The following is a 72089-nucleotide window of genomic DNA, read 5'->3' on the forward strand; positions in this document are numbered from 1 at the left end:
AACGGGCCGTCCTTGGCAGAGCTACGGAACGGGGAAAGACATCTGAAAATCGGGGACAATTTAAGCCTCGGATCTTTAATTGGATTGGTTGTAAGGCCAAGTCCACTGTCCCTCCTGGGGGTATTTCACGAAGCTGGGTAGCTGGGTAATTTGTGTTCCATAAAACCCAGAACAGCTCTTTTTTACGTCGGTCCATGTCCCAGTTTTATGACGGTTCCGGGTTTTGCGCGGTGCACTTATCCAGATAACTCAAAGTAATCCTGCTTTGTGAAACAGGGCCCTGGTGGATTCACCAGTTATCCCAGAATGCCATCCATCGAACCATCCATTATCTTAACCCGCTTACCCTGAACAGGGTCGCAGGGGGGCTGGAGCCTATCCCAGCATACATTGGGCGAAAGGCAGGAATACACCCTGGACAGGTCGCCAGTTCATCACAGGGCACACACACCATTCACTCACACACGCATACCTACGGTCAATTTAGACTCTCCAATCAGCATAACCTGCCCACGCAGACACGGGGAGAACATGTAAACTCCACACAGAGAGGCCCCCGGCCGACCGGGGATTCAAACCCAGGACCTCCTTGCTGTGAGGCGGCAGTGCTACCCACTGCACCATCCGTGCCGCCCCTATCCCAGAATGCCTTGCGGATATCTAAAACTGCTGGAGATGAATGGGAGTGACGTCGCATCTCGTCAGAGGAAGCGTGGCTCAGCCCTGAGAGCACAGGAGCTGACAGCTGGGAGGGGGATTAGCAGAAGGGTCCCGGTTACCTCGTGTGCGTAAACCCAGCGGCTGGCGATCGGGGACAGGGACCATGAGGCAGCGGCGTCCGCCGTGACTTTCACACGGCCATACGGGCCTCCTGTGGGACCACAGGCTTCCTCATTCAACCCCCTCACACGTGAAAGGAAAATGTCACTGCATATCTTCACATGTGATTGGCTTTCCCCACATGTGAAGAGAAAATAGGTCACGTTGACTCATTTGCATCTTCACATTTCACCGGCTTTTCATAACGCGAACGACAATGTTCGCATGTAAAACCAAAACGTGTGACTTGAAATAGCATCGGATACCTTTTTCCTACTCTCGTTTAAAAAGCGGGATTATTTTTATAGTGCAAATATGTACTCTTTTCATGGAGGGTGTTCACATGTGGTTTTGTAAGGGCCATCACCATCTGAAAGGGACAGGCATCGACAGTACATCAGGAGTGAGACGTAGCTCCAGCACGTTTCTCCTTTCCCGGACGGGGAAAGGCTACAAAATCCTCAGACGTGAAAGCAATATTTTTTGTATCAAATGTCAACAAAAGGGTACGTACGAAAGGGAAAAAATAATTTCTCCCTCTCTCGTGCTCAGATTATACCTACTTCAGACCTGACCTTTTTTTTTATTCTCTGTCGGCAGCTGAGCCCGGCGGTTCGCGGCTTAATACCAAAGCTGTCCGGGAACCCTCCTGCTTTCATCTCCTCCGTGGCTGTCCAATTACCAACACGCTGGAAGTCAATGGAGTGACAGCGCTGTCACGAAAAAAAAAAATCTGTCCGCTCCCTCCACCATTTTGTCACCGAAGTATGTTGCCGTGACGATCGCACACCCACAGTAGCCACACAGATGGGCCTGTTCATCAGCGCAGTGGCAGGGGTAATGAGACTAATTGCAGCGTGCCGATTGGTCGATCCGTCGTCAGAGATCGCCTGCAGCACCTGCTCCGGATGCCATTTATTTCTTTTAATAGGTTTTATATCGAAGCTATTTTGATATTTAATCGATACTTTGCATTTTTCTCTGATTCGCAAATGCACGCATAAGCACACTAAATCATACAGTGCAATCTGTACGTATTTGGACAGTGACACAATTCCTTTTTTTTAAACACCCGAACAGGATGTACAGCAAGTCGTGTTCATTGTTTCATTTCAAACCCAATTTGCCGAAGTGTCAAAATGCTTAGAGACTGCACCATATATACTGTAGCTCACAGGTATTACCGTTATTTAGATATTTCATATTTTTAGATATAAGGGAGCTGTATTCTGTATGTGAAAGGAGGCTGTTGTTTTGACCACCCTGAAACGCCTTACCTTTTGACTGGCTATATTTAGCCGTTTCTGCACCCACAGCTGTTAGCAGCCGCGGTTGTTAGTAATTTAATGGTTGAGAAGACCCTGTGACTGCATTTCAACTGCCATTCCTACAGTGTGTAATATCCCAGAGACGCTGTCCTGTGGGGTAACCTTCAAACACTGCAATCAGTGCTATACGTTTAATCAGAAGAACAAGGTAAACAATGGCCCAAGGGCACAAAACACCCCCCCAAAAAAGCAAAAACCAAAGATCAGCACACGATCAATCACTAACTGGACAAAACCCCCAAAACTTTTAACACTGCTGACCATGGTGGAGAGTACATTCTCAGAAAAAAAAATTGTTATTTGGCTTGTCTCCATAGAGGAACCCTTTTAGTTATTTATGGAGCCCTCTATCATACTAGGTGTGAAGCGTGAAAGCTCCCGGACAAAGAACCATTTTGAACCCTTGAACTAGATAGGGTGCGCCTACGGAACCACAGGGCTCCTTCTCCTGAGAGCGTAGGGGTCTGAACATAAAACTGGCACTTTTCAAACTTAAATTTAAATGTACTGACATTTTAACTCCCGATTTTAAAAACACCTCTATTATCCTGCTCCCACCCGCGGCCCCAGAGCCTCCCCGGGCTCCTCCGGGGGCCCTCGGAGAGGGGCGGGGCCCGCGCGATGACTTCCTCTTTGTGTTATTAGCAGGTGTTCCAGCGCCAGGCCTCTATTCGCTCTGACATTCAGCGGAGCGCCGCGTCTGAGCCCTTAATGCCTTTCGGCAGAGGGCGGACAGCACCCAGGAGAGCCGGGGAGGGCCGGATGAAGAGGGAACACGCTTTTTAAAAAATGTAGAAAGGAAACAGAATACCGGACGTGTACGCTTGAGGACTGGACTGGAGCGCTGCACCGGTGAGGCCGAACAAGAGACAGAGCACTACTCCCTCTATCTCTCCCTCTCTCTCTACCTCTCTCCCTCTATCTCTCTCTCTCTCTCTATCTCTCTCCCTCTCTTTCTCTCTCCCTCTATCTCTCTCTCTCTCTACCTCTCTCTCCCTCTATCTCTCCCTCTCTCTGTCTCTCTCCCTCTATCTCTCCCTCTCTCTCTACCTCTCTCTCCTTCTACCTCTCTCTCTCCCTCTCTCTCTCCATCTCTCTCTCCCTCTATCTCTCCCTCTCTCTCTACCTCTCTCTCCCTCTCTCTCTCTCCCTCTATCTCTCTCTCTCTCTCTCTCCCTCTATCTCTCTCTGTCTCTCTCTCTCCCTCTATCTCTCTCTGTCTCTCTCTCTCCCTCTATCTCTCTCTGTCTCTGTCTCTCTCTCTACCTCTCTCTCCTTCTACCTCTCTCTCTCTACCTCTCTCTCCTTCTACCTCTCTCTCTCCCTCTCTCTCTCTATCTCTGTCTCTCCCTCTATCTATCTCTAGCTCTCTCTGTCTCTCTCTCTCCCTCTATCTCTCTCTCCTCTCTCACTATCACTCTCTCCTCTCTCAGTATCACTCTCTCTCCTCTCCCTCTCTCACTATCACTCTCTCCTCTCCCCCTCTCTCACTATCACTCTCCTCTCCCTCTCTCTCTCACTATCACTCTCTCTCATTACCAGTCTCTCTCTGTCCCATTCTTCAGCCGGCAGGACACCCTCTCTCCATTTTGTGGACTCTCCCGCTGCCTCTCTTTCTCTTCCTCCCTCTCCCTCCCCACCGCTCCAACCGGGAGGCAGAGCTAAAATATTCAAACGTCTGATATGAAGAGCGGGATTGTGGGATAATTGCTCGTGGCGCAGATGTTCTGTGTGTTTTAAATGTTCCACCCCTGACCCGTCGATTCGGCGTGTTTCTCTCTCTGCGAAACGTCCCTTTCACACCTGGGCCTGCGTTCCTCCACAGCCGTCTGAATAGTCCCTGCCCGTGCGTTCAGAGCGTGAAAGCCAGCTCTCCTCGCTGTGCTGTGGCACACATCTGGGATGTGTGTGTGTGTGTGTGTGGACATGGGCACGTGTGTGTGTGTGTGTGTGTGGACGTGCGTATACGCATTCAGCAGCACTTTGTTCATATGCGTGCGCCTGTGTGCGTGTATGTGCGTATGTGTGTGCGTGTGTGTGCGCGTGTGTGTCTGTGTGAGTGTGTGTGTGTGTGTGTGCGCGTGTGTGTGAGTGTGTGTGAGTGTGTGTCTGTGTAGGTGTGTGTGAGTGTGTGCGTGCATGCGTGCGTGTGTGTGTGTGTGAGTGTGTGTGTGTGCGTGAGTATGTGAGTGTGTGTGTGTGCGCGTGAGTATGTGAGTGTGTGTGTGTGCGTGTGTGAGCGTGTGTGTGTGAGTGTGTGTGTGTGCGTGTGTGTGTGTGTGTCTGTGTGCGTGTGTGTGTGTGTGTGCGCATGTGTGTGAATGTGAGTGAGTGTGTGTCCGTGTAGGTGTGTGAGTGTGTGTGAGTGTGTGTGTGTGTGTGTGTGAGTGTGTGTGAGTGTGTGTGTGTGTGTGTGAGTATGTGAGCGTGTGTGTGTGTGTGTGTGAGTATGTGAGTGTGTGTGCGTGAGTATGTGAGCGTGTGAGTGTGCGTGTGTGTGAGTATGTGTGTGTGTGTGTGAGTGTGAGTATGTGAGCGTGTGTGTGTGTGTGTGTGTGTGAGTATGTGAGTGTGTGTGTGTGTGAGTGAGTATGTGAGTATGTGAGTGTGTGTGTGTGTGAGTATGTGAGTATGTGAGTGTGTGTGTGTGTGAGTATGTGAGTATGTGAGTGTGTGTGTGTGTGTGAGTATGTGAGCGTGTGAGTGTGTGTGTGTGTGTGAGTATGTGAGCGTGTGAGTGTGTGTGTGTGTGTGTGAGTATGTGTGTGTGTGTGTGTGTCAGCTGCACCTTGCGCAGAAGCGTGTGCCAGTGTGTTTACAGCAGTACTGTGTCTCTCTCCTCTCCTGGGCTCTGCTCATTTTTCTCCCTCAGAGCGGCTGGCTGCTTACCCCTGGAACAGTGTGCTGATGTGGGGCATAATGGGACCGCAATAATCCTGCCTCAGATCTCCCCCTCAATCACTGCCAGCCTTCCCACAATCCTCCGGGGCTACGGCGGCACCGCGGAGACAGCGCCACCCCAGACTCGCGCGCAGGGCCGCTGACAGACGCCACAGACAGAGCGCAGGGTCAGTGACAGACTCCACAGACGCAGGGTCACTGACAGACAGCACAGACAGAGCGCAGGGTCGCTGACAGACAGCACAGACAGAGCGCAGGGTCACTGACAGACTCCCGCGCAGGGTCAGTGACAGACAGCACAGACAGAGCGCAGGGTCAGTGACAGACTCCACAGACGCAGGGTCACTGACAGACAGCACAGACAGAGCGCAGGGTCGCTGACAGACAGCACAGACAGAGCGCAGGGTCACTGACAGACCCCGCAGACAGAACGCAGGGTCACTGACAGACTCCACAGACAGAGCGCAGGGTCACTGACAGACTCCACAGACAGAGCGCAGGGTCACTGACAGACTCCACAGACAGAGCGCAGGGTCACTGACAGACTCCGCAGACAGAGCGCAGGGTCACTGACAGACTCCGCAGACAGAGCGCAGGGTCACTGACAGACTCCGCAGACAGAGCGCAGGGTCACTGACAGACTCCGCAGACAGTGCGCAGGGTCACTGACAGACAGCACAGACAGAGCGCAGGGTCACTGACAGACTCCACAGACAGAGCGCAGGGTCAGTGACAGACAGCACAGACAGAGCGCAGGGTCGCTGACGGACGCTGTGCGGGCTCCGGGAGCCTGGCAGGGGCAGGCGGCCCTGTTTTACCCGAGACGGGGCCACACCTCGAGACACAGTCAGCGCCGCGGCCCCTGGGCTGACAGCAGCTTAAATCAGCCGTTAATTTCACACCAGGGCTGGCCAGGCATACGCTTCCTGCCCGGGAGAATGAAGCGCCACTCCTCATTGTAATGTAAAATGTGTTCCCAGCCCACGGTTATATGGTAATTAACGTATCTGATGCACGATATATTATTCATCTCAACTAAACGCAACTTTTATTTTCCAGATAACGTCCTTGAAATCTTTTTTTTTTTTTGGCGAATGCAGGGATGAATCAACCCAGTCCGGTACAGAGGACCAAGAGGCCCCCAGCGCGCCCCCCCACCGCCCCCCTGCTGCTCGCAGAGAGCGCGTGTTCCTGCAGAAGCGGTGAAAAGCGGTAAACGCGGGCGCTGGGGCCGACACGGCCTGACCTCGACGGCGCGGAGAGCCCGCAGCCCGGCGGAGGAGAGGCGTTGCTGGACCGCGCTTCTTCCTGCGCGGTGGCGTGTTAATGGCCGAGTTCCTCATCCCGCCCGTTTCCCACGCTGCAGCACACATCAGCGCCGCTCCGGCGGTATCCGAACAGATTAAAACAGTTTGTCACCCGCGTCCGCCGGCGAACGAGGCTTCCCCTCCGCTCCCGCGCGTGGGCGTGGCGGCCTGACTCCTGATTGGCTGTGGCGGGCGGGCGCGCGCGGGCCTCCCTCCGAGAGGGCGGGCGGACACGTGTTCTGCGGTTCTGATCCACTTAGCGCGCCCCGCGCCCTATTAGAGTCCCGCTCAAACAAGGGGCTGCCCTGTACTCCTGCACAGCCGCCCGCCACGTATTGATCTCAGAGATCACCCTTAATTGGGGGAAGTGCCAAACAGGAGCCACGAAGACACTCAGGAGATTTCCAACCCCCCATCTCCTACCACCACCTCATTAAATGAGCTGAGCTTGCCACAAAACCCCCCCCCACCCTAACATATACCCCACCCCAACACACTACATAACCCCCCACCCTAACATATACCCCACCACACCACATAACCCCCCACACTAACATATACCCCACCACACCACATAACCCCCCACACTAACATATACCCCACCACACCACATAACCCCCCACACTAACATATACCCCACCACACCACATAACCCCCCACACTAACATATACCCCACCACACCACATAACCCCCCACCCTAACATATACCCCACCACACCACATAACCCCCCACACTAACATATACCCCACCACACCACATAACCCCCCACACTAACCTCCACCCCCACCACATAACCTCCCACCCTAACTTATACCCCACCACACCACACCACATAACCCCCCACCCTAACATATACCCCACCACACCACACCACATAACCCCCCACCCTAACCTCCACCCCCACCACATAACCTCCCACCCTAACATATACCCGCCACACCACCTAACCCCCCACCCTAACGTCCGCCCCCACCACACCACATAACCCCCCACACTAACCTCCGCCCCCACCACACCACATAACCCCCCCCCACGCAGCTGTGAGTGAGGTATCCCTCCCCTCACGAGGACAGGAACGCGGTTAGATGAGTGCTGAGATTTCAGGAGTCAAGCTGAGAATCCTTGAGAGGAACGTGCCCCCCTCCGCCCCCCACCCACACCCCCGGGGAGCTGATTTCTTCGCAGATGGATCCACGGGGTGGCTGGTATCCAGGCAGATAGGAGTGGGGGCGTGCAGTGTGGGGGCAGAGTGGGTTTAAATAGGAAGAGAAAAAACGCTCAACACACAATCTCCATGTCATACATTAAGGATGAAACAGAATATTCAATTATTGGAATATTCAACCATTTTTAGTCTTTCGCCATGAATATTCATAAGCCTCAGAACCCAACATAAAGGAACAGATGATTCACTGATATTATTAATTTTCCTACCAAAAGTGTGAAATCTTCACAGCGAACTGCTATTTACAGTGCGCAGTGAAAAAGAGACACTTCCTACTGTCGGGGTGGGGGTTGGGTGCAGCTTTGTACCCAAAAAAAGCAACCTTTAGATCGCAGCTGAACGTTGCATGCTGCGATATTCAAATATTAAACGTATGGGAAAACAAATCCTTGCAGTTCATTATCGCATCGCCCTGGCAACGTACAAGCTATGCACCGCCTCGTTGAGGAGGAAGGAAAATTCCGACCTTTTTCATTAGCGTCTAAAATGCGAACTTACACTGCTCCTGATTGTCCCCGATACGAAGTCATTTCTCATCTGCATTAACACGTTCGTATCGCATCCATAATTTTCGCGGTAATGACCCAGCTCCCGTCGTGCGCTTCCCACCTTATTAAACGTACATAAGGTCACAGCAGGTGCCATAGTTCCGCTTTCATGTCGGACCGTAAAACTTAACAGCGCCAGCTCGTTATGGCGTTCTGCGGTGCTGCCCAGAGCACATGTTTTTAAAAATGCAGGCGACGTTTAACATATTCACCATTTTTAATTCCGGTTGAAGAGGTCTGTTGAAGAAGGCTTTTTTGAGATTCATCAGCAGAACAAGTTGAAGATTTGCCCTTTTTAAATCGTACCTCAGATTGGTCTACACCAAGAAAAAAGCTGCATAATTATTTTACAGTTGCTTTTGAACTACAGATTCTGGAAGATTTCGTATTCTTTCCAAGTGTACAAATGCCATAAAATTATTTTTACAAAAATAACTCAGATTAAGGATTTCAGATGACAGAAATGAATATATATTTAGGGTGGTCCAACAACAATGGGTATGACAAACAAAATAGGAATTCTCTTTTTTTATTTTTTTATTACTCATTTTGTCACAATTTTATCTAAATGAATATGCTAGTTTGCTGTCTGTAATCTGTCCATGCAGACATCTATTTTATCGGTCCACATGTGAACTTACCATGACCTACAATTACCATGCATCTAACGCCTGTATCTACACTATAGTATAGATAGTGGTATATAGTGGTAGATAGACCTATCTATCTAACTACCTGTCTCCCTATTACCATTTATCTGTTGAACACATATGAAGGTTCATTTCTTATCATTCTGCTTTGCAGTCATAAATATTCACGTGTGAACGATCTAGGGTCAGTTTCCTTACAAATAAATGACATTAGGCATACGCTTTTCCTGAAAACATGGAGCCTGACGGAGGCTCCATGCATCCATGACTAGGAATCGTATTTTCCGGCAAAAGATCAAGCTTATCCTTTAAAAGAACGTGTTTATTCCCCGGAAAAAAAGGGACGGGTAGGGGGGGGGGTTTGCACAATCTGCTGACTCCACAAGCCTCCTCACATTTTCTTTCTGCCTTTCCGTCCCTGGAGTTTCGGCAGAAATGGAAGAAATCGTTTCATCTTCCTCCTGGAAGCCAGGACTCCACTGCGGCGTTGTAAGTGAGCGCAGGAAAGACTGCGCTACCCCCTGCAACACAACCCCCCCTCGCCGTTTACACACCTCACTCTGAAACCAGGACACCATCCAGTACAACGTCATTCATTCATCCATTCAATAACTCGTACTTTTTCCCATTGTTGTTGTTTTTTTTTTATGTGATCACGCCTTTTCCGGCCGTTTTTGCCGAACACCGACCGACCGGGCCTCGAGAAAACCGGAGATTCTGGCGTGAATCCTGAACCCTGCCTGAAGAACGAGGCTGCGTTCATCTTCTCGGCTGCTGTGAATCACAGCCGTCAGGCAGAATTGGACAGGAAGTGTGTGTGTGTGTGTGTGTGTGTGTGTGTGTGTGTGTGTGTGTGTTTGACTGCGACATGGACAGTGGCGCTTGTCTGGCACGGCTTTCCCCGCTAATTCGAACAGTAACCGCCATCGTCGCGGTGACAAAACAGAAGCACAACAACTTTTAATGTGTTTACACGACACCTCCGTCTCTGGAGTGTCCTTCGCCGTGCCAGCCTCTAACCTGTAAACACTCATTTACTTTCCCCGTCTGAAAGGCAAACTGGAGCAAAACACAGTCGGAGGCTAACCTGTTTAGGAGCACACAATCCTGTCTGGGTTGAATTACCGCGTATGACTGATGGCCATAGCTACACTGAAAAAACTTCATTGGATAAACCTAAAATTTTACTTTGATTTGTTCCACCATGTACAACGAAATAAATGTTTCAGTGGATAAATCTAAAAAGGCCTTCATTTTTTTTAGGTTGTCTCAAGTAAAACATTTTAGGTTCGTTTAAATGAACGTAAATGTTCGAATTGAGAAAACCTAACAAATATATGCCTTTTTAGATTCATCCACCGAAACCTTATTTCAGTGCGTGAAACATTCTGTGACTCAATTTGACTGGAGGGATTCTTTTTTTGGAGGTTAGCAGGGTAACAGCAGTCCTGGCCCCGCAGTCCCGCTGCCCAGAAACCAGTGGTCCAAACCGCCCCTCGCACCGACGCGGTGAGTCAGCCCGGCCGTTGCTTCCGCCCGCTAACAACGTCCATAACCAACCCGCTAACAGGGAGCTCTCTTTCCATGGCAACATGCTGTGCGGAGCGCCTTACCTCGTGTCACGGTCCAAATATAACATGGCATCTTCTGCCACACCTGGGACCACGTCCTGTGCAGCGCGCATGCCCATATTTGGCGTCGGAGCGAGGACGCCGGTTGGGAGCGCGGACGCGGGGGTTCCGAGCCGCAGGAGGGCCGTGGAGAAACACCGCGCATGGCCTGGAGGGGGCGCCCTTCGGTAATGGTGCCCCCCTCCTCAAACATCCCATCGTTATGCCGAAAGGAAGAGCCTCGACATCCTCTCCCATTTACCTATCAAGCCGGTTACCTACACTTGGGACTATGTGGTGCTCAACAGCCAGGACAATAGAGCAATAACGACTCTTTACCTGGACTTCCAACTTCACAGGGACAACTTCACAGGGACCAGAATGAACAGCGTTCTGCTCTGAGCTTTCCCTGCTCCAGCCTTCCTTATTTCGGCCCAGTCCCCATGAAGTTGTCCCTGTGAAGTTGTCCGGGTAAGGAGCCCTTATTACCCCATCATTATGCCTCACGGCTCCATTGTGAAGGGCCTGCTGGTCAAATCACTATTTCTTCCACCACTTCACAGTAACAAAGCTGGAAATACGAAGCTGAAACAGCGTCTGAATGTTAGACAAGAGACAGGACTTTGAGAGAGTGCTGAATTGCCAGATTGGACCCTGCAGCTCCTCTTTATGTCAATCACAGTAGGAATAAATCAGTTGTAATGCTGCATAATTTTAAGTTGCCCTGCCTAAAATCTTTTGCTGTGACCATTTTCAATGTAACAAATGTATTGCAATGTATGAAAGGCAGTGTTGCCTTTTCTGTTATTAGTATTAACCCTGTATATGACACAGAACACAGAAATGTGTATGGTCTGAGCCGGGGGTGGGGAGGGGGGGGTCAGGATGGGCGTGGCCCCCCCACACTGAAGCCTGACTACCTCACTGGCCCCCCCACACTGAAGCCTGACTACCCCACTGGCCCCCCCCCACACTGAAGCCTGACTACCCCACTGCCCCCCCACACTGAAGCCTGACTACCCCACTGGCCCCCCCACACTGAAGCCTGACTACCCCACTGGCCCCCCCACACTGAAGCCTGACTACCCCACTGGCCCCCCCCACACTGAAGTCTGACTACCCCACTGGTCCCCCCACACTGAAGCCTGACTACCCCACTGCCCCCCCCACACTGAAGCCTGACTACCCCACTGCCCCCCCCCCCCCCCCCGAAGCCTGACTACCCCACTGCCCCCCACCCCCCATCACATTTTTACACGGTTTTTCTCAGGCACATTTATTTCCACAGCAGCTGTGGCACTACAGCAGTGTTTCCCAACTCCAGTCCTCGGGACCCACCTGCCAGAAGGTTTTTGTTGTAACCAGTAGCTCACACACCTGATTTAACGAATCAAGGGCGTTTTTGTGGTTTGATCGGTTCAATCATTAAATCAGGTGTGTGAGTTACTGGTTACAACAAAAACCTTCTGGCATGTGGGTCCCGAGGACTGGAGTTGGGAAACACTGCACTCCAGGCCTACAGGTCCCACCCTGGCCACCCCAGTGATAATGTTTGGGTGCTGCCACTGTGGAGGTCATCGCGCCAGCGCAAACCAGCCCCACTCCAGTTAGACTTCACTTCATTATCGGTTTTAAGACTGTATTAGACTGTTTAGGACATTAGATTAATGGTCCACATGCATATTTTCCGTGTTTTTGAGCTTTTCGTATCATCCCGGAGCTTTCGATTTGTGTTCAAGAAAAACAATTGCAATTTTGGTCAAAGTATGCATATTTAGTCTAAAGATTTCCCACGTAAAATGACGTATGTTTTTGCATAATTATCTGATATAAACCTCGCCAAACTGCTTCTTTGAGACTGCGCCAAATGCCTTTCCACACCTTTGCCGAACCCTGCTGATCTCCTAGATTGGTGAGTTAGTTGTTAGTTGGTCATTTAGCGGTTATTTTTCTCCTCGATCCCTCTCCCTCTGCTTCACGATGGTATTCTCTCCACTTAATCTGCCCTTTCATCACCGGCCATCGACACAAAGAGCTGACCGGAGGAGGCAGAGGGGGCGGGGTGAGGGACTTTAAAAAAAAAACCCTGTTCTTTGTGAGCGTTTTGCGGGCATTTTAGATTGTAAAACCAGGAAGAGAACACTGATGCGTGTGGGCCTCTAAAAGCGAATGGCTGTACAATCTGTTTAAACATATGACCCTGATGTGTAGTTTCATGCTCTGACCATATAGCCTAGTTGTTTTTGGTGTAACCCCATTGGTTGAAATATCATTAGAAGCTTCAGCATCTCTCACTCTGTCGGACAGTGACGCATTGCTCCGATTATAGCTACCTGGTGCTCATTTTTATCAGGATCATTTCCTTGGCCAATGTACATCACCCATTCATGCTTAAATTCACCAAAAAATATAATTTAACAAATGCATGATTGCATGACAAATTCTGCATCTATAAACGGTCAAATATATATCAATGTATGATGCTGATACAATAACGGTGGGAAAAACATTACAAGTGCTAGCCACCTGGTCCAATGAAAATAGGGACGGAGAAATTGAATTGCCCACAATTTTTCATTTTTTTGTGGATTAAGCAAGTTCTATTTGAAACGAAGTTGTTAGCTACTAGGAGCACATCTACTTAAAGACAACCAACCTAGAGGAAGCCCAGAGACAGCCAACACGTAACACTGTAATATTGAGCACCATATCAAACTAAATTTTAAAGATGCCTTTTGGATTTTAGATGCTTTGTTTTTTTTCATTTGGCAAGCAAGTTCCCTTGCATGAGTCATCACATTTGAATACTTAGCGGGAATGTCACACTTGACACCACCAGTGGAAAACAGCGTACAAAGCAGCAGTATAAGCACACAAACACACTGAATCAACACTGCTACAAAAATGCCATCATGAGAAGCTATAAAATATGTTGGTTTTTTTGAACATGAAAAATTTACAGATTGACACTTTAGCAATGACAATGCTAATGACGCTAACATACAGCAGTATGGAGATCTCTGTTTGCCAACAACCCAGTCCTCACCAATACTCACAACCGAAACTCATACCCGCAACCTTGTAGACCAGTTGTTCCTTTTCCTTTTTTTTTTCGTGTCGCTTCAATTATTTTCCTGTGGTTGCAAGTTGAAGTCTGTTGCCAATGGAATAAATAATGGGAGAGTATTGTTGCTGGTGCTTAATCTTGACTGGCATCAAATTAAATCAAAGTTTAACCCGCCCACACGGGACCGGGCCGCTAAACCCGCATGGGCGGCAGCTGGTTTACCCTCTCGAAGGGCTTTAGCCTGGGAACGTGCAACGCATCGCAAACTGGGAGTTAGCCTCTTCTGGCCAGCAGTCAGGTCAAACGGTCTTCATTAAATACGGGCGTCATTTACACAACCGCGTTTACAGTGTTTACAGCAGCAGCAGCCAGCCCGCGGTGCGATTATGAGGAGGTGGGCCATGTCACAGGTTGGACTGTGTTTTTTCGGACACCCCCCCGAGGATATGACCTTGTCCTCACCTTTATGGGAAAGAGTGAAACTGCAGACCTTGCACTGATTATACACACAGCGCACAAACACACGACTCAAACAGCTCAGCCTTATTGAAATGGCTCCTGTGACCATGGCAGGCTAGGGCCCATATGCAGACTACGGAAATAAAGAAACCGCAGATCTGTGGTGACTTACAGTTTCAGATACAAACACACGGACTCAGTTCAGCTTACTTTAATACCTACCTGTGAATGCAGCAGCACCTCACTCTGAAATACTCCCTCAGTCTTAATTACTACTGTACTCTTAATTACTACAGAACTCTTAATTACTCCCTCACTTTTAATCACTCCTCCACCCTTAAATACTCCCTCACTTTTAATCACTCCTCCACCCTTAAATACTCCCTCACTTACTACTGTACTCTTAATTACTGCTTGACTTTGAATTCCTGCGTTATCATTTCATTAGATTACATTAGAACATCAGAAATGTAGACCTCAACGTTGCATACTGCCTGGCCAACTGAACTGAGGTACCAAACATAACTACGCTTGTTAACTAATCCCCTTAATATTAATGAAAAAACATAAACACACTTTGCATTGATAAAAGAAATGGGATACTCTCAAAATTAGACAATGGAGCATGTCTTAGCATTGTGATATCCTCCAAAGCCCCCGATATTCATTTTTGTCCCCTGAAACAGAGTCTCTGTCTCTGGTCTTCATGATGATCGATGCATATTCTACTGAAACCTACACTATTATATTTAATACAAATAAAGTAAATAACATTTTTCAAAATATTTTCACTGCAACATGTTTTTGTCATCCAAGACACTTGTTTTATGACAAAGAAATTAAGTACTTTTTTTTTTTTTTACCAGCTCTCAGGAGTATAGTCTCTTGTTACAGAAAACAATTTGCGAAAGGCAACAGCGTTAGTTAAATGGAAGAGACAGGACAAAAGCAAAACAGCTGGCAAAAGAGGCCAAGCATATAGACTCAGTGAACAGAGGTTCATTCATCCAGAAAGCCAGTGCACAAGAAAATGCAATGTATGTATGTCGTAATGAGGTCTTAATTACCTTATTTGCCTGATTATTGGTTATTATAACCGTTGTCTGGATTTTGATGAGAAAATGAGAAAAGCCTATATTTAATAGAAGCGAGTTCTCTACCACAATCTCATTTGGGCTTAGAGATTTTCTCTGTGTTGCCATGAATTATTGTGAGCTGCCCTTAGACGTTATTGTTATGTGCATTAAGGGAATACTTATGGTCTGTGTATGCTTCTGAATATGCTCCTGTATGTTTGTGTATATGTACCCGCATGTTAGTATGCCTGGATGTTAAGGCGTGTGTGTGTCTATGTGTGTGTCTTTGTGGGTCCGTGTGTGTGTGTGCACACGATAAGCATCTAAAGCAATGTTATGCATAAGCTAAGCTGTTTGATTGAGGATTGACAGACAAACCCCCACCTCATTTTCTAATGTCCTCCACTCCCATTTAATGCCGGTCAATAATCAATACTAAACAATCATGACAAATGTTTATGCCGCACTTGACACTGTCATCGATGCGGCTGCATGCTAACTAATCTATTGCTTATTTGCTGCTTAATCTATTACTTATTACGCTTTATTTTTTATTTCAGCTTGGTCCCTGCTGATCTCCTGGGATTTTCACGCACAATAGTCTCTAGAGTTGGTGTGAAAAACAAAAAACATCCAGTGAGCAGCAGTTCTGTGGGCAGAAACGCCTTGAGAGGTCTGAGGAGAATAGCCAGACTGGTCAAAGCTGACAGGAAGGTGACAGTAATGCAAATAACCACACATTACAACAGTAGTAGGCAGACGAGAACCCCTGAACACACAACGCATCAAACCTCGAAGTGGATCGGCTACAGCAGCAGAACACTTAATAAGTCTAAAATATAAAGTTTCTGACTCAAAGTCTAAAAACCACGTTCTGACTCAAATTCAGCTTCCAAACAAACAACTGACCGCAACCAAAAAGCAGGAGGGATATGAAGGCTGAGGACTAGCGCATCGTGTTATCGCAGTAGCCTGTTATCGCTCTGATAACCGACTGACCAGGTTGACCACAGCGTGACCGACCGGAGGCTGCTGGGTGGCTCGTTCAGTTAAGGCGCTACGCGCGGAGGAGTCCCGTGGCGTGTCCCGACCCCGCCGGCTCCAACTGCGGCCGCTAGCCCCAATGGGCAATGTGCAGCTGGTGATTGTGTCACCCGGGGTAGGGGGTTTGATTAGGGAGCCGCATGTTATCGCTCTGCAGCGACTGCCCGCGGATCGACCGGGCGGCCATGCGCTGCGTGTCAAAGCCGCATTTGAAAGGTCCTCCTCCGACTCTACTCCGGTGTATGCGAGCAGGGGTGAGCCTGGTGACCCCACTTGTTTCGGAGAAGAATCGCTGACGCCTACACTCCCGGGAAACAATAATTTGGGTGGGAATTGCACCTGTTCAGTCCCATATTGGGTGCCAAATGTATTCAAAAAAATACATTTCAAACAATAAATACGATGACCTCTCGATCAAAAACCTGGTTTGCACAGACCCCTTGCCTCCAGCCCTTAGTGCTTAATTAGACACTCTTTAATAAGCAGGCTAAATGAGCTTGCATTAATAGATTAAATGAAAGCTCTCTCACAAGAATGAACGTGACACATTGCATGTCATGCCAGCCCCTCACATTTGCACACAAACAATACAAAGTATTGTATCTCTTCCATATTGCGTAGATATGTGGAGCCGCAATTTCGCCATATACCGTTTACAGAGCGTCACCGAAGCCACGTCTCCATATTAGCTATTTTACATAGAGAAGCACCAAAGACATGTCTCTAGTTGCCTTCTATCCGGTAGACCACATCCCCCATCTCTTAGAAAGAGCATCACTGAAGCCAGGTCGTGATATCTCTTATATCGAGCAACACTGAAGCCATGTCTTGATACATCTTATACAGAGCAACACTGAAGCTAAACGGAGCCCTCCATCCCCTTAGATAAGAACAGAGGTCTTCTTGTCTGCGCACAATTCTGCCATCAACTGGCCTCCGAATGCCCACACCAGCACAGCATGTAAATGTGCTCCAGTCTTTGAATGTGAGAGTACATATGTTCACAGAGGCACAGTCTTACACAGCGCAATCAATCCTCGCTCATGTTTGATGTTAACATCAAAAAAGGCGAGAGAACGAGGTTGCACCTCTTAAATAGATTACATTACATTGCTTTTGTGTGTGTGTGTGCGTGTGTGTGTGTGTGTGCGTGTGTGTGTGTGGTCTATTCACAATTCATGATGTATCCCACTTCCCCTTTTCCTTTGATGAAAAATCTAATTAAAGATTAAGACTTGATTTTACCGTCAAAGAAGGAGGTGTTGATGGTTGGGGAGTAGGGTGATATTTGTGGGGAAATATTGCATTGTGATCGATGGACTGAACTGAAAACGTGGTTTTATACGCCTATCTATGATTATTAATACATACAAGAATGGTGACTGATGAAATTGCATGTAAAACATCGTATAAATATTGTTCAAACCTATACAACATATAAAGGCCCATATACATTTGCAGACAGCTAAATATGTATAGACTCATAATCAAACTGGAATCGGTTGTACATCCTCTTTGCTCGATGTTGTTTAGGTAAAGGACTCGAAGTATTTTGTACCGGTTGCTCTGACAACAGCGTAGAGATAAAATGGCCATGACAAATGAGTTCATTTTTTAAAAGACACCCGTCAACAAATAACAGCCACTGCAATTGCATACGGAATAAAGGAAAGACATATCGCTATTGGTCTACAAGAGACTGAAAAATATGAAGCCGTTATAGCTAAGTAATAGCGTCATTCACACATACACACACGCGCCCTCACGCGTAATTGCATACATTTGCAAATTGGAAGGAAATATGCTTACCCGATAATTCCCAGGTTTCCACAGAGGTTTGCAGGAATCCGGGGATTTTTTTTTTGACAGGTATCCTTTGCTCCTTCCTTGTTATTACTTCTGTGTTTTTTTAAACACCATCTTCTTATGAGATTTTTTTTTTCTCTCACAAATGACGCGCCGTTTGAATTATCAATTCATTTTCTGTCCGGCACTGTTTGATTTCATGTACTCTTTTTTTTCCATATGTCCAACAACCCCTGTCTTTGCAACTGACAGTTAGATTACCACATTTTATACTGGGATACTGACAGATACTAAATAAAAAACACTGCGAATAGCGCAATGAGGACGAAGTCAATAGCCTACATGGAATTTGATCTTGTCAGAAATTTTCACATTGACACGTTAATCCTCGGCGAATCCACCGTTTCATCAATATCACAATAAATTGTAATATAATGTACTATATAAAAATAAAAATGTAATATACGATTTTTCGGTTTTCAGACCTCTCTTCCTAGCCTGATGCTATTTTCCCTTTCGAAAAAACGTACGAGACTTCCTCCCCCTCTTCTTTTTATTGCACGTCGATGTTCGTCATTTGAATCATTTTGTAGCTTTCAATACATCCATCATCGCCTTGTTTTGTCGCTTGGAGAGTAGCTGAGCCCCTCGGTGGGTAAATTAGTCGAGAACGGAATCATGATGTTTGGCTGGTTTGCAGCTCTGTAATAGCGATCGGCTGCCTTGCTTCGGAAAAAATGCTGTGTGCTTTTTTACGCTCTCTCTCTCCCTCCTCTCTCTCGCTCTCCCACTCTCTTGCCCTCTCGCTCTCTCTCTCTCTCTCTCTCTCTCTCTCTCTCTGACGCGCGCGCGCACAGTCCTTCCGAGAACCAGTGTATCCTAGCTAGTTTTTCGTTCTTACAACCTCTGCATCTATCGGGTTTTCCTCATAATTTGAAACCACTCCGAATTGTTCAGTACCTTCAATCACTGTACCTGCTAGTTTGTCCGGCAGTCCATTTTCCTCTGTTCTATTACCCTCTCTTATACTGGTCTAAAATCCTGCTTAAAGCCTGTACCATCGTATCCTTGGCTTAGATCAGGAGGGAAAAAAAGAATTTAGCTTTTTCTCTGTAACCTCGCATGAAGTCTTTCTCAGCTGGGAGATCTGCATCGAGTGACGTCAGAGGATGTTAAAGCGATACAACCTGTTTTAATATATAAACCTACCAATACCCCACATCAATATACAACTGCTTTGTGACCTATTGCTGGTCAGGCTCGATATGTCCGCGTTGTTTGTTTAAGTGATATGTGTTTTTCTCTGCTAATCAAAATGCCGTTACACAACAGGGTGCACTTGTTTAGTGGACAGATGGATATACACTACAGTAACCTCCTTTAAAAAACAACAGCGACAAAAACAACTAAGATCTATAATACTTAAATCAGATATTATGGATCATTATTATAGGCAAAATTGTATTTAGCGAGCGTGTAAGAGGAGCCCTAGTTTAACTGCTTAAAGCTTCATTTAAATGCAAAATGCAATGTTTGTTGTTTTGGCTCTCGGCTACTCCAGCACATTGGATTTGAAATGAAACAATGATTATGAAAGCGATGCCCGCTTTAATTTGAGGGTATACCGGGTCAATATTGGGTGATCTGTGTAGGTACAGCCCTTTCTTAGATGCAGAAAGTCTACTGCGATCCATAGACTGCACCGGAGGCTCTTCCCTGGTGATGCTCCGCCAGGCCTGTAGGCTGCTGCAGTGCTCTGCCTTCAGTCGTGTCTTCAGCAAGTGAAACTCGTGTTCATTTGGATTCGGGAAGGACGACTGAGTTGTCATGGTCAAGAGCACTCTACTTTTTTGGCCCTGAAAAAACTTGGTCGCTATGTTTGGGGTCATTGTCCTGCAGCAAGGTGAAGCGCCCTCCGAATGATTTTTTCGAGGCATTTGGTTGGATCTAAGCAGATAAGATAATTCTGTCCGTTGGCAGGCACCTCATCAATGAAGAAAAAATGAGCCAGTTCCAGTGACAGCCATACATATCCAAGCCCAAACACAGATGGGGGTGGGTGTGCTTTGGATCGTGAACAGCGAACAGCTCCTTTCTTTCTCCACGCTAGCTTTTCCATCTCTTTGGTACATGTTAACCTCATCTGTCCATAAGAACTATCCAGAACTATCACTTTTTCAATGCATTTTTTGTTTTTTTTTCCTGTTCTGTTTTGTTGGTTTCCATCTTGCGGTGAATCCTCTGAGGTTAAGCTGGTGTAGTCTTCTCTTTATGGTGGTCTTTGGCACATCTATGCCTGCATCCTGGAGAGTGCTGTTTGACGGTTGTAAATGGTTTTCTTTCTTAACAGTTCAAAATACATTCTTCAGTCATCCACTACAGTGGTCTTCCGTAGTCTACCAGGTTGTTGGCTATTGCGGAGCTCACCGGTGCATTCCTGCTTTCAAACAATGGATTAAACAGTTCATTTTAAACTCAAAGTTTTGGCCATGATCTGGTTATTGTTTTCTTCAGCCTCACAATGGCCTACTTTACTGCCATTGACACTTATTCGGTCACCATGTGCAGACACAGCAGCAAGAAACTCCAAATGCAAATTCCACACCTAGAATCAGCTGTAGAAATTTTGTTAGCTTTCTTGTGCATGAGCTAATGATGCAAAGACACACAGCTGGCCAAGAAACAGTGGAGCAGATAATTGTCCACTTACTTTTCCTCCTGTAAAATGGGAGGACTATTTATAAAAAAAGGGCTGTAATTACTACACAACTCACCCAATATAGATGGAAATGCACTCAAAGTAAAGCTGACAGTCTGCACTTCAACCTCGTGGTCATTCTTTTATTTCAAATCCAATATGGTGGAGTACAGAGCCAAAACGCTAAAAGTTGTGTCACTGTCCCAATACTTTTAACTGTGTATAATGACTATAAGCTGATTCCCATGGTTTTTAGTACCCTTGGACACCCATCCACTTGGAATAAATCGAAATAAATCAATCGCCCTGTTTCAAAAAGAGCAATTGCCAATTACATTTTTTTTTTTCCAGAAGATGCTGATGGGACGTGAAGTCTACTGCTCTGTATGCATGCTTCAAAAACTCCACCTCCCAGAGTGCTTTGCTTTCTTTGGCTGTGCCCTGCACTCTGAGTTGGTGTGTGTGTGTGTTGCCATCTGAGAGCAGAGAAGAGCAGGGCAGCAGGGAGGACGAGGACCAGCAGGCTGGATTCACCAGCAGCTATGATCAGGCTCCCAGGGTACAGCTTTAACAGTGTAAATGATGGTTGTGGATTTTGTGCTGATGCAGCATAAACATTAAAGTCTCACTCTGGTTGTAAAGGGGTCAAAACTGTGTGTATAAGAAAGAGGAAGGTATAAGCCCAACTATAAACTTCTTGCTTTGGGGAGACCTAATGTTCACACTGGAAATTGTTTTCCTTGTTCTCTGTGTATTGAGACGGTACTTTATGTACTTCCGTATTTGAAATGTAAAATTTATTTTGGTTGGCCGGCCTTGCACAAAATATATACCATCACTATAGCAACATAATTTCTCTTTGGGATATGTTTTATAGGGCTCTGTAGCACCCTCATAGAGGGTGCTAAAGTCAATACATTTTTAATGATTAGTAAGCAAATGATTTCTTAACAAAAATATCCACAGTTTTTTGGAAGGCATGGTGGAAGAATGCACAGTCCTCCGAAAAGCGGGTTGCCAGGCACCACAAATTTTTGTCTATCAGACGATTTGCACATCTCATGCACAGTTGGTTGGCTGCACAAATGGTAAAAAGCTGGCACAAGCAGATCTGACCACTTAACAAGAACATTGTTATTTGGGTGCTCAGTCTGATATTATGGTCAGCTGTACACCTAACCGCCCCACCCACCCACCCACCCCCCTGCCCCCCAAGCTCCCGCCACCCCCCTATGGTCAGGATTCAGTTCTGACTTATGACCAACTAATTGATTAGACGGCTGATTGGTTGAAGGCCAACATAAACTATCCTCCTAGAATGTAAAAATTGACCTCAGTGAAATTACACCAGGGAGGCCTTCGAGATGATGTCAGCGACTGCATGCTGATAGAGGGTTTGTGAATGAGAAAACATATGAGTTATCACCACTTCCATCTTTGTCAATAAACATCTTTCAAAATCATCCAGTGTTCTCTTCAAGTTCTTCAAACTTGGCCCTACACTCAATTTATTTTCAATAATCCTAAATCATATTTATGGAGTACCTTCTAAGAGAAAAAGGGTGATTATTTCCACTGGTATTTAGGTCTTGTGATTATGCTCTATGCAAATGTAAATGATGTGAACACATTGCACAACGTTCAACGGTACATTTTTATGACAATGATCATTTATATCACACACAACAGACACAATTACACAACATTTTCATTCTTACCAAAGATATATTGTACTCCAATGACATACACTCAGGGAACAATTTATTATGAGACTTATTTTTTAGACTTATTGCTCTTCTGCTACTGTAGCCTATCCACTATCAAGGAAGAGGTTTGATGTGTTGTGTGTTCAGAGATGCTCTTCTGCATACCAGTGTTTGCGTTACTTGTCAGCTTCTTGCCAGCTTTGACCAGTCTGGACCTTCTCCTCTGACCTGTCTCATTAGCATCACGTTTTTTCCCTCAGAACTGCCGCTCACTGGATGTTTTTAGGTTTTCACACCATTCTGTGTAAACTCTAAAGACTGTTGTGTGTGAAAATCCTAGGAGATCAGCAGTTACAGAAATACTTAAACTAGCCTGTCTGGCACCAACAATCATGCCTCAGTTGAAATCAGTGAGATCACATTTTTTCCCCATTCTGATGGTTGATGTGAACATAAACTGAAGCTCCTGACCTGTATCTCCATGATTTTATGCGTTGCAGTGCTGCCACAGGATTGGCTGATTGGGTAATCGCATGAATAAGCATTCCTAATACAGGGAGTGTTTGTGGGTCATGTTCAAGCATGCAAGTTATACATCTTAATTCAATAAATAAATCACAATACCTGAATACCCTCATCCAGGTAAAGGTTATTTTTATTTATTTGGGAAAAGCTACATTTAGACACCCCTACCAGAAGCTTACAGAGCTTACATTTTACTGCAGCAATTGAGGTCAAGTGTCTTTCTCAAGAGTATAATGACACTGTCAATATGGGTATCAAACTAGATTTTTTAAAGTAGTCTAGTTTACTAATCACTATATCATACAGCCCGGCGAACAGAAAATGTTCTCACAATATTACTGGACGGTTTTGACCATGATACAGTAATGTTGTAACATTGCGACTGCATTGCGGCAGCATCGTGAGAACATTTTGCGTCCGTTGGGCCCGGGTGCACTGCAGAGCGTTCAGAATTCTTATTCTACGGCATTCATTCGACAACGAATCCATTTGTTAGCGGTCAAAATCTTCTCCCATTTTACCCTCCGTTTTTTAAACCCTCGAAAAACGAAATGGAACGGCCGGTCAGAAATGCGTCACGGCCCGTCCCGTTGGTGAGACGTCCGCCCTCTACTTACGAGGGGAGCCAAGCACCTGCATCCTCTGAAACGGCGCCTCCGGCACTCAGCCTCTGACCAGCTCCCCACCCCTTCCCCTCAGGAACTGCTGCAGAGACCACGGCAGAGGCCTGCACAGGTGCAGCAGGTGCCGTGGAGCTCTGGTTCTTTACATCACATTACATGTCATTTGGCAGACGCTTTTATCCAAAGCGACTTACAGTTGATTAGACTAAGCAGGAGACAATCCTCCCCTGGAGCAACGCAGGGTTAAGGGCCTTGCTCAAGGGCCCGACGGCTGTGCGGATCTTATTGTGCCTACGCCGGGGATCGAACCACCGACCTTGTGGGTCCCAGTCATGTACCTTAACCACCACGCTACAGGCCGGTTCTGCTGCGAAAACGAGCGCACTTCACCTTACACACCGACCCCGGACATGCTGTAGAGCTGTGGTTCTGCTGCGAAAATGAGCAGGCTTTACCTTTTAAACACCCGCCCCGGACATCGACCCCCCCCCACCCCCCCATGGGACTCCTGGTCACGGCCCAGAGCTGACCGACGCTGTGTGCCTCTACACACTGCAGAAGTGACTGCAGGCGTGTAAATAAAAGAAACAAAAAGTCCAGCGGGAATGTATAACTGCAGCATATTCAAAAGCACAGTATGCTTTTCAATTAACTATCTCTGTCCTTTTTTAACATTTGTTTGCGTTTTTCTGCTGTGTGCGTGAGTATCCTTCTCCAGCCGCCCGTTACGGTGACCCACACTTGAGTGGAGGAGGAGAAGGGGCAGGTCCGGTCCTGACTGCCGCAGAGAGAGCCGGGCGCCCCGGGTTAATGACCCCCTAGTGCGCTGAGGAGGGGCCGCACCTGGTGCCCGTGGCGTATCGGGAAGCCGGCTGAACTGCGGGCCTGAGAGCCGCGGCGCCTTGGAGAGAGCGGAGTGGGCTGATGTGTGGAAATGGACGGAGAAGAAAAGGAGCAGCTGGACGCCTGCAGGGAAAGAGGGAGGGGGCTGGGGGTCAGGAGGGAGAGGGCCGGGCCTCCGCGGAGATCTGTGTCATTATTCTTTTACTCCGCAAAGCCTGTTTGATCGGCGCTGCTCCCGGTAAGCGGCTGATGAAAAGGGTCTTTGAAACACCCTAAAGGTTTCTGTTTCTGCGCCGGGCGACCCCCGAGGCTGGAGCTCCTTCTTTTCAAAGAGAGGTTACGCACAAAGGTACACACACACACACACACACATACATGAATGCATACACATACATGAATGCACACAGGCTTACACACACACACACACACACACATGCACACATATACACACACACATACATGCATGCACACAGGCATGCACAACATACACACACAAGCACACATTAATGCACATACACACACACACACATGAATGCACACAGGCTTACACACACACACACGTACAGACGCACACATACACACACACACATGCATGCGCACAGGCATGCACAACACACACACACATGCACACACGCGCACACACACATACACACTCATACACATGCACACACATAGACATGTACACATGAATGCACACACACATGCATGCACATACACGTGCGCACGCGCGCACACACACACACACACACACACACACAAGCATAAACACACACTCTATTGCTTTCTTCTCCATCCCCGCTCTCTCTCTCTTTCTACCTTTCTCTGTCTTTCCCGCTCTCTCCCTCCCTCTCTCTCCCTCTCTCTATCTGTCTCTCCCTCCCTTACTCTGTCCCTCCCCCTCTCTCCCTCTCTCCCTTCCTCTCTCTCTCCCTCTCTCTCCCTTCCTCTCTCTCTCTCTCTCTCTCTCTCTCTCTCTCTCTCTCTCTCTCTCCATCTATCTGAGTGTATAGTAGTTGTAGAAGGCAGGCACAGCCATTAGCCATTGGCGCAGACCGTGGTGGGGGAATTTGCCAGAGCTCAGATAAGCCCAATTAGGAGCAGATGCCCTGGGATTGCACATGCACGCGCGCCACGCCACAGCGCCTAAGACTGATGCGTTAAATCTGTCTCTGGTTACAGCAGCTGCACGCGGAGAGAGACAGCTGTCTATTATCAGAGAGGCTCCGGGGGACTGCCGGTGCCGTTTGCGTACCTCGCGGTGTATGAACATAACACAATGTACAGTGCGGCTCATTCCCAACCGGAGGTCAAACCCGGGCCCACTTTACAACTCCACACCTTCCGATAAAAGGAGGTTTTAGCCGGCCGTAAAAAAAAGCAATTACACACTGAAAAGCTTTGTGCGTTTGTGTGCACACATTTGTTTGTATATTGTTATTGCATATGCATTTGTGTGAACTGAGAGAGAGAGAGAGAGAGAGAGAGAGAGATGGGGGGTATGAAGTTATGAACATTAATATTAATATGGATTATTAATTGTGCATATTAATTATTTATCTAAATATATAGGTGTTCTTGTTGCCTTTCTGAAGCTGTTGCTAGAAGGTAATGTTTTATTCATGAAGTGAACATCATAAATATCTGCATACGAAAATATGGCTGCTTGTTCCTTTTATAACAGCCTTATTTCCCCATGATGATGGTGTTGAAAGGACCTGTACACACCACTGATCTAAATTAAGAATACAGCAATGCACTCAAAATCAGACTGGACTGTCTCTTTCTCTCATTCTGATGTCTGTAACTGAAATGTGTTTATTCTGTTTATTACTGTTGCAAACTTAGTATTACATTGTTATTTAACTTTAGACTTGGCATTTTCTAACCACATTCATCGCATTTTCAAATGAAACAAAATCAGAAAAATCTGTGTGTTTGTGTGTGTAGTGAATGTATGCGTGTGCACGTGTGTGTGCCTGCATATATTGGTGTATGTGTATGTGTTTGTGTGTGTATGTGTGTGCCTGCATATATTGGTGTGTGTGTATGTGTTTGTGGGTGTGCATGTGTGTGTATGTGTATGTGTTTGTGTGTATGCGTGTGGGCAATTTCGCAGGTTATTAAGCCTGACTTATCCTGGCCTTGACATAGTGCTGACTCCAGGAGTTATTTATTTCCTTCATTTTGCTTATGCATTCATATTTTGATATATTACCGCTGTATATTTTGTTATAGTGTAGTTTATACCCTTGTAAACCAGAGAGAAAGGGACCATAATGAACAGAAAATGAATCAATCAATGAAAATTTACAAAAACAAGGAGTGTTTGGGTAATTGAAACAAGGAAATCCCAATCTTGGTAGAATTAAAAGTTGCTTTCTGAAAGTGGAAGTGAAGCATGATACATAAATGATCGACCTGTGGGTCCAACTCTCCCCATCTGCCACGCATCCGCCACGCCTGCAACTGATGTGGCTTCAAACTGATGTTTGAAGGAGAAAGGACATTCCATTTGCCTGATTCACATTTTCTCGATTAGTCCCTCTCTTCACTTCACTTTTTCTAGAATCTTTTTCTAGCCTCTCCTGATGTGTGGAGCTAGGAGTAGGAAAAGGAGCAAGAAAGAAATGAAGAGGAAAAATAAGCAATTGGAATCAGCCCCAGGTGGGCTTAACTTTGGGCCAAACCACCTCAGAGAAGCAGGTGACATCCTTTTACACCCCTTTGTTCCCATTTGGAATGGCCCATCACAATTGTCAAGCGTTCAGGAGGCTGAAGACACTAGCGAGTTTGTCGTTCAGAAGGCTGAAGACACTAGCGAGTTTGTCGTTCAGAAGGCTGAAGACACTAGCGAGTTTGTCGTTCAGAAGGCTGAAGACACTAGCGAGTTTGTCGTTCAGAAGGCTGAAGACACTAGCGAGTTTGTCGTTCAGAAGGCTGAAGACACTAGCGAGTTTGTCGTTCAGAAGGCTGAAGACACTAGCGAGTTTGTCGTTCAGAAGGCTGAAGACACTAGCGAGTTTGTCGTTCAGAAGGCTGAAGACACTAGCGAGTTTGTCGTTCAGAAGGCTGAAGACACTAGCGAGTTTGTCGTTCAGAAGGCTGAAGACACTAGCGAGTTTGTCGTTCAGAAGGCTGAAGACACTAGCGAGTGTGTTGTCAGGACTGTGCATAGCCAGCTGCAGTCCCCCAGCTGATCGGCACTGCTGTCCCATTGGAGGACTGCAAATGTCTGGGCCAGTGTGGGATGCGAACGGGAACGTTCTATCGAAAGGCACGCTCCCCCCCCACCCTGTATGAAAAGTCTAATAACGTACAAACGCTTGTTATTGGGGCGGTACCTTATAGGTACATAAAAGGGCACCCCAAACCAGCAATATACAGTATCATTCATTTGTCTTTTTTTTTTTTGCTTGGAAAAAGTACTCAGTTGTACCCAAAGAGAACATTACTTTCAGGGTACATTTGGGAAATTTCATCCTTAAAGAACAAAAATGTACCTCCAGTGTTACTTTATTTGAGAGAGTGTGGGCAGGGCTGCAGCTCCTCTGCTCTCAACAGGGGGTGTGTGAAGATATGTAGAGGCTCCTTTGAGCAGCCTTGGTGGGGGTCCCTGGATCAAAAATGGTTGAAAAACCCTTTATGTGCAGCAGAGACAGCTCAAGGCCCAAAGGACAAAGCTTGCACTGGCATGAACAGGATCCGACTGCAGACAAGTTGTCTCAAACTCCAGCCTTGGAGAGCCACAGTCCGTTTTTTGTTGTGATTTCCTTTCAAATAGCAGCAAAGGACTTGGCAACCAGGTTCATAGACTCTTGAGGCAGTTAAAGCCTTAATTAATGAAGCCCTTAAGTCAGGGGCATCCAATCAAAAAAGTCCTATCTTTTCCGAAAAGGGAAGGCGCAGAGTTTTGTTGTAGCCCAGCACTAACACACCTGATTGTACTTATCAACATCTTGATTTAAGACCGTGATTAGTTAATCAGTTGAATTATGTGTCGTCGAGCTTGGCTGAAATGAAGACCTGCATCCACACTGGCTCTTTTCGGGTACGATTGGACACCCCTGACTTACGTAAGTTGCAGGAGAACGTGGAAAACCAGCAGACACCCAGGATCGGAGTGGTTTTTGAGTTGTGAGATCCCCGCCGTAGAGTCTGCGTGGTGTGTGTCACCGCGCTGGGAAACGAGCTCGTCTGCCGGACACGGTCCCGTACGGTCCCCAGATCACCTGTCCGGTCCGCACCCCGCCGGCAGGGGAGCGGGCGCGGGTGGCATTTTACTGTACGACAGCAGCCCGGCAGAGTCTGTTTCGCAAGAAATTAATTGCCACCTCTGCTGCCAGAAGTCAGCTGACTGTCAGGGCAACACACAGAGACCGCACAGACAGACAGGGCGGGCGCTGGTATTTTTCACAGGATAACATTTGCTGGTCTTGTGACAGCGCGCTGCCTCTGACTGCAGGCTGCCCGTTTCTTTAATTAGCGCCGGTGGCAAAATCCTATCAATTTGCATCGATCTGCTTTGAAGAGGGATGCAAATGAGCTTAACGAGGTTGCTAATTACGGCGGAGCGGAGCGCCTCTTCAGCTCCGACGGCTGGGAGGGGACCTGACATTTAGATTGGGTCAAACTCACGTCCCGGACAGAATGAGAAATGGGGTTCTTCCAAGACGTTAAAAATGATCAAGCACCCCCCCCCCACCGCCGCCCCCCGACTCTCCGCTTAATTGCCCCCCGTGCCAGCGAACCTTGAAGTGAGGGGGTCTGCCCCGCTCTGTGCTACTTTGGGATTAGATTTTCCGGCGCGGAGAAGGAAACAGAATTCCAATTACAGGCATGAATTTGTGGAAACTACCTCTTCCGGGCAGAGCCACTCTGCATGCAATTTCCATCCCTGTCTCCTGGTGACTGTGACATCATGCAGGGGGCGTGTCCTATCGCTATCGTTATTGCTCATTGGTCAGTTATCTGATTATTCTACAAGGGTTCACGTTTTTATCTATGTGATCACTCTAGGATTTGGAACCGTACTGCCCTCTCGGGTTTTCAGCGCACGTGTCCCTGGTTCTGATTTGCACTTTGTTGTACGTGTCTGCTGAATGACTGTAATGTAATATACAGTAACCCTGCTGAATGACTGTAATGTAATGTACAGTAACCCTGCTGAATGAGTGTAATGTAATGTACAGTAACTCTGCTGAATGACTGTAATGTAATATACAGTAACCCTGCTGAATGACTGTAATGTAATATACAGTAACCCTGCTGAATGACTGTAATGTAATGTACAGTAACCCTGCTGAATGACTGTAATGTAATGTACAGTAACCCTGCTGAATGACTGTAATGTAATGTACAGTAATGCTACCATCCACAGTAAGGGAGTGTGTGAAGAGTGATGGAGGAGGAGACCGGTGCACCATGAGGTGTGAGGTGGTTCTGAAACAACCCGAAACAGGTCCAGCAGTGCCACGGACCAACAAGAAGATATTTGAATATGTGTATATACGATCAATTAAATATACACTCCACGAGCACTGTATTGGGAACATTTTTACTTTATTACACCTACTTATTTGATTATCTAATCAGCCAATTGTGTGGCAGCAGTGCAATGCATACAATCAAGTAGATACGGGTCAGGAACTTCAGTTAATGTTCACATCGACCATCAGAATGGGGAAAAAATGTGACTTTGACCATGGAATGCCATTACAAATGCCATTAATGTAATGTAATGTAATGAATGATTGTTGATGGCAGAGTTTTTGTATCTCAGAAACTGCTGATCTCCTGGGATTTTCATGCACACCAGTCTCTAGAGTTTGTAAAGAATGGTGCAAAAAACCCCAAAAAAATCCAGTGAGCAGCAGTTCTGCAGACAGAAACGCATTGATAATGAGAGACGTCAGTGGAGAATGGCCAGATTGGTCAAAGCTGACAGGAAGGTGACAGTAACGCAAATAAGCACACATTAAAACAGTGGTATGCAGAAGAGCATCTCTGAACACACAATGCATGATAACTCTAAGTGGATATGCTACAGCAGTAGAAGTCTAAGAAATAAGTCTAATAAATACCTAATAAAGTGCTCACTGAGTGTATATATGTAGAAAATATACGTATAATAGTGTATAGATACAAACTGCTGCTTGGTGGTTGTAGAGGGGCTGGTTTTCACTTAAAATGTGGTTTGATGCATGATATTCCTCCAAATGTAAAATGGATGTGTTCCCTCCATATCTTCAATAAACAGTGCCTATGATTCTAGGCTTTCACTGAATTATGTACAAACAAAATGCGTCCTTAGATTGTAAGCTACAGTCCCTGTAAGAAATTAGCCAATTAAAAATATAATTGATGGTCTGTGTATTAAACATTCGCAGAGGAGTAATTATGGAAACACACAATACTGTCACATTTATTCATGCATAAGTGTGTATTTTCTGCAGTTGTTTTATTATATTACATCCTGTTTTTAATTCTCAGAAAAGCTGAAAAATGCTGAATAAGAAATGCAGAAGTGAAAGGGGGATTGGAAAAGCGATCCATGCACTAAACACATTGCTTTCAGTGTAAACCAGGACACATTGGCTTGTGATGTTTTCATATTTTGTTGTCTTTAGTTCCCAGTGAGTTTTAAACCATGACTCTTTCAAATCAGGTTAGATATTTCTGAGCTAAACAGCCAGCTCTGCACAGCCTCCACACAAAGTCAATGAATGGCCCTTTGAGCACAGGGGACTCAAGCATTGGGATATGGGTTTCTGAGTAGTCTATTTCTGAAATCGTGTGAATCCGCACTGTTGCACACAAATTGAGTCCGTTCAAAAACGCATATGCATTTGTGTGTGTGTGTGCAGCATAGTGTGGAATGAGTTACGTACACTGTCCCCACATTATTAGGTAGACCTGTACACCAGCTTGTAAATGCTAATATTTAATCGGCCAATCGTGGCAGCAACGAAATGCATAAAAGCATGCAGATGTTGTGAAGAGGTTCAGCTGCTTTTCAGACCAAATTCCAGAATGGGGAAGTGACTTTTACCGTGGAATGATTGATGGCGCCAGACAGGTTGGGGTGAGTATCTCAGAAACTGCTGATCATTAGGTATCATTAGGATCATTAGGTGAACTGCTGCTGACTATTAGGTATTTATTATACTTATTTTTTAGACTTATTAAGTCTTCTGCTGCTGTAGCCTATCCACTTAGTGGTTTGATGTGTCGTGTGTTCAGAGATGCTTTTCAGCATACCATTATTGTAATGTGTGCTTATTTGTGTTATTGTCGCCTTCCTGGCAGCTTGAACCATTCTCCTCTGAACTCTCTCATTAACAATGCGTTTCTGCCACCAGAACTGCTGTTCACTGGACTCACCATTCTCTGCAAACACTAGCGACCGTCGTGCAAGACAATCCCAGGAGATCAGCAGTTTCTGAGATACTCAAACCACCCTGTCGGGCACCAACAATCATTCCACGGTCAAAGTCAATTAGGTCACATTTCTTCCCCATTCTGACATTTGGTCTGAAAAACAGCTGAACCTCTTGACCACGTCGGCATGCTTTTATACATTTTGTTGCTGCCACATGATTGGCTGATCAAATAGTTGCATTAACAAGCTGGGGTACAGGTCTACCTAATAAAGTGTATGTCTGTACGTATATCTGGGGTTTTGTGGTTTTTAAAAACTATACAGTATACAGTTCAAGAATGTTTAATGTTTCCTCGGTGAAAAAGAACCACCATAAGACCTACTAAAGGAGAGCTGTCATTTTTGAGCAAGCTCTGCACAGGCATAAAGAGCTGAAGTTAGCTGCAGGAAAACAGATCAGAACAGAGGTTAGCTACTGGAAAACAGATCAGAACAGAGGTGTAGCAGCCTGGTGCTTTGGGTAATTCACTGCTTGCCAGTGAAAGCGTGTCAAAATCTGCAGTCCTCTGCCCTCTGCACCTGCACGCAAGACCTGTAGTCACAACGCAAAGCTAAAAAGCTACATTTTTGCTAAATCATCAGTCACTCCCCCCTGCTCTCACTGGAACAGTCTAATACTCAGGGGCACAGGTTGAACGTGTGTGTGTGTGTGTGTGTGTGTGTTTGTATACTTGTACAGTGCAGTCTCTACTTGGACAGTGATTTTCATTTTTTTGGTGCTGTAATCCAGCACATTGGATTCGATATAAAATTATTAATGTGAGGTCCACTGTAGACTATCGGCTGCAATTGAGCTAAAAAAAGAAAAATAACACAATTTCAAATTCAAAGGAGTACAACAAAATTGTGTCACTGTTTAAATACTTACGAACTGCACAGCATATCTTCAGGTATCAATGTTTATATTTCTGAGTGTGACTACATTTTTTAAATAAATGTTTATGTTTATGTTTGAGTAGCTATAAATATATTACTATATGTAGTTCAGTCCACTGTGTGTCTGTGTGTGCGTCTACATGCTTGCAAATATACAAGGGGGTGTGCGTGCATGTGTGTTTGTGTATGTGTGTGAGCAGACCAAATTTGGGTTTCAATACTCAGTAAATGCCACCTTCCTCCTTTTCATTTTAATTCAAGGTAGATTCACCCCTATGTAGATGCCAAAAGGCTTGTTTTTTAATTAGTCAGTAATTATACTTGGCTAATTGCTTAATAAATGAATTTGACTGAAAGGCCAGGTTCGTTTTTTTAATCCATGAATTTATATGAAGAAACAGCACCATTGGAAGGTTCTCTTGTCTGAAGTCCATCTCTCAATCAATGGTTGTGCTTTTGTGTGCTTATTTTATTCAACACATTTAAACTCATTTGGAAGCAGTTCAGACTAGTGTCACAGTGGAACAGCGCCCCCTCCTGATCATATGCTCCTATTGGTTCACTGTTTTCAACTAATTGCTATAATATTCATTATGCAAAAATAATATTTCATAGAATAATGAAATAACGGTTTTACAGGTGTGGTGTGTGTCAGGTCGTTGAACACAACTCAGTCACTCATTTAGAAATGTCAAAGAAACAATCTAACATATATATTAAATAATCAGGCACATTAGGTCACTAATGGCAAACATTTCAAAATAAACCATAACAATGTATCGTGTACCAATTTTGCCAAGACCGGGAAGGAGGCGCACCCAGTCGTATACACGAACTGCGTTAAAAATGTATAACATTTCTCAACTTTAAAGTGAATACGTTTGTGTATTTATAATTAATGTCGTCCCATCGTCATTATTTAGCCGTCTTATGAATTATGCATTCACGGAGAGGTGTTTTAGCATGCAAAGTAAAAAGCTTGTTTCATTTTGTCAGCAGTGAATTAGGGTCAGAAGGGTCAGGTGCATTGATAACTTAAAATACGGTTAATATTTATTCTACCCAATTGAGGGGAAAAGCCAGGATTAGTGACAACGATATGCGTTGGCTACATGCTCCATGCTCAACTTGGAATTAAACTCAAATAATAAAATGTATGTACATATACTAAAATAAAACTACCTAAAATAGTGTGAGTGAAAGGACCGCAGGAGTGTAATATGATCTAGAATTAGGAAGCCTATGAGTAGCTATTCTTTCTGCTGCGATTCTGACCAACTGCTATAAAACCTATGAACCTACTCTCCCCTCCATCCCCCCCCCTTCCAAAATTGATTTATCTGAAGTTGAGAAATAAAATAAATCTCCACGACCGGGAGACCACTGCATTGTTTCACAGTATCTAAACAGAGTGCGGTTTCTATTATGTCAAAATGCTTAGCAACGATCGGTAAAAAACGCAAGTCACTTAAAGACACTCGAAAACACGTAGTTGGCTGGGCAGTATTTACCCAAGCAACTCGAACTGGTCACGATTGGTCAAAGGTGCAAAATGCCGACATTGCATTGTTACGAAATGTATCCTGAGCCGCGCTCGTGAATCGCCATTTTGGCTCAGACTTGAGTAGTTGAAAGTCAGAGCCGAAATGACCCCAGTTTCTGTTTTCTTCCAAAGACGTGCTCACTCATTGGGAACATGACGGCGACTTTGGCTGTCCAGAGGTTAGCTGGAGTGTCTGGGGCGCTTGCTGTCGCCGCGGGAGCATATGGAGCTCACGGTGGGTGTGCATTTAGTTTAATTATGTGTTACATGGCTTCCTGCCACTGTTTTGCAGAATTTCAATTAGCATGAACTGTGAATGACACGCGGTGCGAGAAATCGTGCCTGTGGCCCTCGTAAACGGGTAGTTTTGTTTAGTTAGCTTGGCTAATTCCTGTCCAGAACACTGGGTCACAGTAGAAGAACATCGCTGTGCAATATTGCACGTATTTATGTACGTGGTAATGAATCGCTAGCTAGCTGTGCGCTACGTGTTATACTAGTGCAAACTTTTAAGAATGGTGGATTTCAACAAAATTACCTAGCATTCGATTAGCATTCAGGCATTGATTGTCCAGCATATACAGTAGCATTATAACTAACAACTGCACGTAGATGCATAGCTATCTAAAAAGAAACGACAATATCCTCCTACATAATTTGCAGAACATTTTGCAAACGTACTTAACTGCGAGACACGGTAAATAAGATGGCTGGGACCAAAATAATGATTAAAGACGATGAAGTTAAAGATGTGCGAGGTGGTCTGTCTGTTTTGACAGCTCTTACTTTTTTTTATTTTTCTTTAGGGTTCAGGCGGAGTGACAGAGATGATTATTTGAAAGAGGTGAGAATCCTTTTTTTGTCAAATATTTCGTGACAGCCCTTCAAAGCAGTGCTGTCCACGATGATCTTGGTTTTAATCCCCTCCTTGAATCACCTGTTATTGCAGGTGTCAATCACGTGCAGGTTGAATTAAATTTCACAGGGAAGTCTGATGTTTAGGAGTGTCTAGGACCAGGATTAGACACGGCAGTTGTGGTGTTGTCATTCTGCTGTGATATAATATATTTTGTAGTGGAGCCTGACTTTTGCTCAAAACACTTGGCCAACTCTTCCCTTTACAGTACGAAAAGCAGTTCTTATAGATAGGGCTGGTATTTCCTGATAGTCATTGTCATTTACTTGATATTTGTACCTCGTTTTTTTGTACGTCATTATTGCACATTTTTGAAGAGTAACATTTTGTCAAATAAGTTGATGACTTATTTAAGTGATTTCTGTATTTGTAGTTACTGTGAATAGAATTTTATTCAACCCATTTCTGAAATTGTATTTGATTCCACCCATTTTTCCTCTGTTTAATGAGATGGGTCCGTGTGAAATTTCCATGTACTGTAATGTGAAATGCGTCGCTGCGCTGCTGTATTGCAGACACAAGACAAATGAAAAATGCATGCATGTTGACTTTATTAATTCATAAGAGCGTTTCAGAAACCATGTCAATGCACAGTGTAGGTACTGGATGTTTTCACAATTTGAGTTTAAATCCATGCAAATTCTATGAATGAGACCTCAGGGTCTCACTTTTTCTGAAATAAAAGATGAAAGAAGCTTTAAGTAGGGTGTGAGGCTAACATGGTCATCAAAGGATTCTAGCTGTGGTTTCAAAACCTTGTTTTGGTTAGGGCCCTCTTTGGCAAAAGCAAACATTTTTAAGAACGCCCTCAACCCCCTCCCCAAACATGTGCACACACGCACACTCACATGCATCCTGTACTGTACCTTTTTTCTTTAATCCCCCCCCCCCCCCAGCCCAAATCGAATGAAACCAGTTTCAATGATTTTCACTCTTCAGTTCCTTGGAATCCCTCCATCAATCACACAGAGAGCTCAGCCCGGGCCTTCTCTGGTTGGCTGTGGCACAGACCCTCCCGTGCGTAAATCTTAACCGCACAAAACAGGAAACGGACCTGCATCGTTATTTCTCTATTTATCCTTCTGTCTGGTTGTGTCCTGACGGGACCCCTGCCCTCCTGTTTCTTCTGCTTCTCGCTTTCAGCTGTTTGAGACGGCCAACAAGTACCACTTCCTCCACAGCCTGGCTCTGCTGGGTGCAGCTCGCTGCCGGAAGCCTGCACTGGTAGGTCCGCCCCGCCCCGCCCCGCCCCGCCCCGCTCATTGTGGGGTTCCTCCCTGCGTTCACCCTTCAACCTGACCTCCTGCATGGTTCCAGAATCAAGTGCAGCCGTTTTCTGTATTTTTAGCTGTTGCCTCACAGAAACGCTAAGCTCTACGTCATCAGGATGGGCCCCGTGCCCATTCACTGAGCCCACACACCATGCCAGTCTGCTTCATGTGCTCATCAGAGAATTTCTGCAGAATAGTACGTTTACTAAAAATAAAAAATAAAAATCAAGCCCTAGACAGTTCACTGTCTTTTGGCTCATAGATTATGGCATTTAAAGATTCGCAGATTTGCATGATTTCTTGGGTTTTTATTGTGGCTTTGGTATCATTGATTTTTCAGTTTGGTATTGAACTGTCATTAAGAAAAGTGGGATGTTTTGAAACGTGTTGAAGGGAACCCGTGAAAAGTTGGGCTCTACAGACTTATATGGATTAAGGTGTGCCAGTTTCAACTTGCCTTGGGTGGGAGGGATTCTCCTCTGAGTGGTCAGCCTTGTACACCCAGTCTGTCTGCCCAAGCTGCATTACATCGACTCAATATTATCTGCAACTCAGAGTTAACTTAAAATAAGACCGCATGAAAATAAGCAGTGGTCAAACACAGGAGAATGTGTAAATTTCCGAAGTCCAAAATTGTGGGTGCAGCAAAAATAGGAGTACAATTTTGCAAATGGCCTCACAATATTTAATTACCCTATAAAAGCAGTTGTGTCAGGCGATTTGCACATTGCAATCATATGGACCATCTGCTTGCTTTCTGACTGGACCAGCACTCCAGCATGTGCATTCTTCTCCTGCGTAAGCCTGGCAAGAGGTCAGTAGGAAGTTTATATGTATATTAAGATCATTTGAGTTTCCTGCGTTTATCCCAAGTGCTTGCTGTGTGTTTGCAGGCTGGCGGTCTGCTGACAGCGGGTATGGGGCTTTTCTGTGGGGCGCTGTATCACCAGGCTATTACAGGGGACCCCAGCCTCAGTAAGCTGGCTCCATACGGGGGCACCATGCTCATCGCTGGGTGGGCCGCTATTGCCATCTGACCCATGACCTCTCGAACCCATGGCCCAGTGGACGTTTTCCCTCACAGCACCTGACCTTTTATAAATCACAGACTTTGAGATAGAGAGAGACTTTATCGCCGACGGCGTCGAGAAGCCAGCGCTGTCTCAGACTGGTGTCTCCCTTCACAGCTGTAGACAAAATACTAATGTGTGAGGATCAGTTTTTGCTTTCAAAATTCGTGAAGGGTCCTGTGACTAAATCTATGTGTGAGTTTGTATGTGGATTTTTCTTTTTCAGCAAAAAAATAAAATTGTTTTGAAAATTGTCAGCTCAGTATTATTTCTTGTCTCTGCTACTGTCGCTATGACCCGTGTGCTTCCAGACACCAGTAGAACTCCATATTGACCTCCACTTTCAGTTCTTTGTGAGTGCAGTTATAAAAGTCTTCACTGTTGAGACCAATTGTTATGCCAGAAGAATGTTCACAAACCAATATCAATATTCCAATGAATTTCTTTAAAGGGATAATTCCTGGTTTCTGACTTAAGACGGAGCCTGCCGTCCTTTGAAAACCCTTGAGAAACCTTGAATTCACCATAGCACTAATAACTGCATTTTCACAAACTGGATTATCTCAGTGCATTGTACAGAAACCCTTACAGAAAGGAATCACCGACACACTAGTTCCTGTGAACTCCAGTCACTGACCATGAAAATGTGATTCATGGAACCATTTATGGGCATCAACATAACAGGATAAAGCGCTCTGTATTTCACCCGCTGAGTTCTTCCATCAGAACATAATGGCTGCACAGTAGCGCTGGCTTTTAAAGGGCCAAGTATGAAAGGCAAGCGAATGTGCTGGGACTGACATGCCAAGCACAATAAACTAATTTGAGGGATTATTGATCGTCTCCTAAACACCGAATCACACACGTTTCACAGTCTGGCTCTTCAGTTGTTTCTCTTCAAAGATGCTCTCGTTCGCTGCAATTTCACCCTCCCCTCGTTAGGAGCCGCGGCACAGCGTCTCCTCGTTAAAGATCCATGGGGCCCGATCATCATGTTCTTTGCCAGAAAGCTTGCTTCTGCGTCTTTGTTAAGATTTTTGAAGTGGAAATCAATGCTTCACCCGCCCCCCCTCCCCCACCACCTTGCCTTTTCGCTGGTCACTCCAGGCCTTCTTCCTGCTTGCTTATCAGCATGCAGGAATGCCCCGGATCTGGCCCTGGCTGGAGAGTAATTAGCCTGTTGTCCACAGAGCGAGTTGCTGGACCTTGAGCTAAGTGGGCGTGCATTGGGACTCTGTCACGAGATGTTATGGATATTGTTAATTGTGTCTCCGAAGAATTATTTGGCACAGTTACCCAACCGCCCCCGCCCCCCCCTTCCCCCCATACCCAGTGTATGTTTTCATTTTAACTTTGTGTCACCAGACAGGCTGTAATTATGTAAACTCCAGTTTCCCCGCAGGTTGTGCCCAATTGATTTTGGGGACACAGTGCGTCTAAGCTCATTGCTGGTTAGCCTGCTATCTGCGAACGGCAAAATTAAAAAACTCAAATTCGGAGATAACGTGCTTTACGTAGCCATTTTGTCAGATGAAAAAAAATTTAATGAAACCATACGCCCACAGAACCTGACACGATTATCATAAGCCCTTTTCACACGTGTGCTATGCTGTAGAAAGTGGTTAAAGTAAGGTTCTGAAAGCAAGCAAAATGCCTTTCTCCATAATAGCAAAATGGTCTATCTTTTTGGACTCTGTCATTGTCCTAAACAGGTGTTTGCGCTTAAATACAGACATGTGTAGATCAAAAGAATTCAGTACAAGGCACAAATTCACGGAATATGTTATATCTTTTGACCTCACCTTAACCAAAAAAAAAAAAAGGTTAAGTGCAGACATTTTTCAGATGTAGTTACTGTATATTCTTGCCTACCTAGTCCACCTAGATTCTGATATTATTGGCTACTGATCAGTAGAATGGCCTTCCTTGGGAACACACAAATCTGACCAGGCAATCTGATTCCTCTTCCTGTTCCCATCATTCTTTCCAACATGCCAACTATCTACACCGTCAGACTCTGTGGTATGTTTTCAAAGCGGAAGTATTCAAGGTGACATGAAGGGGGAGGAAGGCAATAAAGTATGATGAGGAGTTACTCTGACTTAGCATCTTTTGATCAGTGTTCTCTCAAGAAAAAAGAGACACAGGGCAGAGGAAACAAGCCCCTCGGGGGGTTCTTTTAAGAATGGCATGGTATTTTAAAGGTGATATCACCTCCCTGCATGCACACACACACACACACACACACACACACATGCACTCCACCACCATGACCACCACATTGTTTTTCCACAAATTTTAACGATCCATTATCGTGCCACTTCACAGAGGAATGTATGCTGAGTACTGTCACTGAAATTTTCCAAAAATGACTCAAACTCTATGCATGACCATTTTGAAAGGAAACTTTATTTTCTTCACCTATTTTTGTCTTCCACCTCTCAGTTCCCTACGTCCAACATGCCTTTGCTGTAAGCTGTTATACTAGGAAAAACAGAAAAACAGAAAAACAGAAGCCTGGGCAGAACATGAAGTGAGCCAAAAAAAAAAAAAAAAAGGTGTAACACTACCAGTCCCAAAATGCAAGGCGGAGGGATTTATTTCCGGGGTTGATGTTGCCAGGGGGAAGGTGTGCGCTTGGGACCTGTTGGAAATGACGAGAGAAGAAATCGGATTTAAAGACAGAAAGAAAAACAAAGCCTTGGAGATAGGAAGTAACTGCTAATCTGCGAGTAAAGGGTGTGTGTCCACAGCACAATCTTTCATATACAAAAACAATCTAACGTTATTTAAATGTTGTAACGAAGTACCTTGCTAACTGCTGTTGTAATTGTAGCTTGCGAGTTCTTAACTACATTGCAATCTCACCTGGAAAAATAGCTAGCAAGTTAGCGAGTGCGAGACAGCTAGGCTAGCTATCTAGTTAGCTAACTACATGGCTAACGGTCTGGCTAATTAGAACTGCTTGGCTGATAGGAAACGGTTGAATTGCCATTGATTTTGAGAAAGTATACAGATACTGCTCATTGTTATTTCTATGAGTAAATTACTGAATGGATGTCATTTTTCAAGTAAATCTGCCTAGCTTGATAACTAGATAGCCAGCCAATTACTTTTGGAAATGAAAACAAATTAATGTTAGCCAATACGGTGGTAGTCGGACACTGACATTGCTAAGTTGTGAATAGTTAGCACTAACGTAAGTTGACTGACTAGTATTAATACTAGTGCGAAGTCTAATTAGAAGTTTGGTAACCTAGTGCTAGGTTAGTGGCGTAGTATGGATGTAATGTTAGTTAGCTTGTTGTCACCCTTCTCTCTGTTAACTAACGTTTGCCGTATCTTTTATGCGCGTTAGTCGGCTAATGTAAATGTTGTGTAATGTTGTTAAATGGGCTAGCTTGGAAAATCTCTGTTATTCCAGTCTAAAGTATGTGGCTCAGAGAAGCTGTCCTGATTGGAAATAAGTTACTGAGTAACTTAAGTTAACGGTTCTCCTATTTTTAGCTAACACCAACTGGGCCGGTTTTACCTTAGTGTACCTTGTGTCACACATGAAACATGCGGAGGTCTGTTGTTGACGACCTCGACTCTGATTATTGTATAAAACAAACAATGTCAATACAATATAATTAAATAATGCTATAATTTTGATCATTATACTGATTGTATAGTTAATCTTAACTTTATCTACGTGTTTGCATATTATTAAAGCTATCAGTGGCCAACTGTTGGCTAAATATTTTTTATTTGCTAACCAGTCAAGGGTGAGAAATATGTATTTTTGTTTTCACCTAACGAAAGGCAGCTTACTCGCGAGTTAAACTTGCTGTCACATATCAAAAGCTGACGCTGCCAATAGGTTTTTTTTTAAAGTGCTTCGGATTGTTATCAGAAGTCTTATAAAATTTCCACCGCTAATGCAGGTGAAAAGATAAACTTTTAGTTATGTGGCTTATGTGGAAAGAACATCGTGATGTTTTTCCCCCGCGTGTCTAAAATCGTCAATGTGTAACCAAGTCGCCTCGATGGTCAGTTTCTCTTGTAACCACCCGTGTGTCCTGTTCAGTGGTGATTGCACCATGAACGCATTTGGGGAGCCAATTGGACATTACAAATTAGGGTGGGAATTTGATATAACATTTGATATATAACATATACATATACAGCCCCCACATTGGGCACCAAATGATGATGATAATATTATTATTATTATTATTATTAATAATAATAATAATAATAATAATAATAATAAACCTAACCTTTTAAAATGAGTCTCTAGTGACTTTTTAAGTTCTGACCTGAGGTCCCCCACCCCCAGGTGTCCTTGTCCCGGCATGGAGTCCCTGATGAGCGCAGTGGCCCCGCGGCCTCCGGCCCTGGTCAAGCGGACCCCGGAGGTGGACTTCCGTTCGGGGGCGGTGCTGGAGCAGCTATCCGCCCAGGTGCTGGAGCTCGTGCAGTTAGAGCAGGGGGAGTTCGGGGACCAGACCGCGCTGGAGGTGCACACGGCCAAAGACTACATCTTCAACATGCTCGGTGAGACGTGCGGGCCAAAGCGAGAGTGCACTGGAACATGATCGTTGTATGTTATGAGTGCTCCAAGTCGTCGCAACAAGTACCGTTGACTTCAGTAATATTAGTTCATAACTAATAAGTCATGAATAGCAGTGCTTACAAAAACAAATCAGTGACCTCATGGGCCAAGGTGATGCAGACTAAAATAACCGTCATTGTGTTTGACGTGAAGCGCGTTTATCTGTCCAGTAGGTGGCGCTCTCCAGGTTCTCTCTTCCCCCCCCCCTCCCATCACTCTCCCGTTCTTTCCATTCCTTACGTCCCTGTTTTTTCCCTGTCACACTGCAGTGGCAGTCACCGTCCCCTGCGGGCCAGCTCCTTCATTTCTGCTGTCTTTTCTCTCCTCTCTCTCTCTCTCCCTTCCTCTCCCTCTCTCTTCCTGCCACTCTCTGTGTTTTTCCGTGTCTCTCCCCCCCCCCTCCCCTGGGTGCTGTGCTGGAGCCGGTGCTCAGGGGGGGAGCTGTGTGCCGGCGTCACGGCCCTGTTTTTTTCCGTTAGCGTAGCGTACCGCGGCAGAGAGCGAACCGCACGCGCTCAGAGAAATGCAACAGCGGCTCTCTCTAATTCTCTGAAATGCGAGAGTGGTTGACAGCCTAACCTAGCTCTAACCCCATTCCCTCTTCTCTTCTCCGTTATCTATCCCTCCTTACCCCCCCACTGCACTCCTTCTGTCCCTCCTTCTATCCCTCCTTCATTTCCCTCTTACTCCCTCTTTGCCCTCTTCCCCGTCTCACCCTTTGCCGAATGACGGCTGAAAGTGTATCGGTGTTTTCGCGAGGACGAGGTAAACCGGGCGAACAGCGTTCCTGGGTCCTTGTCGCTCGCCTGTCATGCCCGCTGTCCCTGTTTCTTCTCCCTGCGCTCCAAAGATACGTCCTCCTTTGCCGAGACGACAGCATAAACAATGTACAGATAGTGTTGATATGAAAAGGACTGCACCCGGGCAATGCAGGTTTTATTTAGGGAGGCAGCATCGGAACGGGCGATTCCGTGGGCCCTCATTCTGACCGTTTCAGAGCTCCCCGTGTTCCTGAATGTTCTACAAAGCTTCTATGAGAAGAAAAAAAAACAACAACACCCAAATAAAATCAAGGCTGTATCTAGCCACAAACCCCTTCTGCCCCTTCCACAAACTGCCCCTACCGTAAAACTGCCCCTACCGTAATTCTGCCCCTTCTGCAAATCACCCTTCCACAAACCACCCTTCCACAAACGGTACCCTTTCCACAAAGCACAAAAAACATTTACATTCTGTTTTTATTTCTGCCACTGAACTTGGGGGCTGTGCTTTCCTTCCCCGAGGAGCTAATTAAGCCCTTTTGTGTTTTAATGGATTTAATATATATTTTAATTTAAAGACGGGGTGTTAGGGAGCGGGGCGGATACGCACTGCGGCGTGCTGAAACGGACCGAACAGAAGATTGCGCTTCTTCAGCCGGTCCTGGTCCCTGTCGTCAGGGCGCTGTTTTGAGCTGGAGAGCACACACAGGACGAGGCCCTCTGGAGAAATGTATTCTCTGTGGCCGTGTGGGTTTATTCGATGTCTGACCTTCCTGACTCTGCCGTAGAGCCGGAGCCGGGCTGGAGCGGAGCCCGGCTGAACCCGGCAAAAGCGCCGCGATTACTTTTTCATTACGTAACCCGCGACCGGGCCCCCGCCCGGATCAACTGTCTGGACGCCCGGCTTGTGTTTTATTTTTTAAAGAGGAGTCGGGCGGTCTGCCCTCCTTTTAGTATTTTAAAAATGTATTCTGACGGATAGATAAAGGGAGCACGGCCGAAAGGGTGTGTGGCAGGGGATCAAACAGCACCACCCCCACCCCCCCCCCGCGTATGGTTTGAGAGTTGGCTGCCCGTTTTAACCGAAGACCTGTGCGCCGTCTCCCACTCAAAAACATTTGACTGTTTTCGGCGTCCTTGTTTGCAGGTGACTTGTTGCTGCACTAGCATGTCTTTTTGCGGTTTGTAGAAGCTATTTTGAGCTGAGATTGGTCTGTGGGACAAGAGGGCAAAGGTAAATATAAATGCTGGCACTGGGAGGTATTTTTCACACCGGTGCTGTGCAACTGGTAACCTACCCGCACATGCAGTGGAAGCGCGGATAGATTGATTACTCAAGACCAGGTGTGACAGTGTGCCAGATTCCCTCGAGACTACATTCGAAAGCCACAAGCCTTTCTTGTGTTCGATTGCATTGCACTGCATTTAGACAGCATATTCTCTTTGCCAGAGTGCAGTCATAAAGGGTTAGGCGCTGACCGCGGGTGATGCCCATTTCCATTAGCGTGGAAGCCTGCAATAGTAAATACATAAATCTACAGCATTATGGGTAATGTAGTAACCCCTCTGTACTCTGATCTGGGATGTTTATGTGGCTTCTGTACTTGGAGCCTGTGAGGCGACGGCCCCCTAAACCTACAGCATTATGGGTAATGTAGTTTTGTAGTAATGATGTGTGTGCGGAGTCCGTCGTTGGTCCCGCGTGTCTCACTGGGGTAATAGAAGCCTGCGGGCGCTGGCGACCGTTTAAAAGGGTGCCATCGAGACGGGCAGGTGGGTTTTAGCGAGCAAACGCGGCCACTAAGCGGCTAATTAAGTGGCCATTGAGTGCGTCGCCGTGACGTCGCCCGTCTGCAGCGCCCCCGGCTAGAGAATCTCTCCGAGTGCGCTTCCTCTCATAATCGAGCGTGTTAAATTTTATTCCCGTAGATGAAATCAAAGGAGCGTGCTCTTTTAAAATCAAATATGCTTAACACTCCCGAGTCAGACATTGTAGATGAGCGTTTTTGCAGTGAAGTTTGATGTGAGAGTCCTTCAGTACGGTGTTTAAGGGGGGGGGGGGGGTTTGGGTAGGATGGTGGGATATCTTGGTAGTGTTTGTGGGGGGTGTGGGGGGGAGCAGGTCTGAATGGTATTGGCTACATTCACCCGTTCCTTTGATAATTGCTCCTGTGGATAATCTGTCCTGCTTTTGACAGTTTCGATTCCAAAGAGCAACATTACGTCAAGCTTCGCTTTTCAGTGATATAATAGGATTTCAGCGGCTGCATAGTTTCACTGGTTTTTATCTTGTTATTTAAAGGTGGATTATTACAAGATGTAAAAATAAATTCGAAATGGGGGGGGGGTTGTAAGTATTGTTAAGTAGTAGATAGTAAAAATAGTTCACCCAATTATTTTTTTTCCTCACAAAATTAAAAAGAAAAATGTATCAAGCATGTAACTGTGATTGGAAAAAGCACTGATTTTATACTTGGCACATTCAAGCTCGTTTTTTCTTTTGCACAAAGCGGGTCATTCTCATGTGAAAATCCTGCTTCAGACTTAAAGTAAAGCCTGTGGAGGGGGCTTATAGAGTGCCAGTACCAAGCGTAGGCAACAATAAAAAATCCCCACACTTACGGTCCCAGTGTTAAGCATTTATTTTCCTGTCAGCCAGAGTTTTGAGCCAAAATGGCGGCTAATGTACTGACAGGCCGAGTTTTGAGCCAAAATGGCTCTCTGTAAATACAGTACAACGATAGTGACGGAACGCCTGTGTGAAAACCTCAGTCCCTTCAGGGAGTGTGCAGCCTGCTTCCAAAGTGCAAACAGGTGTGTTCCAACGATCAAGGACACCTGCGCTGCCAGGTGTGCTCCCCACAGACGAAAATCTCACGAAACAAATAAGTACCAGCAGCGTGATCCCAAACCCTAGAGGCGCTCCGGCAAATCTGTCAACGCAGGTACCTGGAGCGCTGACAGAACCTCTCCCCGTGCTCGTTCTGCGGAGAGGCTGCTCACCTTCCAACAGTCTGTGCTTCATGTTTTTACATGACACGCTGGCACCCCTCCCAGCCCCCCCAAATGTGATTAAAGAGAGGCTTCATGAGCTCCTTAATGGCGTGAGTCATCATCGGTCACTGTTTTGATGTGTCAGTCATTGAACCGATCGGTAGACCGCTGCCCGAGCACTGTGATTGGTTGAAATCAGGGGGTCCTTAATGGCGCATTTCGCTTTGGCCGTTTTGGGGTTCATGCGCTCGACTGTGATGGCGATGCAGATGGCGGTAACGGCGGCGTGTAGCAACCTGAGCCCCCCTGAGGGTGGTGGAAAGACTACACCGTGAGCCAAGCTCTCCCCATGGGCTTAGCCAGCGGTCCGTCGTCCTGGTGGGCTGAACATGGCCGTGTTTCCTGGTGGGCTGAACGTGGCCGTGTTTCCTGGTGGGCTGAACGTGGCCGTGTTTCCTGGTGGGCTGAACATGGCCGTGTTTCCTGGTGGGCTGAACATGGCCGTGTTTCCTGGTGAGCTGAACATGGCCGTGTTTCCTGGTGGGCTGAACATGGCCGTGTTTCCTGGTGGGCTGAACATGGCCGTGGTTCCTGGTGCCATGAGCAATGACAACAATCACAAGTCGCTTTATGACATTTTCATTGTGCAAGATTTACTTACTGGTCCCCACACCAGTCATCAGATTTCAGCACTTTAAAACACAGCTCAGGATTTCTTTGTTTGTGTCCGCACTCACTCGATCACTTAAATCACGCACGTTGCACGTCTCATAATGTTCTTTAGCACTTCATAGCACACACATCTACACCTCATAGCTTTCTGTAGCACTTCATAGCACACAACTCCACCTTATAGCCTTCTTTAGCACTTCATAGCACACAACTCCACCTTATAGTGTTCTTTAACACTTCATAGCGCACAACTAGACCTCATAGTGTTCTTTAACACTTCATAGCGCACATAACTGCACCTCATAGCGTTCTTTAACACTTCATAGCGCACATAACTACACCTCATAGTGTTCTTTAACACTTCATAGCACACATAACTGCACCTCATAGCGTTCTTTAACACTTCATAGCGCACAACTAGACCTCATAGTGTTCTTTAACACTTCATAGCACACATAACTGCACCTCATAGCGTTCTTTAACACTTCATAGCGCACATAACTACACCTCATAGCCTTCTTTAGCGCTTAGAAAGCTATTGAAAGCACACTTCAAAGCTGGCACTTCAGCACATTCAAAAGCCTCTCTGTAGCCCATTACACACTTCAGAACTCCAGGCCCCACCTCGCTGCGCACGAGCACTTCAAGCCCACTTTGGAGAGTTTCCTTTCAAGGTACAAAATCATTCTGGGCTCTGGGATTCATTTCATCAGTGGTTTTGAGGAATGATGGTCCCGAGAGGCTGTACAATTCCTCTATGGACTTTTGTTTTGTGAACAGTTTTTATTTATTTTCATAAATTAATATTTGAATTCCAAACAAAAGTGGGATGGTTCACACACACACACACACACACACACACACACACACACACACACACACACACACACTACTACTTATGTATGTCAAAGGAGTTTCAGCCTCTCTGAGGTTCTTACAGCTAATGGCAGGATAGTTTGATGAAGAGGCTTTGTTTTAATGGAGCCGTTTGATGTGAGAGGAAGCTCTTTTTCCGCGTCTGAACTTGACCCAGTTTACAGCTCCCGGCGAGTGAGATGGGCCTGTTTCCCTAACTCAGCCTTTTGTCTTTGTTTCTGAAACCTCTCTTTTCTCATCCGTTTCCTGTTGGACGGTTAATAGATTTTAATGCTAATGCGGTGCTGCCGCTGTGCTTCTGCAGAGCCGGGCTTGTGTGGAGAGCAGCCAAACTGCACCGAGTGCGGGCACACCACATAATCTATTATAATCTCCCACATACATACACACAAACCTATACACACACACACACACCACATAATCTATTATAATCTCCCACATACATACACACAAACCTATACACACACACACACACACACACACTCAGGCACACCACATCATCTATTATAATCTCCCACATACATACACACAAACCTATACACACACACACACACACACACACACACACACACACAGGCACACCACATCATCTATTATAATCTCCCACATACATACACACGAACCTATACACACACACACACACACACACACACCACATCATCTATTATAATCTCCCACATACATACACACAAACCTATACACACACACACACTCAGGCACACCACATCATCTATTATAATCTCCCACATACATACACACAAATTTATACACACACACACACACACACACACACTCTCAGGCACACCACATAATCTATTATAATCTCCCACATACATACACACAAACTTATACACACACACACACACACACACTCAGGCACACCACATCATCTATTATAACCTCCCACATACATACACACAAACTTGTACACACACACACACACACACACACACACACACACTCAGGCACACCACATCATCTATTATAATCTCCCACATACATACACACAAACTTATATACACACACACACACACAGGCACACCACATCATCTATTATAATCTCCCACATACACACACACAAACTTATACACACACACACACCCCCACAAATTTATACACATACACACACAAACTTATACACACGTACACACACACAAATGTATACACACACACACCCCCACAAATTTATACACACACACACACACACACACACTCAGGCACACCACACAATCTATTATAATCTCCCACATACATACACACACACATATATATACACACACACACCCCCACAAATTTATACACATACACACACAAACTTATACACACGTACACACACACAAATTTATACACATACACACACAAACGTATACACATGTACACACACACATGCATATATACACACATACATATACGCGGACACAGACACATATACACACATAAGCACACACACAAGCACTCTCTCTCTCTCTCACACACACACACACACACACACACAAAATCACTCTGACACACACACACACACACACACTCACTCGTGGCCAACTTAGAGAAACGCAGTCAGACTTGCACATTCTGTGGTTATGCCTGTAATTGGATGAGGGAAATCACGTTAAAAGATTTAGAACTGGGTCCCAGCTTGGGGTCCGTCCAATGCAGTCATCTCCACCCCCCACTGATCCTGGATCTGCCAGTGGCACTCTGAGCCAGGCAATCCTCCTCGTACTCTCTGTCTTCTTTCCCACAGTTGCTCTCTTTCTCTGTCTCTCCACCCCCTCACTCTTGGCTGTCTTTCTCTTTTTAATTGTCTTTACTACTCTCTCTCTCTTTAAGAGCCAGGTGACGGTGCTACTCTCTCCTCCTCTCCTCCCTCTTGCTCTTTTTCTTACTCTCATTCTCTCATTCATTCTCCATTGTTTCTCTCTCCCTCTCTCCCTCCCTCTCTCTCTCACTCATTCTCTATTGTTTCTCTCTCTCCCTCTCTCCCCCCTCTCACCCTCTCACCATCTCACCCTCTCACTCTCTCCTTCTCTCACTCTCCCCATTTCTCTCTCCGTAGGGCTTGTTCAGAAGGTGGACCACCGGTTGCCGGTGGCCAATGAGTACCTGCTGCTGTCGGGCGGGGCCAGAGAGGGGGTGCTGGACCTGAACCCGGAGGACCTGGGGGACTACGCCCGGGGGGCCGACTACGACCTGGACTTCACCCTCCTGGTGCCGGCGCTGAAGCTGCACGACCGCAACCAGCCGGTGACCCTGGACATGCGGCAGTCGGGGCCCTGCCACTCCTGGCTGAGCCTGAGGCTGTGCGACCCCGCCACCCTGGCCCGCTGGAGCCTCTGCTGCCAGGAGGAGGAGCCGGGCGGGGCGGCGGCCGAGGACGACCGGGCCCCCGGCCCCGGCTCCATCCCCTCCCTGCAGTCCCCCGGCTCCCTGGACGGCTGCTACTTCTCGCCCCAGCTGGTGGCGGACTGGTTCTGGGGCGTGGTGGGGAAGGCGGTGGAGGAGCTGAGGAGGAGCCCCCAGCGCGGGACCCCGGTGCCGGAGCGGGTGGAGCGCAACGGGCCCCTCACCACGCTGGTCCTGACGGCGGGGACCAGCCGGGTGCTGTACGACCTGCTGCCCGTGGTGTCCTTCCGCGGCTGGCCCGCCGTGGCCCAGGGCTGGCTCACCGCCAACCACTTCTGGGACGGCAAGATCACGGAGGAGGAGGCCATCAGCGGGTTCTACCTGCTGCCCTGCTGCGCCGCGCTGGAGGGCCGGCCCGACCGCGAGTGGAGGCTGGCCTTCTCCCGCAGCGAGGTGCAGCTGAAGAAGTGCATCCCCCACCCCATGGCCCAGGCCTTCCAGGCCGCCCGCGCCGTCATCTCCCGGCTGCTCTCCAGACCCCGCGCCGGCCTCAGCCCCTACCACCTGCGCACGCTCCTGTTCTGGGCCTGCGACCGGCTGCCCCCGGCCTACCTCAGCTCCCCCGAGCCCGAGACCCCCGCCCGCCTCCTGCTGGGGCTGCTGGACGACCTGGCGCACTGCATCCTGGGAAAGCACTGCCCCAACTACTTCCTGCCGCAGTGCAACATGCTGGAGCACCTGTCGGACAGCGCCGCCCTGCTGGTGGCCCGCAAGCTGGCGCACCTGCGCTCCGACCCCGCCGAGCACCTGCGGGCGGCCGTGGGCCAGGCCAGGCAGGCGGGGCAGCTGAAGAGGGAGGCGGCCGGCAGCAACGGCCACGCCCCGTCCCCGGGCCACTCCCCCGACGGCGGCCGCGGCCAACCGGACGACCGGCTGGCGCAGCGGCTCCAGCAGCTGGTGACGGAAAACCCCGGGAAGTCCATCTCCGTGTTCCTCAACCCTGACGACGTCACCCGGCCCCACTTCCGCATCGACGACAAGTTCTACTGACGCGCCGCCCCGCGGGCCCGGAACGTTCCGCGGGAGCGCCGGCTTGCCGCGGGGGCCGGATGCGGAGCCTCTTCAACGCCGCGGTGAAACGCCGCGCCGCTACGCGCTAACGAGGGGCCCCGGGGGCCTCTCCGCGCCGCAGCGGAGGAACCGCCGCCCGTCCTTTCCGTTTCCTGTGATGCTGTCGGACGATGTTGTAGAGGAGCCGCGCGCCGCGCTCCTTGTCAGGCCGTTACTTCTGAGACCGCGCTAACGAGGCCCTTAACGAGCTCGTCGTTACGAGAGGCCGGGGACGTTTTCGGCTGGCGCTCCGGAGCGGGAATGGCGAGATGAAAGACGAGCGGGCGGGGAGGGAGGGAGGGAGGGAGGGGAACCGCCAGCCTTGCGGCTATCGCGCGCTAGCAGCAGACCTCCGTCTCCGGAGCCGGCCCGTGTGGTTTTCAGGCCTGTGAGGGAGCGCTCAGCTCCTGTTCCCTGGGGGGCTCACCTGGCTCTTAACAGGGTTTTCCCTCCCCACGCCTGACGGGGAAAAACTCTGAAATGCTTCCCACGGCAGTAGGGCTCTTCGCGCTGTGGCCTGTTTCAAACACTACGATGAGAGCGATAATCCTTCTGATGTAACTGAATGTAAGGGGCGAGAGGGGCCGGAAATCTCTCAGCGAGAAACCTTTTTCTGCCCCTCTCTCTCTCTCTCTGTCTCTCTCTCTCTCTCTCTCTCTCTCTCTCTCTCTCTCTCTTTCTCTCTGTCTCTCAATTCAATTCAAAATTTTATTGGCATGACATATTTTGCAAAACATATTGCCAAAGCGTTATAATCAATCAAAAATAATAACAATTCTCCTACTAATAATGATACTATTATGATATCATTATACTAGTAATCTCTCCCTTTCTCTTTCTCTCTGACACTCACTCTCTCTTACTCTCTCATTCCTAACTCGCTCTTTCTGTCTCCCCTTCTCTTCTTTTCTCTCTCACTCTCACTCTCTCTGTCTCCCACTCTTCTTTCTCTCTCCTCTCTTCTCCCACTCTCGTCTTTCTCTCCTGCTCTCTCAGTTCAAACACACCAAAGATGTGCCACAGTGCTCCCTCTCCCTCTCCCTCTCCCTCTCCCTCTCTCTCTCTCTCTCTCTCTCTCTCTCTCTCTCTCTCTCTCTCTCTCTCTCTCTCTCCTCTCTCCCTCTCCCTCTCCCTCTCCCTCTCCCTCCCCACTGTGCTGGTACTGAGCGGGTTCCCTGTCTGCGGCCCAGCAGGGCTCCATATCTGATGCTGGCGTCGGGTGGAGGCCTCGAACCCTCGCCGTCCGCTGTGCACTGCCCGCGCCTACCTGTGCCTGACGCGTCGCCAAGGGCAACCCGACTCCGCCCCCCCGGCCCCCCCCCGACCCGTACTCATACAGCCCAATCCAACCTTCTGCTCTCAATCAAATTCTACCTATACGCCATTTTGTACCCTCATTTCAGCAAGTCATGAACCGCAGGTGCAGAACAAGCGTACAGTAACTGTACATAGCTGAAACATTTCACTGCTGCGCGTTTTGCACTTGCGTACTTGTACTGGTCATTTAGTAACCAAAAAACCTCTGAGAGTCCTTCAATCACACAGAAACACGCCACACACTGCCCCCTACTGGATGGAGTTCATGAACTCGAAGCGACACTACCTGTCATTTCCAGAGAAAAACGCTTTTTCTTTGACGATGATTGTTTTTTTTAAATTATATGTACGTCGTGGGAAAGCTGCTTCCCCGATGCAGAAAATAGACTGCATTTAAAAACCCCTCTGTAGTCATGACGATGAACCTGACCCCCAGCTGATGGTTTCTGGTTACCGTGAGTTCATCTTAGGCTGTTGCTGGGTAATCTGCTGTTACCTCTTATTTAAGGGCTATCTTTCTGTCTTTTTCTTTTGGTTCTGAATGTCGTTTTTAAGCAGACGCCATCATTTTAAGCTTTTTACTACTCGTTAAACTGTCCATAAAAGAAAAAAAACTCCAGTCTTTAAGTGGTCTCCTCCTGGCTTTGGTCTGCAGTCTTAATAAGCTTGTGGAAAAGCACTCTGAACTGACGGACGGTAAAACATTTCTTGTTTGGGGGATGGAGGGGGGGTTGCAGTGGAACGTTTGAAAGAGGGGCGTACCCCTGTGTGCCCCTCCCTGCCTGTCTGGGTGTGGTCATATCTTTCCCAAACACACGTTTCTTTGTCCCGTGGAGATGGTTGCCAGGGCGATAGGGGGAAGGATTTGGTGTGCCTTTCAGTCTGTGGAGAGTAGCGATAACATCGCCCTCCCCATATCCCCCATCTGTCTTTCTGTCTCTGAGAATGTCAGTAGCTTCTACTCTCTGAATGCACTAAAAATAATAATCATTTCTTATTTAGCTGACGCTTTTAGGGGCAACAATCCCCCCTAGAACAATGCGGGGTTAAGGGCCTTGCTCAAGGGCCCAGCAGCTGTGTGGATCTTATCGCGGCTACACCGGGGCTTGAACCACCAACCTTCCGGGTCCCAGACATGTACCTTAGCGGGGCTAGACGTCTGTCTTTCTGGGCTGCCAGGAGCAGGACCCAGGCAACGCCGTACTTAGAAACGGTTATCCGTCTGTCACATGACCGGGGGGGCGGGACTGTCACGTGGGAGGGTCTCAGGGACCGGAGGCTCGGGGGGGGGGGTTAGTCCAGAGGTATAGCAAAAAAACAAAAAACAAAACAAAAGATAAAACCAAACCAAAGGCTCATGCGAGCAGACTGCTGGGTCTTTCCATGGGGAAATGGCGTCTCTGCTTCACGTGAGGGAGTTTGTCCGGTGACCACGCACAGGCCAACGACGCTGTGGCTTCTTACAAGGACACGGAATGGTGCAGGGTCCACGGGAGACCTGTCAGCTGACCTGCACTGCACCAAATCAGTCTTCTGGTGCAGGGCTGTCCAGCTGTGTCCGGTGTCCGGGCCTGGAAGAGCTCCTCGCCCCCAAAATCTGCTCCGCTTGTCCTCCGGACTGGCTAGACACTATTCTCCTCATCTGTGTTCTCCCCCTTTCCTGTACAAATGTAGTTATATTTTTATCTCACACTAAGCTGTTTGTTTGTGGGTGCTGCTGAGAGATAGTTTTTTTTTTTTTTTCCTACTTAAATGTTACAACTAGGCTTTTATCATGCTGAGAAAAAATGGTGCTACACTAGACCTGTTGTTTTCAAACCTCGCTTAGACTATATGTGCCCACACATTCGTGTTATTAAACTAACAGAAAGTTGAAAAGTGGATTAAAAACAGAAACAGTATCAGGAACCGCGTTCTATAAACCGCATGCTTGAAAAGTCTGCTCACAGAATCTCCGAATAAGAATTAGTTGCTTGGTGGAGTTGTTGATGTGTTGCTTTAGCAACTTTTTCACAGCAAGTGAATCCTGTTCACGTCTCAGGCTTGTAAAGCGACTCTCTCGCATCCTTAGCCGCTACTTAGCAACCGCTGTTATGCGATTACCGTACCGAACTGTTCCCATTGCACAGCGCTGCATTGTTACTCATTTTGCTCTTATATAGTACGGTCGTTGTCACAGTTACTCGACTTAATTATGATTCGGAGTGGCTTTTTTCCTCATGCGGGAGCTTTTGCTTTCTGATGTGCAATAAGGCAGATATATGACTATTTGGAAACTGGTAAATTAATGTGGAACAGTGACGGGCCGCAGAATCAGAATTATGCCTGCCAAGCGGTTACTATGGAAATTAAGTCACATTTCATGAGCGTAAAACTTCGGTAAAATCCTTGGAGTCGTCCACATCCGTTAACACTGGCTTTGTTACCCCGTGGCCTCGTTTTCTAGCCCAATGTGGGCTGTACCCCATCTCTACAAGTAATGAAATGCTCTAGCTTTGCCTTCCCGCAACCAACGCACTTGTAGCTGTAGTGCGATTCGGTAACTTAGAAGACCGTTGAAGCGTAACGATGTTAACGTGTTGTACGAGTGTAGTTGTGATCTACAGATGGGCTTCAGAAAGGGTAAACTGGAAGGCTAGAACTGCCAGTGTAGCCTCATTGTTTTTCTGCCAACGTTTCTGTTGCTGGAAGAAAAAAAAAGTTATTGTATTCTATTCACATCTATAAAAGCCCTTATTTATGAGTGGGAGAATAAGATGTGAATGGAAGAATCAATACTTCGCTGGCCTTGGGCTTGGAGGAACATATTTACAGTTTATACCTTTTTTCTTTTTCCTCTAAGCCCATTGGAGACAAATAAGGTCAAGGCAGCCCGGAGCTGAGGCACAGATAACATCCAGGCCGACTCCACACAGCAGGGGCTGCCCCTGCTGCTGACGCCCGGCCTGGCCGGACTAGCACAGCCCACATTCAACGCCCTATACGTCTGGGTTGTGTGGAATGTAACACTGAAAACTAATGAATGTAACCAATTTACCTCCGATAATGATTCAGCAAAAAAAAAATAGACAAATCCAAATCAGATGAAATCGTTGCAATATCTTAAATGACGTCACATAGAAGCACATATTCGCAACCTTTGATTCCGTTTCTTCCTTTTTTCTCTTGCACAAGATTTTGACGGGTGTGTGTATTTTGCGTTTCTTTCTCATAAGTGCAAATTAATGCTTTAACTCATGATACTTTTTGATTAATTTATTTTTCTGGGGATGTGTTTACTGTTATTGATGACACTGCTGTAGCATGAAATAAATCACTTAATCACAAGCACAAATATCGACTCTGTCGTCTTTGCCTCCCGGGGATAAACGCGACCTCACGTCTCCCATCAAGGAGAGCCGGCGCCGCTGGTGCTGCAATGCGCATTTCTGCCAGCAGAGGGCAGTGAGTGACAGCTTTAAAGAAAATAAATAAATAAATTGTCCTTAAACCTTTCCCCAGATCTGTTTGTGTTAGATAGTCACAGTGAGCGTAAGAACATCAGTACAGGTTATGGAAGAGTGAGGGGGGAGGGAGGGAGGGGGGGGGTGCTCTGTCCCTAGGCTCTGATCTTCGCTGGTCACCGTGACTACAACCCCCCTCCCCACCGCAACCGTTCACCGAAGGCCTTCTGGCTTTCCCCTGGTTCAGAGTAGCGGGTAGCATGTTGAAGGCTGAATATTGACTTCGCAGCTTTACAGGGGATTAATTTTCTTATTGACTTGGCGATGTCAGCATATTCACAAAGGTAGTGTCCTACGGTGGGGTGGGAGGATTTTACGGCTCCCCCCATAGAGGTGTCTTCTGTCTTCAGTCTAATGTGACTGTCTTGGTAGCATGCTGTGTGGGAGCTATTCACCATATATTAACATTATCAGAGTTAACTACCTGACCAATAAGAGGAAATGATTGGTGTATTTGTCCCCATTATAGTGATTAGTACATGTAGTCACACTGCTGGCCAGATGTGCTGTAAGGAGATTACTGGGCACTGTGTTGCATAACAATGGCTCCCCCTACCCCAAGGACGCCGTGGCCAAGCCTGCTGACCCCTCCTATCTCACACAACATGGGGCAGAAGGTGTTTGGCCCTCCTGGGACACCATACAGTGCTAGAGGTGAATGGCAATGGGGTGAGGTGACTTCCTCTTGCCAATAATAATTTTTTTTGTTTCTGAGAATTAAGCTTTCCCCTCACACTGTACACTCCTGGTTCTGCAAGTGCAGAGTTTAAATCCTCTTTGCATTTAACTCATTGAAGTTGTCAGATCTATTGGTAGGAAAATGTGAGCATTGCTGGGCTGAATGACCTGTTCGTCATTATGTTATTATTGTTATGATTAGAATCTAATGCTGAAGTAACAATCACCCCTCATAATTGAATGTAAATGGAGTTCTGGAACACTGACTTATAATTTTTTAAAACAGCATTCCAAATGACCTACTCCTCAAAGTTAACAACCCTCAATGACGGTCATTCTGTCCCCAGACCCTCTACTGGGACCTTCCTCCAGTGTCTCTGTTGCAGTGTGTGATGTAGCCCCTTAGCAGCGTGGAATGTAGGCCATGCCTAAATGTTTCTTTCCCTTTTTCTCTGTGTTTGGAATTGTTGGGTCATGTTCACTGGCTGAGCTCCCTGCTGCACCCTCTGGGAATGTGTAAGTGCACTTAAGCAAGTTTCTTTTCTCACCGCAGTCCACAAGTTGATCTAGCTCTCACCGGAGTAACATCTGGAACACTCCTCACATCTGCAGCAAGCCGGCTGAGGGTGCCAGACTGACCAGCGGGGGGCGCTGGAGAATGATGAGGCGAGGTCATCCTGGCTGACTGACCCCCACCCTCAGTCCTGTGTGTCACTATGGCTGCTGTGGGGTGAAGCCGGCTGGGCTGCTGGCTGCAGTCAGCACTGGCACGGTTCAGGCGGGTATTTCATGATGCCGGATAACTGAGTTAACTGGATAACTGCAGTAAAACCTGGAACTCTCCCAAATCTGGAACATGGACTGAAGTAAAAAGAGTGTTCTGGGTTTTAGTCAGCAGTTATCCAACTAACTCTAATCCTGCTGTAGGTGGTGTGTGGGGTTCCCTGTGTGGCTGTGCTGTAGGTGGTGTGTGGGGTTACCTGTGTGGCTGTGCTGTAGGTGGTGTGTGGGGTTACCTGTGTGGCTGTGCTGTAGGTGGTGTGTGGGGTTACCTGTGTGGCTGTGCTGTAGGTGGTGTGTGGGGTTACCTGTGTGGTGTTAATGTGGTGCTGTGTGATTACCTGTGTTACTGTGCTGTAGGTGGTGTGTGGGGTTAGCTATGTGGCTGTGCTATAGGTGGTGTGTGGGGTTACCTGTGTGGCTGTGCTGTAGGTGGTGTGTGGGGTTACCTGTGTGGCTGTGCTGTAGGTGGTGTGTGGGGTTACCTGTGTGGCTGTGCTGTAGGTGGTGTGTGGGCTTACCTGTGTTACTGTGCTATAGGTGGTGTGTGGGGTTACCTGTGTGGCTGTGCTCTAGGTGGTGTGTGGGGTTACCTGTGTGGCTGTGCTGTAGGTGGTGTGTGGGGTTACCTGTGTGGCTGTGCTGTAGGTGGAGCTGTAACATTGGCTTTGCTGTGCCGTGCACACCCTTGTGTCCTGGAGGAGAGGTCGTGTCTGTAACGCAGCGCTCCAGGGAAGGTCTCGGCGCCAGGAGATTGGTGTCAGCTCCGTGTTTTTATTCTGTGTTTGCGGCACATTCGCTCACCTCGGGCTGGGCTTGCTTCTATTCCTCCTTTCCTAATTCCACCCGTCCCATCCATCTTTCATCCTTGTCCCTGTTTCCCCTCTCCCTCTCACCCCTCTCTCTCTCTTTCCCTCCCTCCCTCGCTCCCCCTCTCTCTCTCCTTCACCAAAGAACCGCTCAGTTGCCAGTACACATTAATCTCCATTAGACCCACACAAGTATTAATAGTTTCTGGGGCGAAACAGAGGATATTACCCTGGTATATCCACGGCTTGTTTGTGGAATACAGTGGGTTCATCAGTGTAAGGGTGTCCTCTCTCGCTCTCTCTCTCCCGGTTCTTACTGTACTTTTATTTATTCACACTCTGTCCCTCTTTGTGTCCCTCTTTGTGTGCTTGTGCCGGTCTTTAAACAAACAGTTTTCCAGAGATGTTTAGTGATGTCATCATGTTTCTGTGAATCGATTGGTCAGCCCTTTCCGGGTTTTCGCGCGCCTCGGCTTCCTCCAGCGGTGACGGTGAGGCTCGGCGTGTGGAGCTTCCTCTGGACAGCTTCCTCCGGACAGCTTCCTCCGGACAGCTTCCTCTGGACAGCTTCCTCCGGACTTCCTGTGTTGCCGTCTGTCGTTGCGCACGCCTGCTTTCATTACGCCTCTCCCCATCAAGGGCGTCGCTTCGGGTTAAATATGACATTGAAGACGATTATGGCGATGACGCAGATGTACATGTGGCGTTTGTGTAGTTAGCGTTATTGATTAACGCCGCCTGGCACGCGGGGTTCTCGATCGCGCTTATGTTATTAGTTCCGTTCGATTTTTATGTGCTGCACTAATGCTTTTAACAGATGGGTGCGTGGTCTTTTTACCGTTACAGATCATGCTTCTGTCAGCAGAGCAACAGCTTATAAAGTCTTTATGAAGTAGTAATATGCTCAGGAAGCCTGTATCTGTTGGTTATACATGGTGTATGCATGTACGCTTACCGTGTTGCCATGCACTCACGATATTGTATTAATATGCCTTTATTTTCTCCCAATTTCACTTCATGTGTTCATACTAATCCTCACAGAGCAGGTCACACCCTCTTCTGAAACACTTTGCTTTATTTCTTTGCTTTTCTTGTTGCTTCCCCATCCACAGACATTTGAGTCAGAGGAGGACCCATCATGCTTAGCTTGCGCCGGCAGGCTCGTGACCGCCTGATTGGCCAGACAGGGCGAATGACTGAATTCCTTCCTCTTCCAGCGAGCCAATGGCTGATTATTCTCCACCACACGAGGATCCAGTCCAGTGGCCTGCAGTGGCATCATCAACATTCCGCCCCAGACCTGCGGTCCCCAGCCACACACTCCAGTGTAATCCTAATGTAAATCGCCCCAAAAAAGGTCTACGGCGGTCTTTCATTAGGGAAGTTGAAAAGTTATAATAAATCTTGACGAGAGTACTAAGGCGGCACTCGACCTGCGCATTGTGACTGGGCTCGCCTTCATCATCTCTTCTCATCATTTCCCGTCCGCGCTGATCGAATTCTGAGCGTGTTTAAGTTCGTTTTACCCCAGACCACCTTTTCTGTTTTCCCTGTTCTCTCTGCAGGACTGTATTTCCCCCCCCCTGCGGTATTTCATCGGTGGGTGTTGTGATTACTAGAAGATAAGCAGGGAGGATGCATACGGTGTGAGCCGTATTCTTTCCAGGTTGTGATTCTGATTGTTCATTTGATTGTGAGGTTTGTCCTTTGTCCTCTGAATCGCACAAAAAATAATCGCGGCTCCCACACTCCGTATCATAGACTCGCGTCAAGAACTGTAAATGTAATTTTAATATCCTGTAAAAAAAAAAACACCAAAAAAACTGCGACAGTTCCAAACTTTTTATTTCCTCCATATTAATTAAATGTCTTTAAGTACAGACTTTCAAAAGGAAAACATTTTTGCAAAGTAAGGCTAAAGTAGCGATTTGTGATTATTGCTTCCATGTCTCTGCCCCTCTGTTTCGCTCCTTCCTTCAGCAGCTGTTGGGTTGGATCAAGTGAATGGAATGTTGGGGGAGCGGTTTTTCCCAAATGCTGCTGGGAAATGGAGTACAAAAATAGAGGCTGTGGATTAGCTTTGAACTGTGACCTTACATTTCCCAATCAACCCCTCTGTGAAATACCGCTCAACACCCCTCCCGTGATCTCACCACAAGAGCGATACAATCCCCACCACTTTTGTCATCTTACATCAAACCTTAAAAAAATAGCTGGATTAATATCTTAAGCAACCTTTAACGTTGAAAATGAATGCTACGTAGCAGTATTATTTCGCCTTGCGTGTGATACGCGTGTGAAAGTGAACTCTGCCTCACCTGGTGATGCTAAAGTCATCCCCGGGATGCCCCCTCCTGTCCTTGGGAGGCTGCCTGGCTCCACACTCACCGGTTTCCTGGGCCTTATTTATTGGTCATTACAGATTAGGTATTAACCTCCCCCTGTTATCAGTCACGGTGCTATGTTCCTAGCCGGGGTGGTCACCTTGTTCAGGCGGGTGTGAAAAAAACAGAAAGACCGCGAGACGCCGTCAAGGCGGCGTGAAACGGGGAAGAGTCTCGTAGAGTCGCCGGCTGCGGCCGTCCTGCCAGACGTTATTCATCCCTGAGGACTCATCCACCCGTTCACCTTCTGTCTTTCCTTGCATTCGTTCATTTTCCCCCTCGATTGATCCACGTGCCTCCCTTCCCTCCCTCTCTCCCCCTCCCCACCTCTCTCTCTCTATCTCTCTCGCTTTCTCCCGCTCCCTCTCTCCCTAGATTAGTACACCTCAAAGGCCAGACACATGAATAATTCTCAACCATACCTGTATCTATTATTGCACTTAGTGTAATAGGAATATTTTTTTAAAGGGAGTGGAGTGTAGAGGGGGTGGGGGGGACTGGTGGATGATGGGACATCACAGACCCACCCCACCCCCCCGCCCCCACCCCACCCCCTTCCTCGAGCTTCATCTCCAGTCCCCACCACCACCATTACCCCTCTAACCCAGAAGAAGTGAGTCTCAGATTAGACGAGGCTGAAGTCCCGCCCATTTCCCTCTGAGGGCCGTCCAATCGGCGTGCTGCATGGCTCCTCCCCTGGGCCCATGCTTGCTGGAGTTGCCCGCGGTCCGTTTGACATTGAGGCTGGAGAAGGGGGGGGGGGGGGGGAGGGGTTACGGGGAATTCTGCTGCATATTGACTTCTGCACGGGAGGCACCCCCTGGGACGGAACCCTGGGAGGGAACCCCCCCCCAAACAATCCCCAGGATATGCAGTCACAGTGCTGATAAAACGCATTAGGCGATCGCTGACCCCCTCCTTCCCCCAAACGCTGCCTCTGCACCCGTTATTTAGTGTACGTACAGTATGCTCCGTACAGGAACGCATAAAGTGCATTTTTTTTCTACTGCCCAGTTAAATGTAAGGTTGTGGTATTGCCCGCTGTTCTGTGCTAACACTGTTTATCCAGTCCAAGGGGCTAGTTTTTAGTGTGAGTTAAAAAAAAAATTCATTGTAATAATTTTTTGCATTACTGTGAGCTTATAAAAATATTCTCATTTCCCAGCTGAATGAGCAGGAAAGTTTGGGATGCTTAGAGGAGGAGAGGAGATCCCAGCCACAGTCACAGAACAGGCCTTAATTTATGAGTGAAATTTAAACATTACAGTCATGCCCTCTTCTGTATTCATGTCACACACAGTGTGCTGATTGTCAGGCCCTTAATCCTCAGGCTAAATTTCCGCACTGCCGGGGGGGGGGCAGTGCACAGAGGTGAACCTCCCACTTACCTAAACCGGGGGGGTGGGGGCTGTAATGGCCGTAGTTAATCTGTGAATGAAAATGCAATGAGACGCACGTACACACACACACACACACACACCAGTGATTTATCATCCGCCGTGAGCCTGTGAGGACTGGCGTGGTGCCCGCGAGAATGAGCATAAAACGTAAGCGTCCAGCCTCCCCCACCGCCCCGATGCTCCGCGCTGATGCGGTCCGTGGACCCGGTCCAGTCCTGGCCCCGCCGGCGCGTCTGCCGGCCTCGAACGGCCCCGAACGGCCCCGGTTAGACGGCGCGGGGAGGGAGGGTTTCGGTCCGCGCGGTGATTGGCATGGCCCGATAACCAGTCAGATTAAAGAGTCGATGCTCATATTGAAATGCCCCGATTGAAAATGTTATTCCACATTCCACGGTTCTGTCAAGGAGGGCTTGTTAATTAGCTATCGCTGTGCCAGGTTTCCACTAAATATTATTGATATACATTTATGAATGCGGTAAGTCAAAAGTGGAAAACGCACCCACGAGCTCCCAGTTGTGGGAGGCGAGAGTGATGGGATGTTTTTTTCCCCGGAGGATGTGTGGCTCTACGCTGGGGTGCCAGATGCGCACACGCAGGCCTGAGGAGGCAGATCTGGCAGCCAGCTCAGGTATCGCTTTCTCCTGGCCAGGGATGAAGGCACAGTCTCCGTTGCCTTGTGGGGGGAGCCTTTTGGAATATTTCTCTTGGCTTCCCCAACCCTCTAGACCCCCTGAAAGCAGGTCTCCTCAGCAGCTGTAAGAGCTGGGGTGTTCCTTTTGTCTGTTTAGTGGTGCCCACAAATATCTTGGGATATTTGTTTTGTTTTGACAGAAATAAATGGCCTCAGACCATTTTTTGTGTTCTTTTTTTATTGCTGGGGGAATGTCCCTTGTTCAGTCAGGGTCCTGTTCATTCAATAAAAGCACTTTTTGAGGGGATAAAGGAATAATAATACTACTACTAATAATAATATGCAGTATGATTGAAAGACTTTTGATAAAAGTCAGAGAGTAACAGATTATAAAAATAAAGTATTGGTATGTATGAATAAATGTAGAACAAAAAATAATGGAGGTGTCCAATGTCGAGGAGAGAAGATAATTTATTTTGCTAAAAAATTTTACCAATCGATGATGGTATAACATTTCAGAATTGTTGTTTTTATGATCAGGTAAGGCGAGATTCTTATGAAATAAACTGCGAAAGGATACACCCACACCCACACACACACACACACACACACACACACACAGACACACACACACACACAGACACACACACACACCACGCTGCAGTGTTCCCTGGCGGGTATGGAGTGTCACACGCTCACACGCGTGTGTACAGTACGTACAGGAAAAGGACACGTGGAGGAAGCTGAAGGACTTAAGAGTGAACCCGTGTTCACACACCGCGCCGAACACGGACACGCAAGCCCCAGCGTCACACACCGCTGCGTTCCATCGCGCTACGGCCCGAGCCAAGGACATCCTCTAAGGTGCACACACACTCATTCTGCCACACACACACACCCCCACTCATTCTGCCACACACACACACATACACCCTCACTCATTCTGCCACACACACACACACACACACCCCCACTCATTCTGCCACACACACACACACACACATCCCCACTCATTCTGCCACACACAGACACACACCCTCACTCATTCTGCCACACACACACACACACACACACCCACTCATTCTGCCACACACACACACACACACCCCCACTCATCCCTGCGCTCACAAACACACACACACACCCTCACTCATTCTGCCACACACACACACACACACACACACCCCCACTCATTCTGCCACACACACACACACCCTCACTCATCCCTGCACGCACGCACGCACACACACACACACACACACCCACTCATTCTGCCACACACACACACACCCTCACTCATCCCTGCACGCACGCACGCACACACACACACACACACACCCACTCATTCTGCCACACACACACACACCCTCATTCATCCCTGCACGCGCACACACACACACACACACACCCACTCATTCTGCCACACACACACACACCCTCACTCATCCCTGCACGCACGCACGTGCACACCCACACACACACACACACACCCACTCATTCCGGCACATACACACACACACACACACACACACCCCCACTCATTCCGGCATACACACACACACACACACTCATCCCTGCACGCACGCACACACACACCCCCACTCATTCCGGCATACACACACACACACACTCATCCCTGCACGCACGCACACACACACACACACACACATACCTCGCGTTGGGCGCGGGGAAAGCCGGCCGCTCGGTGACCAGCGGCGCCTCGCGCGTTTGGTAAGCTCTCCTCGGCGAGCTCATTGCACTGAGTGCCGGAGCAGAAATGTGTCGCCTGATTGATTGACTGGCGCCCTCTGAGGGAATCGGCGCTGTCGTATCAAGTGGAAATCCCTCTGATTGGATTTGATTGATGCGGCCCCGGGCCAGAGGATGGGTGTGTGGTTAGGGTGGGAATTTAAAAGCTCCGGGGGGGTGTGAAGGGGAGGGGGGTGGTGGTGGTGACATCCTCCAGTGTTTGTACTCCACACTTCAGTATGACTCATCCTGGTCGCTGAGAGGGGGAGGGACTAGGGAGAGAGAGAGAGAGATAGTGAGAGTGATGACTGGAACAGGAAAGGAGAGGCATGTACAGAAGCAATGGAGCACTTCCCTGCTGAAAGAAACAGCTCAAGCTAGGTTTTGAAACCGCTGGCAGCTGGTTGACCAGTTCAGACCGGCTCCCAGCTTAACATGGTTTGACCAGCTCAAGCTAGGTTTTGATTCTGATAGCTAGCTGGTCATTTCATGCTGGTCACAGCATGGGAGTTTACACCAGGGTTGCTTAACAACGAGAAACGAAATCCACCAAGATCACGTTTGTCATTTTACATGCTTCGATTTTGCTTTCGAACCACCGGGATGCTTTTTTGACCACTTGACAGAAACGGAGTTGGAAGGCTCTCTGCGCAATAAGAGTCCTTGCGTACTCAAATCGCGTACTCCATGCGGCTTTGCGCGCATCTGCTAACCTGCTGTGGGTCCTCACTCTTCATCCATTATTCCTGTCATAAAATGGCAGCTAAGCCTTTGATGTCTTCCTTACCAGGCATTTGTTTTGTTGTCCGGCCTGCCTCTTGATACTACTAATTGCTGTTTAATTAAAGTCATTAATTGGACAATAAGCATGAATCACCTACCCATTCCAGATGCTGATTTAAATTTACCCATAAAACCCTGCTGGGCCTTTTCTCCCTGGACTCCCCCTTGCTGTACAGCCAAGAAATTATAGATAAGATACAAAGAGACACATCTGGCTGATTAGATTGAAGGTGATTGAGGACATTGGAATTAAAAAATTTTGATAATATGAGCTTGAGCTTGTGTTTTGACACAAAATGGCTGCCATGTATCACCTGATTGGCGCTGCACATTTGTGGTGGTCAAGGTCCCCTTTTGCTTGGAAGCGCTTTGAGATCATGAAAAGTACTACATAAAATACAGTCCGGCGCTCGTCTCAAATGAATACATCGGGGCCCTTGTGTAAAGATGAAGCACTAGTTTTTACTGCAGTGAATCGGCTCATAATCTGGAGCCGACGCAGACCGTGCCCGTTCACAAAGACAAAGTGCCTTAGGGGGGATATTTTTCACATCCCCAGAGTGAGTTTTTCTGGTTCATTGGGTGCTGTCTGACTGCCTGTGACTAGCCATTTATGGGCTGACTGTGATTGGCCACTTTTGGGCTGACTGTCTGTGATTGGCCACCTTTTGGTAGACTACGTGTGATTGGTCACTTTTGAGCTGACTGTCTGTAATTGACTGCTTTTGGATTGACCGCCTGTGATTAGTTACTTTTGGGGTGAATGTCTGTGATTGGCCACTTTTTGGCTGACTGTCTGTAATTGGCCGGTTTTAGGTGTCACATCCTGTGATTGGCCGCTTTTTGGCTGATTGCCTGTGATTGGCTGGTTTTGGGTGCCACGGCCTGTGATTGGCCAGTTTTGGGCTGGACTGGACCCACTGTGTCAGAAGAACAGCTGAGCTGGCGCACCCAGAGCACGATTAAGAGTCTTCATGCATTCTTGGAGTGAGCTGTTCTTAGATTGGTTGTGACGACACGGCTGCCATTGATGCACTGTGCACACTTTCCCATTCTTAATGTAATAAGTTCACAATTTTCTTCAGGGACAAGATAACTGACATCCAGTCTATATCATGCTCTTTTCAATGTTTCTCCCAAGATCCCAAGGAGGATCTACTGTACATCTACTCTGTATTCTTGATTCTTCCTTAAATATGGTTTTAAACTGCGTTTCTATAGAGGGCTACATATTATGAACTGGGCAATTCCATGGTAACAGATTTTTGTGTGATAAAGTTCTATACAGCTATATAATAGAGACTTATGTAAGCTTCTATAACCATGGTTACCATAGAATTACCTAACTACTCACCGCAAACTGCCTTTTTTTCCAGTCTTTCAACAACTTTAAATGCCTCCTTTTGAAAAAGCCCAGTTTGAACACCTTTCCTATTAAAGAAATTATAGACCTCTGTCTAATTTAATGTATCTCAGTAAAAATATTAGACAAGCTAGTCTCCTTGCAATTTAATAAAGTGTTTGAATACCAATGGTATCTATGACAAGGCTGCACAACCCCGCTGCTGGTGATCTACTGCCCTGCTGGTTTTCACTCCAACCCTAACAAAGCCCACTCCATTCCACAGCAGCTGTATAATGCTGATGCTATATAATGCTGAAAAAATCAGTAGAACCAGATGTGCCAAATCAAGGTTGAAATGAAAACAGGAGATCCAGGAACAGGGTTGGGAACCACTGATTTATGAGAAAATCCAGTCAGGGTTTAGTGTAGCACATGCTCTGCTCAAGGTTGATGATGACCTCAGAGATAACTAGGCTATAAAGTTACTGTTGGTCCTGGTCCCTTCTTGATCTAAGTGCTGCTTTTAATAGCATTGACAATGCTATTTTTGGAAGGTTTAAAAAAAAAAAAAAAGTTTAATGGTTAGGTTCAGTTCAAGACATTCAATTACCAGTAGTGATTGCTACATCAGCATTAGACTCTTCTGTTCTAATCTCTTCACATATTCTCATCACATATTTGTGCTTGTACACCTTAAAGGTCTAAATAGATGCAACCACTCCTCAAAAAGGGTTATGGTTACATATGGTGTGCCCCTAGGCTCAAATTCTGGACCCATTGTCTTCGGTTATATCTCTGACTTGAATATGTCATCCAGGCACACGGTTTACATTTCCATTGCTATGTGGCCAGTAACCAGTTGTGTATTTCTGTTAGTCCAAACAATCTCTGCCCAACTGGCTCCATTATAAACTGAATCACTGACGCTAATGCATGTCCTACAGTTAAATAAATTGGTCTCTGTCACAAAATGTCAGACCTCAGGAGAAGAACTTTGTAAAAATATAGACAAAATGTGATTATTTCTCAGCCAAGATGATACTTTGAAATTTCAACAGATTTTTATTTTTATCACTAGCAGACATGATTATTGTATGTTCTTCTCTCTGGGCTTCCAAAACAGTTGGCAGCTACAACTTGAAATGCTGCTGCTACAGTTTCTCCTCAAACCAGGAAGAGAATGCACATTATTCCTGTTTTACTGTAATGTGTCTTTCCTGGTTACCTATAAATTTTAGAATTTATTTTTAAAATATGTTCAGTTTCTGTGGCCCATGGTTCAGTTTCTATGGCTCAAGGCTTTTCCACAGTCTTCAGTTGGAGAGCAGCTAAAAGTAGATGCAGTATATTTGAAAGAAAACTGAAGATGTACCATTTTAACCTTTATTTAAACAATGTCACTTTGGTTTTATGCAGTAATTTTTCCTTGTTGCTGTGTTTTATTGCACCGCTTTGTATCTCGCCTTTCCTCTTTCTTTTCTTCTGCTGCTGTAATAAATTGTCTTTGTATTTTTCCTTTTTTCCTTTCCTCTTGTAGTTTTAAATGGTCTTTTTTAAACTGTGAAGCACATCACATTTCACTTGCCGCATGACATGTGCTATATAAATGCAGGTTATTATTACACACACACACACACACACACACACAGACACACACACTTGCTGTCACATGGCACAGAAAACCGCAGACTAGATCCCTTCGCCTTTCTCTCAAAAAAAAAAAATAATAATTGCTTGAGCCGATCAGTGGAACTCTCGTAGGGAAATGATCATAAACGGAGACGGGAAAAAAGGCGGTTATTTCCTGCCGAGTGCTCTCTCTCAGTCTCGCCCTCCCCCAGTCGCTGTCCGAGCCAGTGCTTCTCTCTGATGTTATTTGTGTTTCCGTGTTTGGTGGGTGGGAGAGATGGATATGTACGGTCCTCTGGGCTGGCCCCGGGGAGCGCGCGTGGAGCGTGCTCCGGCCGTTCGGTGGGACCGGGGGCCCCGCTGGGACAGGGAGGCCGTTCGGTGGGAGCCCCTTTAAAGAGCGGGACCGGGGGCCCCGCTGGGACAGGGAAACCCGCCAGCCGTGTCCTGCAGAAACAGAGACGCAGCGGATTCACCCGCCGAACACACGGCTGGCTCTGGAGATGGAGCTTTCTGCTTGTGTATTTTCTCTTTCTCTGCCCGTGGGGATAGTGATTTTTGTTTAGCATATTTCTCTATTCCTATTTCGCTCTCTCTCTCTCTCTCTCTCTCTCTCTCTGGAAACCTCCCTCCTCTGGGTTCCTGAGTATATAAGAGATGCAATTAAGAAGCAATGAAATCTTGACCATACCCAGTTTGCCTTCGTCTCACTCTCTCCCATCTCTCTCTCTCTCTCTCTCTCTCTGCCTTGATTCTGCTCATCTTTTCCCTGCTTCCTCTCTGTCTCTCTACCCCTCCTCTTCCCCTTCTCTTACCCCTCCGGATGTGTAGCGCACTTCAGCCTGCTCAGAGATGATATACACTGTGTTTATCGCCCTTCCGACACACCACCTGCTGTCAATCACTGATGTGGAGAGAGGCGAGCCAGAACACGGGCGGGGGCGCAGGGGTCGGGGGGGGGGGGGGGGGGGGGGGGGGGTTGCAGAGACGGTGATGTGGAAACCACCTCAGAGAACTCTCCATTTATCCCGCAGATAAACACAGAGGCAACGACAGCAGCCACGGGCTGAGTGATTTAGGACGGACCGCATCCCCCCCCCCCCCCCCCCGTACATACCCCCCCACCCCCACCTCACCACTTTCTCCACTCCACTCTGCCTTACACAATCCGCCCCCAGAATCCAAAGGAATCAGACGCTGAGCGATTTGTCTGCTCTGCCTTCAGCGTTACGATGGCAGTAATGCTGTTTCCGCATCCCGTTAACCTGAAGGCTGTTCCCGTAACAGCCCTAAACTCTGACCTGCCCGCAAATCACCTCCCACCCCCCACATGACATCATTACTGTTACTTTTACTAGCCAGGAAGGACTTGGCTGACTGTTGTGGGAGATTGCTAGGGGCATACATGGATTAGGTTTCACACAGAACAGAGAAGCGAGGGGTTGGAATGGATTTGTGGTGATTGGTTTAGGGTGTAGTTTAGGGGTTGGAATGGATTTGTGGTGACTGGTTTAGGGTGTTGTTTAGGGGTTGGAATGGATTTGTGGTGACTGGTTTAGGGTGTTGTTTAGGGGTCGGAATGGATTTGTGGTGACTGGTTTAGGGTGCAGTTTTGGGGTTAGAATGGATTTGTGGTGACTGGTTTAGGGTGTTGTTTAGGGGTTGGAATGGATTTGTGGTGACTGTTTTAGGGTGCAGTTTTGGGGTTAGAATGGATTTGTGGTGATTGGTTTAGGGTGCGTTTAGGGGTTTGAATGGATTTGTTGTGACTTTTTTAGAGTGCGGCTTGGGGCAGCCTAATCGCAGGCAGCTGTCTGATCAAAGCTTCCTTTCTGAAAACAAAAAAAACTTCACCGTCAGCATTTAGGGTCAGGACAGGATCGAAACTTTGACCTTCCACCAATCAGGTGCAGGAATAATTGGCTCCGTAAGTGTCTGTGTTGCTTTTTGTCCCAAACAAAAGTTTAACCCTTTGAAGACATGTTGTTTTTTTCCAGTATTCTAAGTCAGTGTTCTAGAACTCCATTGCTTTCGATTACCAGTCCTGATTGTTACCTCAGCATTAGAATGTTCAGTTAGGAATATTCTGGTCACATAGTTTGTTTATCCATGGCAGCCATGGCAATCTAATGTCATGCAATGTCATTCATAACAGAACATAGGGTATCTCCACCTAGTTTTCAGTTCACGAGGTCCAGCTTTTCAATCACAAACCGGGAACAGTTCATGTCCACAGCCTGTCTTTCAGGAACTAAGTGACCCAATTGACAGGGACTATTCATGTGAAAGACGTCGTAGGTGATTCTCTGTATCTATTCTGTGTCTGCGTATGTGTGTGTGTGTAGGTGTGTGTATGTGTGTCTCTGTGTATGTGTGTGTGTGTGTGTGTGTATGTGTGTGTCTCTGTGTATGTGTGTGTCGGGGGGGATTCATAAAGCCCAATTCAGCCAGAATCCTTTCTGTAAACCCCCCCCACTACCCTCCAGCACTGTATTTTGAAGGCTCTGGCCAGACACCCCCCCACCCCCTTTTTCTTTTGGGTATGCCAAAGGGAGAAAATCTGTTGACAGCTCCATTGTCACTGTATCCCGCGGTCCTGGAGTTCTAGGCCTCCGCTCAAGAGCTCCAGCCACTTAATTGGTTTTGGGGGTTCATTTTCAGTCCCCCTACACCCCCAGTTCTGCCTCTCCGCGTTTGTCTCACATCATCCTTATTCCTGTGGGGAAAGAGAAGAAGAACTTTAGCCTCTCTGAAGAACAACATTGGGTATTTGTTATTACATCGCTGCGTTATCTTCTCGCAGAGGGTTATACAGCGCACATGCATCTCGCCTCTCGCCTGCTTCACAAAATAAGCGTACTGTACGTTCCCGATCTTGACACACACAATTTGTCCAACATTTGTGCCAGTCTCCCTTTTCCCTCTTCCCTATTCCAGTTGTACTCACTCCTCGGTCTGTTTCAAACGCTACCGATTTTGAACGTTGACGTTGTTACGGGATGAACATTACAGCGTCTCTCTCCTGACTGTGAGCCCACGTGCTGCTCCTCCTGTAATCCGTGCAGAAATAATGCTTTTATGTAATGCTTTAATTAAAATCTAATAAAAAATTTAATGCAGGCACTTAACGACTAGCGATGACAAGTTTCGATGGGATTTGGAAGAAGAAGAAGAAGAAGAAAACAACCAGGCAGAATGATATTTATAGGACTCATTGGGGCTTAGCGCGGTACCGAGACAGTCTCATCACTTGTGGAAGTCGAACGGCAAGCAAAGCTAATTTGGATAAATGCACTCCAGTCTTATAAACCCCCTCCCCCCAGTGCCCGATCTGCCCACACATTTCCAGAGAGGAGAGGAGCTGTGTTAAGTGGGCTCTTGCTTTGCTCTGATAGTGATTTAAGGACAATGCCTCATCCCCTGGCTTTCTGAAGGCTCCAGTGTGATTCATACTCGTCCTGTCCTGAGACTGCTTAAGCCTTAGCGCCCGTCAACAGCTGTCCTCTGTCCTCTGCCTGCAAGAGGGTTTGATCCCCGGTCCCCGACCGGTCGTCCTGCATCCCTCCCTCCTTCTCTCCCTCCCTCTCCCTCTTTCCCCTCTCTTTCCCTTCCCTCCCTCCCTCCCTTACCCTCTCTCCCTCTCTCTTTCCCTTCCCTACCTCCCTCTCCCTCTCTCCCGCTCTTTTTCCCTCCCCTCTCTCCCTTACCCTGTCTCCCTCTCTCTTTCCCTTCTCTCCCTCCCTCCCTCCTTCTCTCCCTTCCTCCCTCTCCCTCTCTCTCTTCCTCTCTCCCTCCCTCCCTCTCCCCCTCTCCCTTTTTTTGCTCTGCTGTCCTGTCCTCACCTCTCCTCCACTCTCTCGTTCTCTCCCCGCTCTTTTGGCTCAGTCTCACTGACTTAATTGGAACCCCGGTTAACCCTGTACGCGTTTAAGTCATCACGGCTCTGCCGAAGTGAATTATGGGTAAACGCCAACACCGGGGCGGCGGCAGGAGGATCTGCGCAATCCGAGGGATGGAACGAGCGTTACGGAAGGAGCAGTGATCTGTTTAACTGCCTTTCCCCAAACTGCACTTCACACATCGCTGATGGGGTACGCCAGTCAGCCGTCGCCCGCACGGTGCCTGGCACTGCAGGTGGTTCACTCTGACACCCAATTAAACCCTGCTAATGAGTTAATTAACAGGTGAGGCATGCGGTTCAGAAACCAGGCCAAACCACTCATATGTATTCTCCTGCAGTTAGGCGGAGATGGGTGTCTGCGGAGAACAGTTTCCTGACTCTAGTGTTATTTTTTTCTGGGGCTGATTAGAAGTGGAAAATTGCTACCAAAAGTATGAATTATCCACCACCATCTATGGCTTAACATACAGTGTAAT

The 72089-nt window shown here is 47.2% G+C and overlaps 2 protein-coding genes across 2 annotated transcripts; both read left to right on the forward strand.

Annotated features, from left to right (window-relative positions):
- The first annotated feature begins 34126 nt into the window (after positions 1-34126).
- tmem256 (transmembrane protein 256) lies at positions 34127-37608 on the forward strand. The gene is made up of 4 exons (XM_061236129.1): positions 34127-34329; positions 34901-34938; positions 36154-36234; positions 37175-37608. The coding sequence occupies exons 1-4, from the start codon at positions 34248-34250 to the stop codon at positions 37316-37318; spliced, it is 345 nt and encodes a 114-aa protein (XP_061092113.1). The 5' UTR covers positions 34127-34247; the 3' UTR covers positions 37319-37608.
- Positions 37609-39965: 2357 nt separating this feature from the next.
- On the forward strand, positions 39966-51754 carry tmem102 (transmembrane protein 102). Its single transcript, XM_061236154.1, has 3 exons — positions 39966-40090; positions 41673-41890; positions 49308-51754. The coding sequence occupies exons 2-3, from the start codon at positions 41689-41691 to the stop codon at positions 50642-50644; spliced, it is 1539 nt and encodes a 512-aa protein (XP_061092138.1). The 5' UTR covers positions 39966-40090; positions 41673-41688; the 3' UTR covers positions 50645-51754.
- Positions 51755-72089: the final 20335 nt, after the last annotated feature.

Source organism: Conger conger, chromosome 3, assembly GCF_963514075.1.
Source record: "Conger conger chromosome 3, fConCon1.1, whole genome shotgun sequence".
NCBI lineage: Eukaryota > Metazoa > Chordata > Actinopteri > Anguilliformes > Congridae > Conger > Conger conger.

What these genes read in the sequence shown, in the direction of transcription:
- tmem102 (XM_061236154.1), top strand. Translation starts at nt 41,689, where the DNA reads ATGGAGTCCCTGATGAGCGCAGTGGCCCCGCGGCCTCCGGCCCTGGTC. An exon ending in CTACATCTTCAACATGCTCG is followed by an intron (nt 41,891 to 49,307) that starts GTGAGACGTGCG and finishes CTCTCTCCGTAG; the next exon opens with GGCTTGTTCAGAAGGTGGAC.
- tmem256 (XM_061236129.1), top strand. Translation starts at nt 34,248, where the DNA reads ATGACGGCGACTTTGGCTGTCCAGAGGTTAGCTGGAGTGTCTGGGGCG. An exon ending in GAGATGATTATTTGAAAGAG is followed by an intron (nt 34,939 to 36,153) that starts GTGAGAATCCTT and finishes TCTCGCTTTCAG; the next exon opens with CTGTTTGAGACGGCCAACAA. An exon ending in GCTGCCGGAAGCCTGCACTG is followed by an intron (nt 36,235 to 37,174) that starts GTAGGTCCGCCC and finishes GTGTGTTTGCAG; the next exon opens with GCTGGCGGTCTGCTGACAGC.